The 72,089-nt window shown below is 43.4% G+C and overlaps 2 protein-coding genes across 2 annotated transcripts; one reads left to right on the top strand and one right to left on the bottom strand.

Moving 5' to 3' along the window:
* Positions 1-46,130: 46,130 nt before the first annotated feature.
* T265_13468 (hypothetical protein) lies at positions 46,131-52,351 on the top strand (the record flags this gene model as incomplete). The annotated part of the gene is made up of 5 exons (XM_009169017.1): positions 46,131-46,283; positions 46,379-46,471; positions 48,367-48,456; positions 48,708-48,908; positions 52,166-52,351. Coding segments are annotated over 5 exons (723 nt in total), but the record flags the coding sequence as incomplete, so codon positions are not given.
* A 906-nt stretch (positions 52,352-53,257) lies between these two features.
* On the bottom strand, positions 53,258-67,146 carry T265_13467 (hypothetical protein; the record flags this gene model as incomplete). The annotated part of the gene is given in 4 exon segments (XM_009169016.1): positions 53,258-53,362; positions 53,367-53,424; positions 59,965-60,094; positions 67,038-67,146. Coding segments are annotated over 4 exon segments (402 nt in total).
* Between the last annotated feature and the right edge of the window lie 4,943 nt (positions 67,147-72,089).

Genomic DNA, 72,089 nt, shown 5'->3' with positions numbered 1-72,089 from the left:
GTGCGTGACTGTGGAGTGAAATAATTACTGATCTTATTACAAATACGCAATGTTTTGTGCCTTCTTCCTTGGATTCTTTAATAAAAATCCGTTACAGTATGGTTGGTGTGTTCTGATAATGTCTCTGGGGCTACAATGTTTACTAATCAATGAATCCTTGGTCCTCTGGTGTTTTCGCCAATCTTCGCGGTCGGAGTAAGCATTAGTGTGACTTTCAGTTTGAGGGCTAAGGAGATGTTGAGGACCAGGACCTTGCTAGACTTTTAGTGGTTTTGCTTGTATTGTTTTAGGATAAGCACATCTTTTAATCACCCTTGACTGTCATATTGTTTTAAATCTGATTTCTATCAATGTTAGGATCAGGGTTGTCGTTGGGAATGACTTGATGTTGGGTGCGGAATGATAAAGAGATTGAGTTAAAGGTGTCTAAAATAAATTATAAATCTGCATTATCGCGCAGACGCTACTCGTTAGTAGTAGAAAATTGCCGTTAATTATAGGGGATGCCGCAGCTGTTGCCTATCTCGCCCACTTTCAGTTAAAAAACAGCCAGGTAGAAAAATTAGACGGAAACTCCCGTGGTTGAAGTTTCACGCTTGAACTTTCGCTCGCACGTTTCTCTATTCCATTAGATTAACAAAATTGATCTTGGTTCACCTAGTTGATCTTGAATGACGGATAACACCTCTGTTACGTTTTAAGAACATTAATTTTTCATTTGGAAGAAGCTTGGAACCGACTTAGCAGGCATCGTTTTTGGATAAGCTTGGGAGCCAATCTACTGAGTGTTTCAGCCAACAGTCTGTTTCGTTTGAATTTGTGTACAGAGTGATGTTGGCCGCAAGTCTATGCTGTGAGGCGGCAGATAGTTCTGTACTAGTTATCAGCTTACGACGGGCCCGTATGAAATTTCCTAACATTATTATGCCCGACCTGTTGACATATCATATTCAAATTACCAAACTCGCCGCACTCTTGTACCAGACCCAGCGTCAGCAACTTCAACCCAAATTAATATGCGTTTAAGGCAAACTCAATGAAATTTCACGTTTACACCATTTTAGCAATTATTCTAGTAGTCAGAGAGTTGTAGACTTCCAAATGAGTGCATCTCGTGCAAAAATATTTTGACGTTCTGTATTCCATTCAAATCAATTGTTTTTCCACAAGCAGTTTAAGTATTACGAATCTATCAGGACCTTCGTGCAAAGACGGAACACGATTGATCCACAAAAATAGAGTGCTTGTAGTGGTTTACCACATCTCAAGTGCGATTTCAACACAACTTGCTTAGAATAATCGGCTTGGAAGATGTGTTACTTAGTTTCAGCTGTTCTGGCACTTTTGGTGGGCAAACGACCTCAATTATGGCATGTCAGCTTTAAAGCACATGCTTTTCGAAATGCACGCGTTTGCAAACTAATTTGGTTTTGTGAGAAACTCACCTGGAACCCAGCTGAATCTCTCGTTTGTGATGTGTGCAGGCCTAAACAGACACTAGTTTCTTAGGCAGCTAACCCGCTAACTTATAACTGGGTGGCTTTTCTCTAGCCTACAGTAATTTCAGTAGCAATAAGATGATGATACTTTTTTCAATTTGGGTTCAAGTAGAAAGTGAGGTTGACGGAAACTCGGAGACTGTGCCTATCTGGTGAACCTCAGGAAGGGTGGAACCGGTCGTGGGCTGTCGAACAGTTTTCAGCAACTTTATGAATAGTGCATTACTTCCATACAATGCATCGCGATATCTCGAAGATCGTGAAATCTGAAACGTAAGGTGGCCTGGTGCAGAACATTCAGCAGTTTGAACACATCATAAACGTGAGATCCGGCTGGCTCCCAGATGGGCTTCCGTCAAAACCACAGAACATTCAGCAGTTTGAACACATCATAAACGTGAGATCCGGCTGGCTCCCAGATGGGCTTCCCGTCAAAACCAATTTGGTATGCAAATGAGTGTAGTTGTCAAAATAGTCCTTCAGCCGCCCCACTCATACGATGCATAGATGCTATGCAGCTCAAAGGGCTGAGACCTTCAGATCATCCAAGCCTAGAGAAGAGCGAGCGAGAAACCAGCATTGGGTTAAAATCAATGAAGTTTCCGTTAGTAGCATTGCACATCAACCGCTGAGCTATCTCGGGCTTGTTTACCGACAAATTCTCCCGAGAAAAACACCACTCATCTCACTAAGTTCGCTGCAAAGGACATTTTGAGGTATAGGATATCTTCCATCAGAGTGAGCATATTACAAGACCAATGAGGCTGCTGAGAAACATCGTAGTTTAATTCAACTGAACTAAACAATAACCAAACACTCACGCTAATAACATAAAAATCGTTACTGTGGTTTGTGGTCCGAAAAGCAGTCACTGTGACTGTAATAGAGCTGAAGCTCATCAAATAGATCGAGATGGTATTGTGATAAACCCGTAGTCTATGTATCCACTATTTCATCAATGGAAAGCTTTGATGTACGTAAACGATTATTCTACAGAGGTCCAAACTTCTAGTAGGATATATTAATGAAGGTAATGTAGGGGTTGAATCCCATTAATCTGCAAAAGACCAGACCACGTATCACGCATCGGTTAACTTATGAGTGGGTAAGGTTTGCGGAAATTTACTTGATCTTATGTAATACTGTTTCGGAAAGCTTGTAAATCCCATGGCTATCACACACACACACACTCACCAATCATGCGTTGCAACTTTGCACAGGGTGATTTCTTCCCACGCGTGCTGACATCAGCCTGACTGACCGGAGTTTTCAAGAACCAGGTGTGCAGTTATTGTCTTGTCTGTTTTCATCATTTTCCTTTGGGGGGTTGGGTGGAAGGTGAAATGAGACGACAACCACGGTTGTGATTGCGTTGTTTGTCCTGTGAACCGTCACAACAGGAGCGACAACGCCGAAAGCGATTACCTTCCCAAAGAGCACGTGCCATGGGATAACTGCGGAGCGGGTGCGTTCATGCATTTGCTGCTTCAGTTCGCTCGCTTGTTCAGCAGCTTGCTTGCTTGCTCGTTCGTTCGTTCGTTCGCTCGGTTGCTTGCCCCACGCCATTGCCAGATGTCGTCTCTTATTGACGAATTCGACAGACATGTGCTTTGTTGTCAACATGTGTCCAAGGTGTCACGAACTGGCGCGTGTGCGTGCGTGTGAGTCCGGTCGGTTTGTCGCTGTCGGCAAGCCGCCCGATGGTAGGACGGACAGGCAAAATAAAGTTCTTTGTGTGGCCCAAGCGCCGGTGTTTGTTGGCTTTAATGACGATTATTTTTGTGAAAAAGAGGAACAACGATAGAATCGCGACTGAGGGTTAGTGACTGAGGACCAAATTTTTCTACCCAGCCTCAAGAACTTTCCCACCTGTTTTTATGGATCGCACTTCCCATTCAATTTCTAATGGAGTTGACTCAACAGCGACATATTGAGTCTTTTGAAACGAAAACTTCGCATTAATTACCTTCTGTGATATATCATCGAAAACCCCTGAGTAATGCCTCCCATCGGGTTTGCACCTACTTTTCAGGGTGGGTATTATGAATTGCTGAGAGAGTGTAAGCGTAGTCGTCTAAGTTACTAGACTTACGGGTTAGCTGATTCTGTTTAGACGAGTTATCCCGTAGTGTTGATGTTTAAATCTTATCTGTCTTTCCCCAGGAACTCGAAAGTTCCAGTTAATACTTTGAACCAGATGTCGCCTTCCGTTAATCAAACGTTCATTAAAAGCACTGCAAATTGTAAAACTAGTGCTGGTCCAGTGTAAATGAGCATTTTCCTGGCTTAGTTTGCGTTCTGTAAACATGCTTATGGAAAATTGAATAGGGTCTTTCCCAATCAACACACCGTGTTGTCCAACATACAGTCCGGTCCTTTCACACAGCTCTGTCAGCATCTCTGATCACAGAGGGAGATTCTCAAGAATCATGCAAGAATAGGTGCGTGTTAAAACAACAACAGGGAGCTACTAAATGAGTGCTTGATTTTTATGATGTTCTTCATCGTGACACGATGATAGAAGGGGCGAACACCAGCAGACTAGTTCATCCATCATTCGGAAAGCACTCTCTGACCAGATTCACGTTGATGATGGACAAAGCCTAAGCAAGTAGACTGACAAAGACAGTTTCACACGGGGCTGTTTGCTTATTGAATCACTCATGCTTGAGTTCTCAACTTGCCCACGTCTCAAACTACGTCGGTGATTTCTAAGAACACCTAACGGTAATGTTTCATGTCGTGCAGTGAAGCGTACACAGCCTACGTCTCACTCGCGATGCTAATCCAGCCTTGGCAAGAGTAGTTCCTTGTGTTGAACAGGTGTATTCTCAGCACAACATCAAAACATTTCAATTCAATGCCTCTAGACGTCACACAAGACAGTTGGCGGATTATTTTGAGGACGTTCTATGATTGAGCTAAGCACAAGTGAACCAGTTTTATAGTACCTCAGTAACAAAATTACGTCTGTCTATGGAAATCTAAGATATTCTGAAGAAATGTAACTTCTCCCAGAATGATGAGCGCTTCACTCTGCGCATCTCTGTAGAAGTGAGAACCACTGCAGCTCCCAATGGAGGTGTTTTATACACGCAAAATTACATTTACACCCGTCGGTCGGTTTTCATTTTGGCTCACTTTGTTACAAACGGATTATGAACTTCGTGATGAAGAGGGACGGAATCAAGAAGACATGTGATTTGGGTTAGTTAAAAGGTCTCGCCCACTAAGACGGATTGCTTACAAGGCTAAACATATAAAAGTGACTGATAGCTCTTTCAGTGTCCAGATAGCAATGAAGGATCGTAGTTCGGTCCGCTACTGCATTGGGCAATAAACGAAAGGAGAAAGATTCATCTGTTTGGCTTATCAAAGCCAATTTAAGTTATTCTATTCTATTCATTTGTTGGGGAGCTCGTCGTTCAGCTGTAGCACCCTTCCGGTGTCTAAATGCCATGCCACCCGAAGGTTGCATGAGGGCTGGTATACTGCCAGGTTGCCCAAGCCTAGACAGGGGAAGTCGAGAGCCGGAGGTCGGGTTCGTACCACGGACCTTTCGGTAAGTAAATTCGCGCTCTAACCACTTGGGCCGCCTCGCTTCCGTTAGGGAGCAAAATTCCCTAAGAAATGCATATCTACCATGAAGTTGAGAAGAGGTCGCCTGCTCCTGTCTATCAATTTTCCCCCATCAAGTCTATCTCATGAAGCTTCACGTGATAACCAAAAAGCACCCCTGAAATAGCTAAAAGTGTGTGGTACGAAAGGTCCCAGACCCTGGTGAATTGAACATTATCCGGTTGAATGTTGTGAATATTCGAATGCTGACTGAAGAATATCAATCACACCATCGGCTAGCTTTGTAAGATTCTGAGGTGGAACACTAGGTATGGAATCATATGACGCCCATTTTGTGCTTTGTTCTTTTATAGCAAATGAATGGTTGATGATTTTGGTTTCGACAGCAAGTACCGTACTTTATCTCAGCCAAGTCCAAAGGTCGATAATAATTTACATTTGGTTTTCGTTTTGACTGATCACACATAGCATCCAGGTTAGTGAATGCTGTTCCGCACAGAAAAGTAACTAAATTTAGATAAATCCCTCGTTTATTATATTGTTTTTCAGGTGTCTCATATCTCAGGTAATATTCACGATATTACAGTATGTTTTCTCAACGGAACAGCTATTCATAAGGTTGCTGAAAAATCTTCGACAACCCACAGTCTGTTTTTCGCCCTTTTTGGGGCTGACTAGAGAGACTGTCCCCGAGTTTCCGTCAACAAAATGTTCTACTTGAAAACCAAACTATGCGCCATTGACAAATTACGCATGGTAGTTTTGTTTTAGTTGGAGACTCAACCTGACTCCAGCTGCTAGGCTTCAAGAAGGGCAAAACCGGTGGTGGGACGTCCCAGAGATTTCAGCAACGTTATGCTTAGCAAGTTCCGTCAAGGGGATACGGTGCGATATCTGGGTTATCGTGCCAACTGAAACTTGAGACGGTCTATTCGTGGCACATAGTGTTGACGGAAACTCGGGGACTGTCTCTCTGGTCAGCCCCAAAAAGGGCAAAAAAACGCCCTGTGGGTTGTCGAAGATTTTTCAGCAACCTTATGAATAGCTGTTTCGTCAAGAAAACATACTGTAATATCTTGAATAATGTTATAAACGAGAGATTCAGCCGGATTTAGTTGAGTTTCCTGTCCAAACCGATTCGACTTTCGAACGAGTGTATTTCGTGTACACAGTCCCATTTAGAAGGGTCAACCCTGGAATCAACTTCTTAGTGTCCACCTTAATTGGATCTTGCCTTCATGGCCATGAGTGAGTTTGAGGTGTATTTAACAATGTAACTCCGGGTGGTTTGCCTATTCTTTTGGTCGTTTATGGACTGGACGAGGTTGTTTCAGCTTCCGACGTGTTGTAACAAAGGAATCAAATGTTACTGTTCACACTATATGGAATGGAATGCTTCTTTGTCATAACACTTCCCTTCGAGTCACTCCCTTCATCGATAATGGTTGCATTTTATAAGGTTATCCTTTGTCTGTTCGGTTAGCCAGCTATCATGTATTATCTAAGACGGTAAATATGTCTACCGCACACGGATTTAGTAACTCACTTCATTTTTACCTGAACTGTGCATTATTCCAGATAGGTCTATCGGTACCAGTCTAATCACTAACAGTATTTAGATGAATATCACAGTCAAGCACATCAGTACCGCTGTTCTACAGCACTTGTCATCCGAGTAGCGTTCAGTATGAGTTTTTGGTGGACACTATATTTAGGTCAACACAGCCTACGAAAACAAACACAGATAAACATAGATAAACACAGATGAAATATCGGCAATACAACTCAGGCGGAGCGTACAGAGTGTAAGGCGAAAATCAGGCCAGTGGATCATCGTTGAAAAGACTTAACGTTCTCTGCATGGAGATGACCTTCAAAACCAATGACCAACAAATGGTGAAATTGCAGGGTAAGTTACAGTTAGTTTAGCGAAATACACTCATTTGCATAGCAATTTGGTTTTGACGGGAGGCTCACTTGGAACCCAGTTGAATTCCCCGTTTATGATGTTTTTAAGCAACGGAATGTGTTGCACCAGGCCGTGATACATTGCATAGACGTAATACACTACTCATAAGGATCCCGAAAACTCAGGAACTGCGCCTACCTGATGATGCCCAAAAAGGGCGAAGCCGGTCGTTGGATGTCGTAGAAATTTCAACAACTTTATGAGTAGTGCATATGTCTTTGCTTTAATGTTCCGATAAGCGGATTTGGAACTGGGTATAAGTCCGAATTAATGGCGTGGGCCGAAACTGGTGGTCAGTTTGGATAAGCGAAGATGGGATTACATTACTGCGGAATTCAGCGTTTTCGATTTAGCCCGCCATTTTTGAAAAGGCACTTCAAGAGTGAAATGCACAAAGAAAGTCCCCGATAATAAAATAATTGCCAATTTGTGATTCAGGAAGTCAAATGTAAAAGTCAAAATTCCATTATGATTAGGAGGGAGGATACAAATGGGCGAGAATTTCAAGAAAGGGTGGCATTCGACTGATGAAACCACCACAATAAGAAAAAAGCTTGGAGAAGCCTAGTTAGCGTTATTGGATCAAAGTCAACGTTGTTCTAAGGTAGAAAAAGTTCTTGTAATGCACTACTCATAAGGTTGCTGAAAACTCCCCGACAGCCCACGACCGGTTTCGCCTTTCTTGGAGCAGTCCCCGAGTTTCCGTCAACCTTATGTTCTACTTGAAACCAAATTGCACGAAATCAGCGAAATACACTCATTTTCAAACTAATTTGGTTTTTCGAGAGATTCAGCTGGATTCTCGAAAAACCAAATTAGTTTGCTAATGAGTGTAGAAAAAGTTCTGTTAGGTTCGAAATTTCTTTCAAGAAATTATAAGGAACTTCAAGGCGGTGAATGAGCTGAGGGTAGAACTATTTGTGTCAACGACAACCACAACATGACAACCTGTTGAAATGTCATCCCCCGTGTTTTCAAGAGGATACATACCAGCAAAGCTCATTACGACACACAGATCCGTCTTCTGGCCACCTATGAGGAATTGCATGTCATTGTTTCTGTTTGAAATTGGCTTGTCTCGTAGATGCTGATCTGTACAGTCAGTCTCTAGATGTTCATTTGAATAGAGTGAACAGTTGAGACGAGAAAGCCCAGATAATGTTGTTCAAGTGGGTTTCGATCAACTACCTTGTTGGGAATATTTCACTTAGAACGTACCGAACGTCAGAGGATCTCGATAAGTTCACAATCGAATTGAGTACTGCTGCATTATGCTTAAACAGTAGTCATCTCTGAAAACCTCAAATGGGTTCATTACACAATGAAGCTTTCAGAATACAGAAAAACGTATGAATGTGCAGTGACTTAAAAGTTACCCCGAAAAAGATGAGCATAGCGTAGTGTATATCTACGAAATTTGACGTAAGCTTGGAGGTCGATAAAATAGGGAACAATGAATGGCAATGAACCACCAAGTTAGGTTGATTTGTTTCCGAAGCATTGATGGCACTCGTCAGGTTTTGTTTGCTCAGCTGATTTCTGGGGATCTCCATTCCTATCACTTTGCACTTCAGGTGCTATGCTCATTTACAGGTCACATCAACATTGCATAAACAGTGTGAAGTACGTTTCCTTCACTGAAATGGACTGGCACAGGCTGTATCTCCACAAGTCTGCATTCTAACACATCAGACCGGGCATTTATTACCGTTTGTTTTGCGCTGTTTCCACTTCCTGTGCAAATCAAAACCCAAGTGATCTCTGTGCTTTTGCGTCATTGCTCATCTGGACGTAGTGGGCCAGGTTCCCCGTTCCATAAAATATCCACGGAATGAATGCCAGTGAATCCGACGGGGCTGTTGTGGTCCGTCGAAGGCCTCAGTCATCCGTATCGTGTTAGTTTGCTGCTCATCAGGCAATAGGCTGTTGGTTCAACTGAATAGAAAGTGGGAGAACAAATGCGGTAGTGCATTCACTTACAAACCCAGCATGTTGTGACGTCCATTTTACTGACCACACTGGCACTGCTCCAGTGTGTCACTTCATGAAGCCAGAAGTTCGATTTTAGCACCCACGTTACTACGATGTAGGGCAGTGATATTTGGGAAGACACTGTGGGGTTCTGCATGCAGCTGACCAGGAAGCGAAACAGACCATATTATTTGAACAGTCGTTGGTTGGTCACGTTTCAAGCACGGTTAAACAGGGGCAGTCAATTACTAGAAAGGTATCCGTTCGGTCCTATATCGAACCTTCTGTGTGGATGGGGTTTGGTTGACTTAGGTTTTCATGTAGGGACGTTTATGTCGACTTTGAAACCAATCCGGCAACTATATTTTGGCTCCCGATTTTTTCCCCATGATCCATGTGAAATTTACAGTAGTTTGGAAGGGTTCAATTCTCCTGCTATCAAGAGATAACTATTCAGTATTATTAAGAACTTTGCACATTAGCAGAAAAGACAGAAACCTTTTGATGTTCGAAAATCCTCAGTTTCGATTGTCTGTCATGTTTTCAGACCACTGTAGTAAAAGCATACGAAAATCGTCGTCATCAGTGTCCGTCAAGTCTTCATAAGAAACCACCCACCCACACACGCGAATTTGAGTTGAAGGGATGACTGCTGACCGAATCTTTCATTACGCTGTGTTAAGCTGAATTAGTTTGAGACTCGTATAGCAGTTCGTCTGAGAAAATGGCACGAGTGCTCCCGCACAGAAAACCGTACACACAAACACACACACATGCATACATAAAACTGAAAACGAACAGGTGTGCACATTTACGGAGATCCGCAATCGAGTTGCTCGTGCCTTTCTAACTACTAAACACTGACACGCCCAGGCTAGAAATCCCTTAGGAAGCTTTGTTCCATGTCACTTATATCAGTCCACGCACAGCTGGGAACTAAGGGGTGGAGGTGAGGTTGGCCTAGTTTTTGCGATGACCTTAGACGTGGATCAGCATCATTTGCTACCTGCCTACCATTTGTTTGTCCAAGCTCGAACACACCTGGGCTCCATCAACGGTCAAGCGAAATCAAGCTAGCAAAACGTACATGTCAGTCAATTAGTAATGATATACTATCGTTACCCCTGTCTGTATTCACTAGCCACTCTCCTTCCAACATGGTCACCGCCCACGGTCGTACACAACCGAATAATGGTTCGACTATACGATTAGACACAGGCACGCACTGTCAGTCTGCTAGAAAACCAGTCAGACTTAACCATTTTCAATGCTTTAAATTTTCTCAAACAGACAGCTGGAGGTCTATAACAATCTATCTTCTGGGGGCAGGGGTGATCATATCTATATATTACGAGGTAAACTGAGTTTGCCATGGAACAAATGAACGCTTTTAAGGCCAATTTACTGAGTGGCAATAACAAAACGAATTGAGTGTTCTGTAACATTATATGGACAATAAAACATATAGGGCCCCATTTAATGCTGACGTCTGAGTTGGTGAAAAAAACATCTGAAAGAAAACGACATAGGGAGCTTTATTGCTGAGAACAAACTTGAGCAAATATAAGCTGCGTTCATTGTTTGGGCAAACGGGGCCGTTTGAACTGTACTGTACCTATGTGGGGAGAGAATTTTTCGACGACAGAAGCGGAAACCTTCCCAGCTGAATATCGGTGGAATGCAGAACAGAAACGCATTTTACCATGGGGATGCCCTACATTAACTTTCATGAAGGTCAACATTGACCTCATCTGTCCCAGGCTAGAGAGAAGTGTATGAACAATTTCTTGCAATAGGTTCTGTTTCGTTTAACAGCTTGGTCTGTAAGGTGTGCCATGCTTATCCACAAAATCAGCCAAATTTAGATAGCTATATCTTCGATTAATCAACAACAAGGGACTCAGAATTCTTTCATTTTGAAAAGTAAATGTTGCCACACTTATAACTCACGGACAAGTGTCAGTAAAGATAACACGATACTCTATTTACTGCGCCACAAGCTGAGCTTCCCTTGTTTTACAGTACCGTCCAAAGTGACACGTAGGGGCACCTAGTGAAGTAATTGGACTGTACTTTGCTACAGAGGAACCGGACAACGCCACTGAATCTTTCATCCCCATATGAAATGTATACGAAATGAAATGGACTACAGTCAGCGTCTTCAAACCTAGTGCACTGCTTCCCAATTCTTGGCACTGGTGGCTTCAAGAAAATGCATTTTAAAACGCAAAATTTACCTAAAATGAGAGTGTTTTATAGGAAATTTTCTTTTATAGCAAATGACTGCCTCGAGAAATGCACTCATTTGCGAATCAATTTGGTTTTCACAAGAGACTCAACTGAAACTCTCGTTTAGGATATTCTACAACTGAATGTGCTGCACACAGGCTACCTCATGTTTCAGTTGGCACGCTATGTGTGTGTTTTCATAAAGGAAACTACTCACAAGGTTGATGAAAACTCTTCGACAGCCCACGATCGGTTTCGCCCTTTTCGGGGCTCATCAGGTAGGCGCAGTCCCCGAGTGTCCGTCAACCTCATGTTCTACTTGAACCCGAATTGAACTGTTTTCGAGAAATAAACTCATTTGCAAATCAATTTGGTTTTCTCGAGATACTCAAGTAGAACATAATGTTGACGGAAACTCGAGGACCGCGCCCACATGGTGAGTCCCAAGAAGGGCGAAACGGTCGTGGGCTGTCGAAGAATTTTCAGCAACTTTATGAGTAGTCTCCTTTATGAAAATGATTACCTGTTTTAGCGACTCCTCATTAAAAACATACCCTACTGTTTGGCTGCTCATAGACTTCATAACCGAAAAGACTATATTTTCTCTGAATTACAATCTCGTTTATTGTGTATCGTGCGAACTTCAAATTAAGCCAGACTGACGAACGACTTCAAACCCGTTCGTGATAGAACTATTGTTGTTCCAAGTTTTGCTATGTTGTCATTTGGTGAGCAATAAACTACGCTATTTGGTAACTAGTAATAAAGTGAGTAAAGTGAAAAATCTCGCCAGCATTCACATAGCTTACTATTTTTTCAACCGAGCTGAGACAAAGGCAAAACTATGAGTAGTCCCCTATTCTTTTGACATTTTTAAGAGGATGGTTGTCAGTCTCGACATAAATTTTCAAAAAAGTTTCGTGTTCAATATTGCAGTAGTTTTCAAAGATGCCCTACAAATAACTCCTTTTTTGTGTAGGCATACTACTCAATTATTAAGAGAAAGGTCATAGATCCTTTTCTTCGACAGATTCTCGAGATGTTGCTGTTTCGTCTCCGCAAAGATGAAACAGCTTTTTTGGTTTTTCAGCACACACTGAATTTGCTCACTTTGTGGAATCTTCACTGAAACTTAATTTCAATCGCAAGTATTCCCAAAATTATGGATTTCCTGATCCTATTCAAAAGTTAAAACATAACGACGCGCGGACTTAGTAGGAAATCACATGTGAATAAAGAGAGCATTGCAAGCGACCACTGTGTGAAGACTGACAATGTCACCCCGAAAATTAGACCTAAATGAATGGAGAGTTTAAGACGCGGTTTAACCTTGACCCTTCGCATATGCTACATTCCTCTGCCCCTTTGTGAGCAGTGCTCATTTTGAGATATTTCAAGTGATCGGGTGTTGTAAATGAATGTGCCTCTCCTTACACTCCATGAAGCTTGAGTTTAAATGGATTCTTGTGGCTGTCAGTCTTCAGGAGATCTTTTGATAACTGGTTAAATAATCGCCCAATTATCACCCAACAAATCAACATATAATCAAATTAAATGTGAAGTGACCATTCAGATAAAACGGACGCTATACTGTTCACCATTCTGAAGCTAAATAGACTGATCCTCCAAGAAAGAAGCCACTCCTATACAAAGACCGCAGCGGCTATTCTTTCGTTCACATTTTGGTGGGAAAGGAAAGAGGCCATCTCTCAGTGGGGTTGTCATATCTCTTTCCATCAGCATTTCTGTTTAGACTGACAGTTTTTGATGAATTCCTCATAAAGGCGATAATTCTGGTTTGTGAAAACTCTCTCTATGAGAGTAGTGCACTCTTGCCGTTATCCTAAACTCGAAAGCTTTCACAACAATTAGAAAGTTCAACTGCATTTTGCATAGGCATATAAAAGGACAGCTGGTTAACACCGTATCTGCTTTATAAAAATAGGCCGTTTTGGTCCCGGGATACAGGCCGGCGTGTGCTGTAATGTCCAGCACAGAGGCGGCAGGGTAGACATATGAACATACATGGTCTCATCAAACAACCCGGCGTTGGAACGGTGATCCTCGGACTTTTCAGTGCATAGGTCATTATGTCCCCGTTCAAGGTAACAGGCCAGTTCGGTTTATACACATTCTATCACCAGCAAACCGCGAACGATGGGAACAACCCATCATTCATACAATATTATTCTCAAATGGAAGTTCCATTAAAAGGTGTACGCTCCTACGAGGACCGCACTACCCGCTAGGTGATCAAGTATGTGATCGTTCCGAATGGGATCCACCCTTTCAAATATCCTTAAATATATCCGAAAATATCAACCCAGCATCAAAGAAGATAGTTTAAACGAGTCTGAAACAGTCGAATTTGCGCCTTAATAAGCAAAACGCTAGTAATAGTACTTTTCACTAGAAAAAATATTGATCACAAGGTCGCTGTAAACCATTCGACGATCCACCACTGCTTTCAGAACGCTCCCGGATCATCTGGTAGGTCTACCATCCAAGTTCCCCACAAGCCCATCTCGTATTTAAATTCATTCGACAAATGAGTGTTTATCGCCACATATGATTACAGTTCGACGCCCAAGTACCGAACAACATTGAGGGAATGTGCTACACCAGGCCGCCTCATGTTTGAGTTTGTACGATATTCGAAATGTCAAGATACACTATATAGACGTAATGCATTATTAAAAGGGCTTCTAGAAACTCTGACAGTCCACGACCGGTTTCGCCCTCCTTGGGGCTCATCAGTTAGGCTCAGTCCCTGAGTTTCCGTCAACCCGAATTGCATTAATTACAAACGACAGATTTGGCTGCACTGAGCTGAGTTCCCCGTCAAAACCAAATTTGCATGCAAATGAGAGTATCTGGCAAATTACGCCCAATGTGGGTGCAAGTTTGACGGCAAATCGGCACCTTCCTAATGAGCCTCAAGCAGGGCGAAACTGGTCGTTGGTTCGTAGAGTTTTCAACAACCCTATAAGTAACGTACTACGCCTTTTAGAATTTTTATGGCTCAAACTAGATAACCTACCTTTCGCAAATGTAGGATCCGAGTAAAACGTGCCTCCTTAGAGAGCGCACATCCTGGAGACTGTCAAAACCACACTCTGTTGAAAGCGACATTTTTATTTCTGTTTTATAGGTAGAAATCGGAAATAAAGTTCGTTATTCCTCTTGATGAACCACTCAAAGTTGCAAATACTCTTCGGTAGCCCACGACCGGTTTTATCTTTCTCAGCGTTTATTATGTAGGCACAGTCACCGAGTTTCCGTCAACACTTCGTTTCAGTTCTCTATAAAACTTAAGAAAACCCCTATTACACATCGTCTCACATTTTGCTGATAGACAACTTAGAGTAGCAGCTTAGGAGCTTGTAGTCTGAAGATCTGCTATGTACGATATCTCGAAGATCGTCCCAACCGGAAACATGAGGTGGCCTTTGTGAAGAGCATTGAGTTGGAGAAGGACATCGTGCAAAAGATATTCATTTGAGATTCACTTGAGCCTCTGGTCAGTAGCGGATTTTGCCAAAACTGTAGTAAGCCACGGTTATGGATGGATAGCAGAAAGACAGTCGAAGCGCCTCCATCATCAACTGATTTTCTAATGAACTTGAGGACGCTTGCTTGTAGACGTTGTAAAGAGGCATATTCTTCTAGGGAGAAACATAAGAATGACTTTGGTACATGCTGTTTTTTAGTAACATGATTTTCAGAACGGCGTTCTCCTTATTTTCCATTCTTCTGAACTGCTTCCTTCCTTCAATGATTTCTAAGCCGTTCGTTCCATCGTTGGACACAAGAAATAAGCGGAGAGTTTTCCAGAACACTAGGACTTGTCTGTATTTCAAGACTCACCTCCTTTAGGACAAGACACAACTTTCCACCGATATACCCTGCGGGTAGGGCTGTACATACTACGCATTTTAACTCTGAATGGAGCTGCGCGTCTCCTAGCTCATATAGCACCCAGGATGGCAAAGACCTTCCTTTTTTTAGCATGAAAGTACGTATGATGTGGTTAAATAGGTCACCAACCCTGCACCACGTACCTGAAGTGCAATTTTCGGTCAAACGAAACAATTTTGATCAAACATCACGAACGAAAGATTCATCTGGGTTCCAGGTGAGTTTCTCGCAAAACCAAATTTGTTTGCAAATGAATGTATCTCGCTAACCTCGATCAAACTTTGGTGAGCTTTTATTTACTGTGCAATTCTACGGGACAACTGGTTGTTGGTGTCAATGCGTCAACCTAAAGTGTTCCTTTAGTGGCCCTGAATTAACGGGATTAGAGATGTTATTGGAATCAAAACAAAGGCCTGTCGGATGAGCTCCTATTATTTTCTGTCTAACTGAACAGTTATGGGTTGAAATATGCACAAAACGCCTTTCATTTTAGATGACCAGGCTGCTGTCTTTTTGAAAAGGCACCCCATTGCTTACAGTGAAACAGATTTGTACCAGCTCATTTCACCTCCCTTCTTGTAAAGTGCGTTTTCTTTCGCTAGTGGCATTCATATGCTGCGCATTGTTCCCGCCATCTTTGAGACTGATGAAACATCTACTTTGTATACTAATACTTTTGTGCTGGATCGGAGTCTTATTGATTTACACTATAGCTGTTTGTGGAACTGTAATGACAACCGATGCGCACATAAGATTTCAATATTAGTCTACTTTTCAAAAACACTTGAAGACAGTTCTGTAAGGACTCGTGTCCTCATAATTTCACACGCCGTATCAATAACAATAATCATCATCCCTTCAGTTGTTCAGAAAAAAAAGCATCAAGCGTTTCGTCAACCTTCCAAGGACATCGCACTTCACTGTCTTAAGTAACCGAAGAAATGATAAAATAGTGAAATGCTTGGTCCTACTATTCTCTTAAGGTCGCCAAAAGGCAGAACGCCTGAGAGTAGGGTCAGCTTCTCACGGGAAGGTATCATGGTATGATAAACAAGCAGAACTTACGTCACTACGACCCTACGAATCACTGAACTGAACTGGCAAAATTATTAACAAAAATCTAATGTCAGAAATTACAGTACCCTGAAAATGATAACAGGGAGATTTGCAGGGTGCAGTCCAATTCATTCTTACACTAATGAGCAGAAACAACCTCGTTTTGGTTCGACCATATTATGTCTGCTCAACCTGCAATGGGGGTAACTAGACCGGGTGTCAACGCTTAAACCCAGAAAAACCAGGTTGATGAAACTAGGCTTTGCGTGGAAAAATCGAAATTCTTCATGGTTCCCACCCGACGTCAGGTTTGAGAAGCCAGATTTCTCCCAGAATGCGACGAAAAACGTTTCACCAAGATAGGAACAGATATACTCAGGCCATTTTTATTCCATGCCATCAAAATGACACCGAATTTTCGTCGTTTTATGTGTTGTTATATCCCGTTTTTTCCTACTCATTGCCTCGACTATTTTTTAACACGCTGCTGAAGGGCACGAAAAACAAGTTGGGGAATATCTCAAACAGTCGCTTTTATCGGATCCTTCCGTAACTTTGTTTTGGTTTGATTACCAATTTTCTCTTTTTCCTCTGAGCTCGAACTCGGTAACTTACTGACCGGTAGGTCGATATGTCGAGGTCAACCTCTGCACCTCTACTTCTCTAGTCAAGGCTCGGACAACCCAGCTGTACCTCAGCCATTGTGCCTCGCCTTCGGGTGGTATGGCAGCCACACATTTAAACGGTGTTATAACCGGCATTTTTTTGCCATTGTGCCTCGCCTTCGGGTGGTATGGCAGCCACACATTTAAACGGTGTTATAACCGAGCATTTTTTTTATTTTTTACTTCGTCTTCTACTTTGCCACTTTCTTCTTTCTTCCCCTTCGTGTTAGAGCGGGAAGATGAAACGAGAAACAAGGCTACCATCATTGTCAACAGGGACCAGACATACAATAGATCGGGCAAGTACCGTGCAGTGGTATACCTTTTGCTTTTCGGCAGCAGGCCGCATCATCTAACAACTGCTGTGATTGAACGATGCAGCCTACCAGACCCAAGGATTTGACACCCAGGTGAACTACGATGGCTTGGATAACAGTGATTCCCCAGCCATATCTTACATTTATTCCAATGCAGTATGTGCCTTTGCACGGATGATTCCAGCGGGAGTCGGTCTCAAGAGTCCACAACCCTGCCTTGCTTTTCTCTTAATGTTAATTCAATAGCGTTCTATCAAGAACGAATGACTTCAGAAAGTCAAATCCATGGAGTAGTTTACGTGATTGGGCTTACCTTTATCAGACCACTCCTTGTGACTCTCTTTTAAGGGATTTTAATTTAAGCGCTAGATATCTCCTCTTGGCAGTGTCATCCCCTGTTTTAGTCAGTTTCCAGTTTCCCTGTTTATGCAAACTACATCTTTCCTCAAAAAAAGACCAAGTCTGTAAGCAGAACTCCAGTTTTGAGCTTACGAAAGCATTTCATAAGAGGAACAGAAAGTGAGAATGAAAGTAAATTTCCAAATCAGAACCATATACGCAAATCAATAATTGAGGGCTCGTGGATTTCAAGAATTTTACTTTCAGTGTTGATGGCGTTTCGTAATCTGCGTTGACATTCGTCCTCATTGTCCCCAAACAACATTTTTAGCTTTTTTGTTCCCAGTACTCCCCAGATACTTAATGAGCATTTTATGACGGTATTGTTTTTTCTCACCTTTGCAGTTTACATTGTTCGACTCACACAACATCTTGAAACTACTGTTTGCCACAATACCACTGACCACAAAGGTTGAAAAAATAGGACTGTGATTATATCGGACAATGTATGGCTTATCGCATGCCTCTGGAGTGCCCTGAATACATGAAATATTCAGATCTTAACGAATGTTCTGTAAAACAAAGCCTGCTTGCACTGCTGAAGACCTGTATCAAGTGAGTTATTTAAGATTGCAGTTTTGGGGGTTTTGCCCGACTCATCGAACGACGACCCAGTAACTGTTCTGGTTGTGACGTCGACTGACCCGCCAGTCAGGACTCCCCAGTCAGGTAGGCTGGCACACGCTTGAAACCCACTGGGTAACTTTTTGGTTGCCGTTTTGGGGGTTTTGCGGGGTAGGTATTTCGTTCATAGTCACATCACTCTCGTTTGAACGGCCGTCCTCCTGTTCTGACCTAATTATTCCGGTGAGTCCACACCAAAGAAAAGCACTGGACTCGAGTTTCGCCCTTATTAGAGCTCATCAGCAGTGCATATCCAAAGACCGTGTCGGGATTTGAACCCCGGACATCCGACATGCGAGGCGAGCGTGTAATCACTACTCCAGCAAAGCATGTTGGACGCATATGAATTTTCACGTCTGAACAGACGAACGTGTTCACACTTCAGCAATGTGATGGTGTGCCCGACTCATCGAACGACGACCCAGTAACTGTCCTGGTTGTGACGTCGACTGACCCGCCAGTCAGGACTCCCCAGTCAGGTAGGCTGGCACACGCTTGAAACCCACTGGGTAACTTTTTGGTTGCCGTTTTGGGGGTTTTGCGGGGTAGGTATTTCGTTCATAGTCACATCACTCTCGTTTGAACGGCCGTCCTCCTGTTCTGACCTAATTATTCCGGTGAGTCCACACCAAAGAAAAGCACTGGACTCGAGTTTCGCCCTTATTAGAGCTCATCAGCAGTGCATATCCAAAGACCGTGTCGGGATTTGAACCCCGGACATCCGACATGCGAGGCGAGCGTGTAATCACTACTCCAGCAAAGCATGTTGGACGCATATGAATTTTCACGTCTGAACAGACGAACGTGTTCACACTTCAGCAATGTGATGGTGTGCCCGACTCATCGAACGACGACCCAGTAACTGTCCTGGTTGTGACGTCGACTGACCCGCCAGTCAGGACTCCCCAGTCAGGTAGGCTGGCACACGCTTGAAACCCACTGCGTAACATTTTGGTTGCAGTTTTGGGGTTTTGTGGGATAGGTATTTTGTTCATAGGATCCTTGGTTCACAGGATCTAAGGCTACCCTCAAGCAAGAAGTTTTTCACGAAATACATTTCTCCCACAATGAAGAAGGTATATCATGCTGGTCGTTGCTCCAATGTATTCTGTCTCATGTTTGGCGTTCCATAAGAGGGACATCCTGAGAGTATTAAAAAGGATGATTTCCCGAAAACATTTATCAGCATAGAAGACCGTTCGGAACAGACGGCTTTCCACAGGTCACGAATACAATTTAGCAAAATTAGTGGACCACCATGAGAGTCATATCGACAATAGTTTTATGACTTTTGCTCAGACATTTTTGCACCGATGGAAAACACACGAACACAGGGAATGTACCCCACACACATAGGTTGTTTGCAGACTTAATTCCCGAGAGAAATTATTTGAACACGCGTATTTGACAAGCTGCTGGTGGTATGTGTGACAGCTCACAGTTGTGAGATAACCGACAGCAAACACGCATGAAACTTTGCCAGAGGCAATTTGGAATTGCAGTTCCTGACTGCTGCGTAGTACAAAAACGTGCGCTTTCTATTGATTGAAAAAAAGCATTCGACCAATAAAATATATTCAGACGTGTATAACACATCATCTATGGAGAAAGTTTTGAAATAGAATCTTGAGGATACCAAGCTAGAGTCCTAAAACATTTTCATGCCTGACGGGGAACGTTAGATTGTTCTTACTTGGAACAATGCTATTTCGCATGGAACATACGGCTGCTACAATCACAGTATTCGAGAGCTCGTCCAGTAATTACGTGACCGCAAACATGTTGCTCCAAATGTTGAACAACACCACATGGGAACTCGCAAGATGCATCACGTTTGAAAAAATGAAAGCACTTGCATTGAATATTCGTTGATGACGCTATTATTTGCGTACGAAGGATCTCCTGTCCCATCTGGCACTGGAACGATGGCTTTTAGAGTTGGAAGAACTTTGAGCGGTTTGTGAACACTGAGGAATGTAGGTAACAAAGCGCACAGTTTGCGAATTACCTTGGTGTTAAACAGAGACTCAAATGAATCTCTCGTTTGTGATATCCTCAACTGATTGTGTTGCACAAATGCCGCCTGACGATCCAGTGGCAGTATATTGTGGATGGTGGAGTGTATTTGCTTGAGGGGACACGCCATTGGTGGGTTGGCCTGGAACTTTTCGACAGCCGATTACCAGCTTTTGCCGGTGTCTCGCTCGGTAGGTTTCTCACCGAGTCGGTTTGATGTGTGCAGTTCCCTCAGTGTTGCTTGGTACTTGGGCGCCGAACTGCAATTATCCGTTAACTGAATTTATATACGAGATGAGCTTGTTGGGAATTTGTATGGTAGGCCTACCAGATGATCCGGAGCGTTTTAAAACGTGGTGGATTGCCGAATAGTTTTCGGCAATATTTCGGGCAGTTTGTTTTGTTAAGGAAGTGAAAGGTATACGTTTTGGAGTCAGCGATTACATTTTCCCGGTGACTGTCACGGGTGATGAATGTTCGGAAGTAACAGTTTTGAATATGTTGCTGACTGTGAACCAGTCTGTTGAAAATCGTCTTGAGATGCGCTCATTCAGTTAGTGTCAAGTAAGATGTTCCTTTGCGATGAATGTATATTGGAGGACTTCCACACTCAATTTTCCCATGAACACGGAGTTTGCGACTTAGATTGGGTCGATTTCTTGAATTTTTCCTACTGGGTTTTCAAACTCATCGTCTGTGTTTTTATTTTGTTGTCATTCTCTCAGCGTCTCGGACAGTAGCCCAGGTTACCAAAACTGTCAAACGGTGTCGCAGTCGAAGAACTGCAGTAACATTGTGGAGACTTCATTGTCGCGTAAAAATACTCGTTGGTCGCAGTGCACTAAGAATTTCTGAATTTCGTTCACCTCGTTTTTACCCAAGTTGCCAAGTTGCCATTACATTTTCTGAGTTTCGAAAGGGAAAATTTTATGGAATTTATAGAGCCTTTTCAAGTACACTTGATAAAGTAAACGATCTTCCATGGTTCGTGATCTCCTCAACTAAGACTGCAAGCCATAGGTACGTTTCATTCAAAGTGAGACATTGGTAGATGCCGCAGTCGACGTCATTAATGCACTTGCACTTTCTGTGGTCAGTGCAGCTCAGTGAACAGAATCATGGAACAGTGATTGAAAATACCGCATCGCATCCATTTGTCCACACTCAGAAAATTGTGTTTATGGATTTTCACACAAACCCACCACGTTCATGTAGAAAGGTCTGTTGTATGTCCTTTCAGACTCAGAAACCAAACTGTATTCCCTTATGTAGCAACCTTGTTTCTTTGAAAACGATCTGTTTGTCTCATCAGTATGAAAATCTCAGGTCGAACACGCATCGTCATCAGTGAAAAAAATACCCAAGTTATTTGTCAACCGGAGTAGGCATGCCCTCCTGTGTCTACCGTTCGGACCAATGTATTTATTCTTCGCGTCAGTTTGCTCAAAACATTTTAATCGAGTTCACAGCAAGTTTTTTCATACACTGTCCCTGTCTCATTTCCCAGCAACACACAATCTGAGGGACTAACCAGGGCTTTCGATGAAATAAACGCTCCAGTGATGTACCCAGGGACTTCTACCACAACCATAAAGAATGATTAGGGATGAAAATCTCAGTTAACTTTCATCGGAAAAATATCTCAACAAGCAAACAGTAAATTGCCGTCGTTTTCAGATGAATGGTGTGTGGTTTACGTATTTGCATTGAACTTAGCTGTGTCCCTTGGACATTGCTGCAACCTTATGGTATACAACAATCAAGTCAGCTTAGATAGCACAATATGAGCCCATATTGATCACATCTGAGACAGTTCAAAGATGCACAGTTGAACCGGAAATGCCAGCGGTCAGGTCCGCCGAGTTTTCCCTTCTCTGTTGACATAATTTTCTTCAGTGAAATAATTCCGGGAAAAGACGTACCTTTCAGAGAAGCAACCCCCTAAACTAACTCTCTCCGTTCCACTCAGAAAACGTTTCACGATTTCTTAATTCTGTTTCATTCCCTCTTCAATAAGGAGCATCGCTGTGGCAGTGCCTTACGCCACCGACTCAGCTTGTTCGTCGACCGTTTTCCTAATTAGCTGATGCTATCAACATTGTTCCTCCGCCATTTCGTGACTGCAGCGGATTCTAGTAGGCTTACCTGAGCCAGTAGAATATCTCTGTTTATGACAGGTAGTGGTATGGTAACGTGTCGCCCATGCCGTGCCATGCAAACTGAGGGTAGTAAAGCCGAAAGTTCCTCTAGATAATTCAAGACAATTCGCTACATAGCAAACCACTGCAAAGTACAGTTGTTTCTGTTGGCACATTAGAATGTCTTTTTTGTGTAATAATCTTTTTGGTGGCACACAAGTGGCTCCCGCTAAGCATTAGTTCTGAGGGTGTTTATAGGTAGAGTCAGAATACACAAATAGCTTTAAAACTGCATATAAAATTATGACTAGCAGCAGATCGTGCTAAATTTCAAAACGACGAGAAATAAGAAGGCTATTAATGTTGGCATGGTTTTTTTATTGTTATACCTGAGTTGAATTTTCAGAGGGGATTTTTTAGCATGAAGTCCGGTCGTCATTTCGAAAGACGGGAGTGTTGGCTGTGGATATCTAATTTTGAGAAGCAGTTTAGTGACTGACAATTGGACAAGGCGGTTACCCTTCAGGAAAATGAGTGCCGTTCAATGAAAAGATCGATTCCTTCGGAAGAGGGGACTGTCGTTCTTCTAAAGTTGATTACAAAGGTAAACTATGTCTATCGACTTCAGAACCACACATGCTATTCGACTGATAGTCGATACCTGTCTGCCAGTCAGCAATATGGTTGCATGAATTGATCCAGAAGCAGTTTAAGGGAGTGTTGGACATGGTCTACTTTGAAATCACCTGGCGTTGACGCAGTCGGATTGGTGGGAAAAAAGTAAGGAGTCAGTCGTTCACCGGTAGCGGATGGGATGTTCTGTGGATCGAAGTGAGTAAACAATAGTCTAGACTGAACTACGTGAACGCATTCATTGGTCTTTAGTATATGGAGCTGCTGTTCTGCAGTTCAGTCTCAAAAATCTAGGCAGGTTGTGCAGACCCATAATTTACAGAAAGGTAAGACATATAAGGCACAGAATTCTTCCTGATTTGAAATTAACCAAATTCCCATTGGTGGTCAATTTAAGTTTATATAATGGAAAAGCTAGAATTTACTAATTCAGTGGAGGGTTGCTGAAGTGAATCAGCTTTTGCCTGACCCGCTTCAACTGACCTAAAAACATCCCTGTTTTCATGAACTGCTCACTTTGCAGTCAGCATGAAAATATTCGAAGTGAATTTCATGCCCGGCTTCGCTGTCTATTTACCATAGTACCATATGTGCAAGAGTTGTTCCTGGAAGTGTCTGATTAATGTACAAAGTGACCCCCAACCATTCTCTGTGGAATCTACGGAAGAGCTGACCATCGTTTCACTTATGCGCTCACGTCAGCATGAATGACAGCATGAGGACGAATGAAGATCCCTCCGTACTTTTTTCTAATGCACCTTCGGTGAATCTCTTTCCCACCGATATCGAAAAAAACAGGGATGGAATGACATCACGCGGTATCCTGTGAGTATGCAGTTGCAAATACTGTTGTTTGTGTTTACTGGAAATTTGTGCTCGAAAGTGTAGTACTTTCGTGCATAGTCGTAAGGTTGCTGAAAATTCTCCGACAGTCCATGACCGGTTTTGCCCTTCTTGGGGCTCACCATATAGGCGCGGTCCTAGAGTTCCCGTCAACCTGATATACCACATGAACACAAATTGCACGAAATCAGCGAAATGCACTTATTCGCAAACCGATTTAGTTTTGCGGGAGACTCAGCTGGAACCCAGCTTAGTCCCTCGTTTATGATGTCTTCGAATTCTAACGATCTTTCCGTGACACGAATTTCTTCTATACGACCGTAAGGCTGGAAGTGTCACCCTTAGCAGTGTTTCCACAACAACTGACAGCATCCACTTACAACTCTGTCGATGAAAGAGCCAATTTTTCCTGTCCTGCTGAATTTGTTAGTAAAAAGTGCTTCAGGAGTGTTCAATCTTGTTCAACTTCTAGGTATACAACTGAAGTATAGTCACAGGTAAAAAAAACAGTGGCAAATCGTCTACTGGTTCATCCTACTTCCTTAGGAACGGTTCCAACAAAATGAAATGAAATACCCTTTTGTTAGCTGCTTTCAGTCATTTGTAGGACCAAAGCCGTTTTTGCTGTCTCCGTTCTTGCTCAGTTTTTCCTGGGCGTACTGATCTCACAAAAGTAGCTATTACTCCACCAAAATCATGGCGGAATATAGTTTGGCATAGCCCTGCTTCTAACCTAACTTCTCTTGCATTTGGTTACGAGCGCCAGAATTTTGAGCTTGTAGCGGACAAAAAATAATGAGTTTGTAGCAAGACCGAATATTGTTTCGGATCGTTCACTGTTGGAGAAAAAATAGAAAGAATTCGGTGTCACTGGTGACAAAAAGCGGTGTCCACAAATGGATTCAATCTGTCTGACTCAGTTACTGCTGTATCAGTAATCGGGAGCACAACTTGGTGGTACGAAGGACCGATGAATGTACGTGGTATGCAAACCACGTAGTTGACTGCATGCATTCGAGGATGAAGGACACAAGGTGGCCTTTTTCGCGCATTTTGAGACCTATCATAGTTGAAGATCGTCCGTATGTTGATGCGTTTTCATCTTAGCCAAGCATCTCGACCATGTTAGTCTTCAAAAGCAGGTAAAAAAATTCGCCAAGTTCACACACACTCATGGATTCCCAGACACCGGGACATATCGAGCCATCATAATGAGTGAGAAATTAGAAGCGTTCTATTAATTGTATCTAATTAGTTAATGGGGAAGACAATCACGAGTAAATTAGTGTGACAGATTGAATTGGGACTCTTCAGCGAATCATTTCACTCACAGAGAGGGACTGGAAAATCTGCCAAATTTGAGTTTTCTAGAGATACTGAGCGCGATGAGTCCTAAAAACAAAACCGGGATCCCAACTGGATGCTACAAGATCAGTCATTCAACGATTCACATGAAAACATGGCAAAAAAAGAATGAATCACTCATCTTTAATAAACCCACACATCCATGGTTCGATTCCTGGCCGGCTAACTGTAACGGCGTCACAGTAAATCAGCTGCTTTATACCGTGATGGAACAGGGTGGATTAGAATTCGACTGACATTGTTCAAACTTCCTCCGCGGTTAGATGGGCAAGACAGCTGAGGAGTCACCCAATTAAGAAGTTATATGTATGAATGCGCTATCTTTTGTTTGGCGCTACCTACTTGTTGGCTCATCAGAATCTATGCTAAAAATATATAATACAACAGGATGATCACTTTTATTAACTGTTGATAGCCGTTACTGGGATTTCTCATTTTCGGTGTTTTATCTCCATCGAAATCTGACGGTAAAAATAGGATTGAGTGTTACAAGCAAAAAAAACCGAGACACGCATTCAAATGAAATGTCATCGTGAACATCTTAGTAAATTACGTTTCAGTTGGTGTACTTTTTGGTGCATTCGCTATGTCGCCGTATCTGGGTCACTTTTTACGGATATGTTTGTTTGGATTGACAAGACCCAGGTGTTCGCAAAAAAGTGCAGCCTAAGATTCCTGGAAGAACCAAATGTTTTGTTATGTCTGACGATCGAGTGCTAGTGATGCGCTTAGAGAATAGGCTCGGCTAAAATTATTTTGGAAGGCAACACACATTTGCTTCAGACCTGCTCTCATGTGGGTAAGAGGGTGGACGGAATCACATGCACACTTGCGACAATCCACATGAATTTACAGGGTCATGTGTATGCAGTATCCATACGGTGCTCAAACTATTTTTGAAGTTGGCCGCGGAGTTCCTCATAAAGTAGTTTCATCCAAATAGTTGAGTAATATATGTCAGTCTTGATGCTGGACTTAAGGTTAGAGTCATACCCTAAGACTTTTGGTTAGTCCCATCCAAGGTAAATGAGGGGAGGCTGTTTGATCCCGCAATCTGAGTGAAAGGAACCCCTTTTATTTTTCCTAGGTCCAACCTGATAAGCTCAGAGGAAATGGTCAGGAAAGCTTTTGTTTACAACTTGATGATTACTCACATACTGACTTTAAGAGTAGTTCGTTTCGACTAATTTTACTGCCTAATAAATCGGATGGGTAAACTTACCGCCTGTGACGAATAAAGTCATTGGCCTTATCTGCGCAAAAGTATGATACAGATTAGACGGATAATAAGAAATAAAAAAGTTTCAGAGGGCTTGGTAAACAATCGGTGGATTTATTGCTGAGCAACGTTTCGCTTTTGACACAAAAGCTTCGTCAGGCCCACTAATCAACAAACAGGAACATCAGACTGAACACCCAGCACTGATCACGTCACTAGTCATAAGGAATCTCACGGATTGGTTCCCTGACTGCCTTAAAACCCAATCATCCTACTTACTTACTCATTTGGCCTGACGAAGCTTTCGTGTCAAAAGCGAAACGTTGCCCAGCAATAAATCCACCGATTGTTTACCAAACCCCTCTGAAACGATGACTTCCCAATCGGTCCCAAATATTTTCCAATTGATTGAAAATAAAAAAGTTGTTAGTTTCTATAAGTGGTCGTGTTTTTAAATAAAATAATGAGTTTTCTCCATGATGGGACCGTTTTGGTTAACAGGTCATCTTTTGGTGGCCGAATATACTAGTCGAAAGGCTGCTGAAAACTCTTCGACAGCCCACGACCAGTGTCATCCTTCTTGCGGCGCAGCCCCCAAGTTTCCGTCAAACTCAGGTTCTCCTTGGATGCAAGTTGCACCCAATCAGCACTCATTGGTTTTAAACGGAATTCTAACTGAAATATGAGGCAGCATTTGTGCAACACATTCAGTGGAGACACATCATGATAGAAAGATCTAACTGGATTCCATTAGAACCAAATTAGCCTGAGAATGAGATTAGGCTTCTCATTCCTTCCTGACCTTTTCAGAAGTACCTATTTGGTTCGACCCTTTATCTAATCCGTTTAGGGCTTCTCGGTTTGACCATGTGCAGTGAACTTGTCTCTCTCTCTCTTTTTATCTAGATATCATAGCCCAATAAAAATAATGAGAATCAGAATAGGAAGGGAGACACAGATGGCAGTTTGCTGATGATACGTTGTAACCTCATCACCTGCGATACTAAAGACAGGCAACTTTACAACTGACAATGCAAATTGTAGGTAGTGAACAACACAGCCAATCAAACCAACCGCTCAAAAATATTCCACCCTATTCCTATAATGAACAGATAGTTTATCCCAGAGAAGTCCAGTATACACTGGTTTGTCAATGTGAGCAGATCCGGGTTCGTGTCACCCAACCCGAATGAACTGTGAACCCAGTTCATTGGATGGTCGAATACGATGGCACCCTCCATGTTAGGTGTCCGGTCGTTCTGGTGTGTAACTTACTTAGCCATTCATTCCAATGTACAGAGAGCCAATTAAGTTCCTCCTCGCTCTGACAAAATGAATCGCATTGGTCTTGACTGGCGCCCCATGCACGCAATACAGAAATTTGATAAAATTTTGGCATACTGACTCTTCCGTGGATAGATGCGATATCCTGGGCTAACATTTGTTTGCGCTGCAAATGATCCTTCTCTGGAATGAAAAAACATCCTAATCCACTGGGTTTCTCGCTGGCCTCGTACAGCTAACCGTGATTACCAAGCTCTTAGGTTTGGAATTCAATCAGCTACCATTTGCGCTACTGTCGGCTTCCGAAAAGATTAGTTGTACTGGCTATTTCTGCCTGTCAAAGTACAAAAATACAGCCTAGAGTCTGGTAGCCATACGGTCTTTCGTGGAGCTTTAGGACTACTTAAGATAAATGATCCGACTGTCCACGGTCGTCGAGCGCCCATCCTCGGTCACCAGCTGGTTGTCCCACCCGATTTGTCCCACTGGAAGAACATGGATTCATAAGGCAGGACTTCGAGAGGAACGCTAATAGCCTCAGAAGTATACGAATGCACTCCACTTTTAACAGTTGCCGAGTTGCTGGATTGAACGGGTTATCGAAAATGATGAAATTGAAACCCTAAATCAGTAAATCTGTAAAACTTGAGGACGATGACTTGCACGACCAATTCTGGCGAGTGAAAAGCAGTTTATTGTGCGGAACACTATTAAGACTGCCTGTTTCTCCTGATCTCCACCATTAACGTTTCTGGATGGTGTTAGCGATGTCCTGCAGGTGCCCCGAGAAGGGTCTCCCAACCGAAACACAGCCAACCAGGACGCCTATGAAGCACAAATTTGAGTAAGAAAAAGGTTAAATTTTCTTGAAGGAACCCTACACACAGAGTTACTGATAACTCTTCAAAAGCCTGCGGCTCACCAGGTAGGTGAAGGAAATTTTCCTATTTTAGTGATTCGAAAAAAGAGTGATTACATGTTAAACGAAGCCATAGTGTAATATCTTCATGCCTTGTGATTCCATTGATGTGGCAGGTAAACATTATTTGATCAAACCAGACGGAAAATCACATATGGTTTCTATATCGGGACATTGAACCATCCATCATCTTTTTCCGTTTTCAGTGAAAAGAAAGTAGATGAAGTAATGCCTCAAAAGAGAAACACGTCGGCCACCCTAGTTAATTAACACTGTCATTGTTTCCCGCATATATGATTGTCCTACTGTCTTGCACACACATAGGGACATTAACCTATTGAAAGTATGTCGGGCATGGAAACAGGGCCTGAATGAACTGAATAGAGAAATTAAATGTCTGTGATGTGAAATGAGGGAAACCCTTTTGCATGATTTAAAAGAATTAGGGAAAACTATTACAATTCGGTGATGAGTAACACGAGCGCTTTAAAATCTATTTAGTTGTGCGCTTGTTTTGAACCGGTCCTTAGAGCGTTTCGCATCATTTCAACCTGTAGTCTGTTTCAGCAGCGTTGTGCATACTAAAACAAAATTGTTCACAAGCCCAGCAGCCCGAATGACGTTTTGATAATTTGATCGTTCTGGATCGAACCAGAACGGACAAAACTAAGGAGAATGGATGGCCTTGCAACTAGAGGGATCGGAAATCAGAGACTGCATTAAAGAAGGATGTTTCAGTTAAAGCGGAGCAGATTCACGAAGGTTCCCATCACGAACCGATTTACGAGACATTATATTGTAAGCCAATACTTTACGATGCCATTTCGCCAATGGTTTAACCCGTTACACCCTTTTTGCCCAATGTACTTCGTTCAAAAAAAAGCACTCCCTCCTAACAATGTTTTTTTTGAAACTGGGCTCAAAAGCGACTACTTTTCAAAAGCCATCAAGCGACTTAAAAAATGCAAAGGTCACGAAGCATGGAATGGTTTCTACGGGGACAGCTCTTAGATTTGTGTGAGATGCACTCAGCCACGTTATATACGACACAACACTAGGTTATATCCTGATTCTTCCTCATCATTTTCATTTCGGATTTCTGCTTTTGACATTTTAACAACTGCATTCCTTAAAAGCCAAAAGATCTACTTTCAACTCTGATGAGTTTCTAAAGCAAACTTGCTTTCCTAATAGTATATTTACTGTTTAATTTGAACAAATTGTTCAATAATGTCATCAAAAACGCAAAATGGTGAACACCGTTGTTTTACAGATCTCATCGCCGGTTCATCACGCACCCGGTCATTAAAATGGTGACAATGGTCGAAAAGAATGGTTATTATTTCGTCCGATCATTAGGAAACGAGGGGAATATCAGGCACGAATTGATTAACAAGGTAATCTCATTGAATTGGACAGAGAATGGTCCAAAGGTACCTATAACAGGCGAGACTGACAGCTTCTGTCACAAGGCTAGTGCGAGTTTAGGCTTCAGGCAAATCGCTTTTGACACCATATTGTCAGGTCACATAGCCACGTTGCACCTGCTTCATCTGTGGCAATCAACGCCTCTGGATCACCGTTGAAAACTTGCTTGAGTTCCCAGTGTCGGCAACAGTATCTGACGCGATCGAACTTTTGATCGTGCTGTAGGCCATCAAACGCGCGAGCATAAGCTGAGTCTGAGCGGTTAACCCGGTTGTTTTGGGAATGAGATGTGCCTCCCATTCACTCAGGTACCGGTTACTGTTTGTGGATTGGATAGATAACGCATACAAAGAAAGACGCACAGAGTTGTCAGCTAAGCTCGATGGAATGGCTGCTCATCGCTAATAGTATTCTCTGTAGTGTATTAAATGTTTGAGTGATGTGAAAACGAATCGGCCGTTTGCGGACGATGTGAATCGTGACGCTGTTGTATTTTAGTTTGCATTTGACGATTTCCAGTAAGGTGTAAAGCCATTACAACATAGACCGTATGAATGCAGCTTGCTGGCAACGTTCGAATAAACTCTGCAGCTCAAAGCCACAACCGCCTATCGTATGCATTAAACGGATCGATCTAGTGCAGTGGAACCTATCGAAAACACTGTCTGACTGGGCTTTGAATGTAAACAACGCAACCAAGTAGATCCACAAAATCCTTCGACATTTTTGTTTCATAATTAGATCCATATGCGAAACGGACGTGTACATGTACGTGGCAATCAAAGATCCATAGTTTAAAGTGAGATCGCGCTGGCTTTGAGATGGCACTTGAAATACCGGGCTGAAGACAAGAAGTGGCCAAGCGTGGCTGAACTAATGGGATCTTCGCAGGCCGTCAGGTATTGAAATAATAGCCTAACTGTCTGTGATAAATAACATTGTTTTTTCTTGTTTTTGAGGACGCATTTGATTCGGTTTCTTGCTCCGCTCTACAAAAAGGAAGGATGCGCATTCTCAAGAGGCGTTTGAAAATAAGATGTTCACACTAGGGTATGCACCAAAGCTAGTGTGGGTTGGTGTCGGCGAATCCGTAACGAAGTAGTTGGAAAGCGCGTTTTCGGTTGCGCAACGGGAATTTCCATTGAAGAATGTGTCCAGCACCAGAAGCTGCGTTGGTTGGGACATGTTTTACGTATGCCGAACCATCGTTTGCCGAAGAGAGTACTGTTTTCCATGCCCAATTCGGAGTGGCGTAAACAGAGAGGTGGCCAACCCATGACCTGGCAGAGGAGTATGAAGGAGATCACGAAACGCTTGGGTGCTGTCGGTGCTACTCGCCTTCCAGGATGGGGACCGCGTGATCCTCACTGTGCCTGGTTGGAGACACTACAAGATATGGCTGCCAACCGACGTCAGTGGCGTTCTTTTTGTCAGTTTTTGTCCAGATCGCCTGAGTGAGATTCTGGAAGTATAGGCACCTCGTAATGATTGTGATAAACTAGCACTAAGTCCCATCCCCGTCTGCCTCTACTCTTTTCTTTAAAATGAGGCCTTCAAATGAATCATGGTTGTACGGCAGTGAAGCATCGGTGTTGAACACTGATGTCATGCTGTCGATGTTGTTGTTGTTGTTGTTGATGATGATGATGATGATGATGATGATGATGACGATGATGATGATGACTATATGCATACTCACAACCTGCGCGAGTTTATTCGCACATTGTTTAGGTGGAGTTACTGTCCACTTAATTCTGCAAAATAGTGCAAATCGAGAAACGAGCGAATTGTGGCTCGTCGGAAAAGCTCAAGAAAATGCGGTCCGTCTCCGAATGACAGGAACCTGTCTTGGAACGACTAGAGATATTGCAAAAGATGGGGAAAGCAATTCAGCAGTCGGTTGTTAATATGAGGAGGTATGGAAGCTTCTGGCGAGGTTCCGTTCTACCAGTCAGGTCAGTCTATGTACAAAAGCGGAAAATCACGGTACAGTCGGCAGTTAACCGCGTGAAGCGATTTACGCAGCCCGAGTGACCCTTCCTGTATAAGTACGAGTTAATCACACTACCGATCAGCCGCTAGTGGCCAAAGGCTTTAGTCTTTAGCTGGGCTTTGGTGAGTTCGATTCGCCCTAGAGGTTCGTGCACACAGCAAGATTGAAACACCTGAACAGTGCCTCTCGGCTTTCCAACAAAGATGAATTTGATTGCAGTACGAGAGCTTAGGATTGATAGTGTTTGTAGCGTCGACTTCTATCCTGATTGCTTGTGTATGTTAAAGCATCTGTGTATGGTTTAAGGATCTCAGATAATTACGCTAGAGTGGCATTTGTTCCCTTGCTCCTGGCTCATTTTTTGGCTCGAGGCTTTTGTTAACTGAATTAAACTGCCTATACGACTGTGCTTATATAAACTTCACCTGGAGTTGCGGCCAAACTCACTTTTCTGGATGGTCAACTATATTTGTGCATATGCATCTCCCGGTACAGATTTTATCAGCTTTGCATTCCCTTGAACCTGCACAACTTAGAAGTCGGGGACTTTTGCACGAACAATAAACAGGTTGGTTGAGCCTCGATGCATCGAAAAGACAAATTGAAATGAAAGACGTCTAGAACTGGAATCTAACGGGCAGCACTTTCGTCGTCCATGACCGTTTCATCTGTTGTTTCTGTGGATGATCAGAATATGTTTGGGCCGATGGGGGATCCGGTCCAATCCGGCCTTGTGCGCTGCCAACAGAAGTGAAAATCGATCGGTTCAATTAACTCAGCCACAGCTTTGATATTTGGAGGTGGAAACAGTCTCTCCGAGGAGAATTCATCATACATTCCATTGACTCAGATGTGATACGGAAACATATCCTTGGGTTGATCTGTGAAGAGTGATTGAAGACACATGAAGAATAAAAAACTAGCCCACCTGAGTAAGACTTTCATACGTTTGTTGTTGATAAGTGCTGAACCTGCACAACTTAGAAGTCGGGGACTTTTGCACGAACAATAAACAGGTTGGTTGAGCCTCCATGCATCGAAAAGACAAATTGAAATGAAAGACGTCTAGAACTGGAATCTAACGGGCAGCACTTTCGTCGTCCATGACCGTTTCATCTGTTGTTTCTGTGGATGATCAGAATATGTTTGGGCCGATGGGGGATCCGGTCCAATCCGGCCTTGTGCGCTGCAAACTTACGTCCCGTAATAAGAATACAACAAATGTTGAAAAAAAATAAGCAGCTTCCTGTTCCACTTCTTTTTCCTGTATATGCCTACGTACACACGCTCACCTGGTAGGAAGGCGGTGCACTTCACAACAAGTTTGAACGTCTTACGCTGTCGTTCACCTGACAGAATGACCCCTATGCTTGTGCGGGTCCGTCGTCAAGCGAGTCTATACAGCTTTTCATCAAGTCAGTCAAATTATGGTGGCAGGTGGGTTGGATTGACAGCTGAACTCGAGGTGATGCTATGGAAGTTCACGCCTCGAGTGTGTAAGCGCACAGTTGGACACCATCATTGCGTGTGACTGCACCGCTCATATATACATCTGGTCTTCACCGGAAGGCCTCCGCCTAACCTGAATTCATCTACGGTCTATGCCTTCGGTAATTCATTCTCACCGGCTGCAGCATTTACGAATAATAGGTTACTACCTCGACCACCTGTGACGACGTGCTTAAGGACATGATTTCTTCAAAACACTCCAAGTCATTCTCTCTAGTTCCGATATTCATGCAAATGTTCTGGTACACCAAAGTTTCAACTGCTGAAACTTTCTACACACGTATGAGCCTAAACATGACATTATAGAGGTGTGTTAGATTACATAAAAGCAAGCAGCAAGGATGTAAAGTTTTGCTATTCATCCCTTAATTTATGATAGCCGGAACTAGCCATTCTGTACTTGTTTTAGAAGTGACATCGAACTGATTCCCTTCGAAACAGACTCACACTGAGACTGTCATGATGGCTGTATATAATGAGCAGTTTCTTCGCCATAAGTAGTTTTCAGGACCGGGGCTGGATTGAATAGTTCTACCAAAAGTGGGCGATTCAGAATAGAGGCCACTTCGTGGCAGTCGGCTACTTTGAGCGAATAAGATAGTGGCTGAGTATTCCCTAGAATTGGTAGCACATTCTCATTGGTATCTCTTCACATATAACCATCTAGAGGTTGCACGTCAAACGACAGGGTAACAGGATTTCAGGGTTGTTGGTTTATCTGTCTAACAGTTATTAGAAATTCTGCAACACCCAAGGCTGATAGGAGTCCTTGGCCGTTGTGAAATTCGAAAGGCTTTCTAGCTCTGTCAGTACTTGTTGTGCCAGGCTCTGATACCCCGCATCAGCGTTCCAGAAGATCGTCATTCAACGTCCGTTGGATAACTTTGCATAATTCTGATCTGTCATAGAAAGGGTATTCATTCTTTATTCACCTGTATGATTATTCCGGCTAGTTTACCTCAGAGGGGTTGCTCACCGATGGGATGCAACCTTTTTCGGTAAAGAAGTACGAATCCTTGTGATATGATGGAAAGTGGATAGACGTGCTCACACTCGTGCCAGCTCTGCTTCGCAACAGCAAGACTAAGGAAATGATTACTTTCGATGCAGATAATACCACTTTTCTTTGAAAGCTTTGAAAGAACATGTGGAGTTTATTTCGTATCTGAAAGATATGACGCAGATTTATCTCACAATAAAGTAGCATCATGATCGACGATAGATGATGATAAACCGTATAGTCTGAGATATGAGTTGGTACCTACCAAAACGGAATATGAGAACTTCTTTTTGTTCTTTGTGCACATTATTTTCGCTACACGCACAAAACACCACGAGTTTAGTACAGCGGGCTTCAGGAAAGGCAATGATTGGCTAAGATTCGGATAGCTAGGCTTAACTAGTGATCAGACTACAGCAACAGAGTTCGCTGGATCATCAACAGATTCTGATCTACCCGCTCATGATCAGATGCTTTTAGTTCACAAGAAGATGCAGCAGTAGATCGTAGATCGGAATAACGCCGAAAGTGTCGGTTAAAGCGGGGACTGTCGGCCACAGAGTTCAGCAATTCGATTCGATCAGATCCAAGCTGAGCCAACCTGCTGGCATTAGGCCTATCGATAGCAGGGATAATCAGTTCACTGACCTCGAACTTAAGAAGTGGGGATCAAGCAGACAGGCACTGAAGGCGATTGGTTCGATGCAAGAGCACCATTGGTTGCACATTTGGCCCATGTTGCTCAATGTCACATGAGACTGAAGTCACCATTTGGGGACACAGCCATTGTCGAGAGGACTGTCTTTACTGGTCGTGAAATTTATTCCTTATTTCCCCCAGAATAGACTGAAAAACATTTTGAATTGTGCAGTAAGAAGAAAAGGACGGTGGACCATTGGTATTTCGCTTTTATTTATCTAGCCGAAATACTAAAAACCAATTTCACATGATAATTAGGAATAAATAGAAATAGTACTGTGGAACGGAGCCAATCGTATGGTGGGTCCAAGACAAACCTATAGGTTGCGTCAGAGTCCTTTGTGCACATAAGCTGATTGACCAACGTGTCCTCATTGAAAGCCAATACTTTCCAGTTGAAATCTCAGGGTGCAATTCTGGACGATTGAGTCAGCTCTGTATCCAGTGGAAAGAATGTTTTCGTCGGTTGACGAGGCAGATTTTCCATTTTCAAATTCCAGCTATATCGGTCGATCGACTAGTAACCAGAGTCGAATAACGAGGCAAATATTCACGGAGACACCCGCCTGAGTTCCTGTTTGTTCATCACAACTGCATGTACACTGATGCACAACGTGAGGCAGAGGTCAAAAAAACATTTGACCATTTCTATCGTAAGTATGATAGAACGAACAGAGTGTTGCAAAGCGAACGGTTCCAAGGATATGGTCATACCAAGTATGACCAGCTCCTTTGCCATGGACTAGTTGCTTTTACCGGAAACTGCAGAAGTTGAATTTTATCTGTCATCACATTATTCACTGATCGCCAACAAGTGAAATTGTCGGCACATTCGTCGTGAAAAAACACTCATCTGGTGCACTGTGTATAATCCATCAGCTGATAGTGCATGAAGTTTCACTAGCCCTCATGATTCGTGAAATGACTTCACTTTATACAGTGCGCTCGAGTAGCCGAATAGTAGGCACGGAGTTTGGGTTTAAGCTAACCCCGACCCAACCGTAGTACTCTGCAATTTCTGGGTGTCGAGCTTATGACAAACCATATGGTGAGAATAATCTAGACCAGTTGCTGGTTTGAATGCGAACGTTTATCCGAATACGCAACTTTATCCAGTTCGGGAGCATTTTGACCCGCGAGTTGTCAGAGACAGGCAAGGGAATTTCAGGTAGCTTGTAAATAAAGGCGTGGATGATGACTGATTGGTGGGAAAGCAACCCAGTCAGGTGCTAGTTGATTTGGTCAGTTGATGTAGAAATTTAACGTGGAGCCGTCAGGACTGATGATTTTCAGATATATGTACCTCCCCCCTAGAAAGGACAACTTCAGTTAGCAGATATTATCATGATTTACGGTGCTCGATGAAGACAGATGCAGGAGAACATTCCTAGTTTTTATCAGGTGAAGAAGGTAATGTTCGGCCACCTGGTTTCGAATAAACGTTTGATTAACATGCTGTCGCCCCGTGCAAGCCCAGTTTGGTTCTCAAAACGCCCATTTTCCCGTTAACCCACCAAGATGTGCATGATAATGTCAAAAAGCATCTTGAAAACTCCGCTTGCTGGGCGGATAATGCAACATTTTCAATATGTTGGGCGGTTTTCCAACAGTGGTTTATTTTTGACCTGCACACTTTACGATAGGTTTTCAAAGCTCGTAACCAGGGCTTCACCGATTTGCACATTGTTTGGTGTAAATATAAGGATGGAACGCCTTGCCACTCTGAAATAATGATAGTTCAGCTTGGACTTCAATTGTTGAGGATAAACGGATGTCAAAATCTTATTCGGTTCAAAATGACTTCAGTGTTTTTCCCGGAGTAGGAGTTAAACCGCTGTTGCAATGCGTTGAGTCCAGTACTTAAAAAGTCATTACTGGGAAAGAGATGTGGAATTATCCACTGTGCCGATGGTTTGGCGACTTGCAGCACCTCCACGAGGGTTGAGGGAACCCGGGATTTATTTTGTAATTTTAGTACATCCGCACAGCATTCACTACGAGTGAAGTCCAATAAGTCGTGTGCTGTGTGACATCTAATTGAGTTGTTTCTTCTGTCTTCCGCAATTCCAATGAAGTCGACCTTGACGACGGCACCCACGGTAATTGAAAAGTTGAGTCATTGAGAACTCTACACTCTCTCTCTCACACACTCTCTTTCTACCGAAAACCACCGCTTTATTTCGTTTTTTTTAAACCTTGGCCAGGCATCCCAAGAGTTGACGGCAAAGTTTCCCGCCCTGTTTCCTAATTTCACTCCAATGTCTTCCAACTGTCGCCATTGCCGGAAACCTTGTGAACAAGATCAGTCGAATGTTGCACTACAATAACCGTTTGAAGGACTCTCTGTACACGTCTGCAGTGATCTGTGGACCTCTCGGTGAGAGTGAGCTGACATGAAAGATGGCATGGTGGAATGATCAGAATTGATATGCTTCGTACAAACGGAATGATGATATCGACTCAGTAACAGACAAGTGCACAGTCAAAAACTGTTTGGTTTTTAGTTGGTGGCCCGAAGCAACGCTGATCCGAAAAAGATGTTCTGCATATGATCAGTATCAATTTGTTGATTTCTGAATTCTATGACACCTGTTCGGACAATAGGATCGGTGCGTTTTGGTAACCGGAGCCATTGTTACGGTTGTTTTCCCCGGTTCCCAAACCACTGGATATCGGGGACAGTGTAATCACGTAGCGGATAAAGAACGTTTACATTGTTCACGTACTTTGAGCTAAACCACCCAAACAACGCAGATGATGACTTACTGCAACCCAATCCATTAGACAGTTTTCAGCTCTAGAACTGATTCCGACACGCGCACTGTAGATATCACGAACACTTGCATCAAAAACGTAACATTCAGGTTAACGAGTTCGTTGTTAAAGGCTCATATTTCCGCTTTAGTTAATGACATTAGAAGATGGAAGGCTCTACAGCACCGCTGTCTTATTTCTTGGTTGTGCTAACACGCTTCTGATTCGGAACATTTCGCAAACGTTTTATCTATTACAAAGTTTTTTTGTAGTATCTGCTATATTAATGATCTCTTAAACCGGCATTTCTTTCTTCGTGGTACTTGCCAACTCCGCTATACCGAATGTGCTATGTCAGAGCGCCAGCGTCGTTACCCGCATTTTGTTAAGCTTTCCATTTATTTATTCTTCAACCAGCTACATAAGCCGGATATTCCTCCATACGGTAGTGATCTTTACTATGGGCCTTAGACAGAACTGCAACATATCTGCCTCCTCAGCTTTTTACATGCAGAGGACAAGCATCCAAGATATCCATTGAGACGTTTGCGGGACTGGGGATGAAAATTTAACCCGCCACGAACAATCGCTTTGTCCCGGATGCTGCTTAACTCCATCAATAAACTGATGAACGTCACCAAGCACCACTATAATAGTGTATACGTAATTTGTGCAGGTCACTCTTTGACCAAGCAATTTTTAGGAAGATATTCCAAATGAGTGTTGTCTGGATAAATGTCAAGTTCTACCGTAAAACGACTCTAAACTTTCGAGAAACACACTCATTTACAAATCAATTTGGTTTGCACGAATCTTTCGTTTAGGATATTCTACAACTGAATGTGCTGCACACATGTTCCAGTTGGCACGATATTCGAGATATCGCAGTATATTTTCATGAAGGAAACTACTCACAAAAATGCTGAAAGCTATTCGACAGTCCACGACCGGTTTCACTCTTCTTGGGGCTCATCAGGTAGACGCAGTCCCCGAGTTTTCGTCAGCCTTATGTTCTACTTGAACCCAACCCAACCCACCAGTAGGAAAGCTGTCAGGCATCCAGGCCAGAAAAGGCAGCTGCTGATCAGACGTTCAAACAGCCAATCGATTCAGCAACACCCGAGGATGATGAGTGTTCACTCAACGCAGATCGGACAGCCTGGATCACGGGCGAAAGTGGGCTCCATACATCGCAAGACACATTGGAACTTTTTGTCTCTCACTTGTTCGCATTTGAAGTGTTGTGTTCCTTTCATGAAGCAAATTACTCAAATGTTGCTGAAAACTCTTCGAGTATAACATAAGGTTGATGGAAACTAGGGGACTGCGCCTACCTGATGAGCCCCAAGAAGGGTGAAACAGGTCGCGGGCTGTCGAAGAGTTTTCATCAACCTTGTGCGTAGTTTCTTTCATGAAAATTCTAAACTTTCTTGACCTTCAGACCCTTTTTTCGAAATGTTTTGCTGTTTGATTTAGCTTTTGGGCTTTGTGACAAAGAAGGCTGTAGCTTAGGTGAAACATGATGGCAAAATGCTTTTATCGGAGGCTGAATCGAAGCAAAAATGCGACTGAGACTCGGTCGAAGGTTACCACGCTGCCTGGATGCGCTTCTTGTGAACTGGTTTTGTGCGCCACCAGTGATTTCGTTATGGATGCTTCACTTAAATGCTTGACACAGCTGAACACCTCATAGTTGGTTAACAGCTCTGATTAACAGTGAATTTAACCAGGTGTAATCGCAGTCGAATCAAATGGCGAATGCTTAACCTAGTTTTCTCATCAGTAGCTCGTCCTTAATGCATTCTATCCAGTTCACGCATCACCCCAAACACCCATTACTCAAACTATCGGTCGATACAGGTATCTCTAATCTATTAGTGGCCAAATCATCGTTTTCCATCTGTTCATTCTCTTCGGTTGTCGAGCAGACTCAGTGTGGTGTCGATGATTGTCCATCGGAGAGGTGCACATTCTTTTCACACCATCGAACACTGACAACACTTGAAACACATGCTCCCATTCATTCACACACGCACCTATCGAAGCTTCGAATCTGAGCTGAGATGACAATGAAAATCTGATTAATTTCGCACGTTTTCGGTCGCCAACAAAAGCGTGACACTAACCATGGGACATGCAACCTGCAGTCACGCAAATCCCATGGGATGAAATGGTCATTAAATTGCGGAAGCAATAATTCCAGAAACTACCACCTCTTTGTTCCAGTCCAGCCGTATCTAGAAACTTGAAGCGCTGAAGCGGGTAGATTTCTCAGTAGGGGCGGTACTGAAGCAATGTCCATCCTGAATATCCAGGACTCGACAGAAACAGCTATTGTCTATGCATGACCCGTTGAGTGTTGATCTGCATTGATGAGTTTTGTTTAAGCATCGGGATGGTGGATAAGTTTCATTAGTGAACTCATGTAAAAGTGTTAATTCTACCAAGTTAAATTGAATAATGCCCGATTTCTTCAGAGCACCTGTCTGCAAGCCGAAAGAGCCGTGACGTGTGGTTTTCTTGGGGGACTTCAGGCGGGAGAGGCAGTGCTGTAAATACACAAAGAGAATAGACGTTAAATACGAGACATCGAGTGAGGCCTCCAAAACAGCCTACCGTACGCATCCACCAAATATTCAGAGCTGACAGACAAATTGAAGAAGGCGAATATCTCGACAGAGTATTATCCAGTGTGCTCGAAAGTAAGCTTGGAATCAGTGTTACCGTGGTTCATGTGAACAAAATAGGCAGTGTCAAACAAACGGTTTTTAGATGTCGGCGAAATACACTCATTTGCAAATTAATTTTGTTTTTCGAAAGAAGCAGTCGAATCCCTCGGTTGTGATGTTTCCAGGCAACTGAATGTGCTGTATTAGGACGCCTGATGTTTCATTCTCTACGATATTCGAGATATCGCGACACATATATATTTTTGTGGTGCACTACTCACCAGGTTGCTGAAAACACCGACAACCCACGATCGGTTTCGTCCTTCCTGGGGCTCATCAGGAAGGCGCAGTCCCTGAGTTACCGTCAACCTTATGTTCTATTTGGAACCAAATTGCACGAAATTAGCGAAATACACTCATTTACAAACAAATTTGGTTTTGCGAGAGACTCACCTAAATCCAGCAGAATCTCCCGGTTTTGATATTTCCAGGGGACTGCGCCTACCAGATGAGCCCCACGAAGGGAGAAACCAGTCGCGGGCTGTCGAGGAGTTTTCAGCAACCTTATGGATGGTTCTTAGTTGTCTTTGTTGTTGAGTTCATTTCGACTGAGGCCTGGGGCCTAAAGAACAGTTACACTGGTTCGAAAAAATGTTACTAGGGCACTTTGTGGAGGAAGTATTTTTGGGGAAGAGCTTTCACTTCCAACCATGTGCTGGTACATCGTGCCACAGGAACGTTTTCGGGATTTTTCAGTGAACAGAAAGATCCTATTCACCAAAAGAGTACTTTTGCCTCCGTACTGTTAGGAATATACCAGGTTTCCCGGAGTAGCGCATTTAAGTTTAATTAAAAACAGTCCTTAAAAATACACATGCAATACCATGCAGTCGCACGAAAAGCGTCCAAAATGCGAATAAGTAAATGCGATACATGTTTTTCAATGTGTGCTTAAAAATGACTATCAGTACCGTCACACTGGTCTCCCTGCTATGAACAAACAGATTTTGAAGATTGAAATTTGGACGCGCAGCACCGTTGTCTAGAAAAATATCTGAAACAATGCTATCGAGTTTTCCTTAACCTTATTTTCTACTTGAACCCAAACTGCACAAAATTAGCTAAATACACTCATGAGTAGTGTGTTACGTCTATACAACCTATTTTGATATCTCGGATGTCGTGCAATCTGAGACATAAGGCTGTCGGGCGCAGCACACTCAGTTGAAGAAGAACACCATAAATGATAGGTTCAGCTGGGATTCGCGTGTGTCTCCGGTGAAGACCAAATTGGTGTACTGATAAGTCGAAATTCGTGCAATTTGGGTTGCAGTAGAACATGAGATTGAGGGGACTGCGCCTACCTGATGAGCCCCAAGAAGGGCAAAACCGGTCGTGGGCTACCAAAGAGTGTTCAGAAGTGTATACAACGTGTTGCGATGCAGGTGTATCATACCAAGCGAAATATGAGGCTGTCTGGTTCAACACATTCGATTGAAGAAGAATATCGTAAACAAGATATTTAGTTGGGTCTTCCGCGAAAACCAAACTGGTATGCAAGTGGAAGCATTTTACTGGAATCATTCTGGTTACAGGATTCTCGTCAACTCATAGTTTCTGCAACTGGTTTGAATGTTGGTAGCGCAGGCAGCACCGATGGCCTGTTCACTGAGTTAAACCTTTCAACTATGAGCTTTTCGCTGTCGACTATGTTTACATGGTCATTGCGTTGTTAGGGACCGGAGTGTAGCGGAGCAGCGAATCAGTAGCTGTGCACTGAATAGTCATTCGCTTGTGTTAGTACATTGGCAGCTACCCAGATTGACCCACAGTGATTTTTTTCTCAGTCTGAAAGCTGGTTTCGTTTGTTCTGATAATCAAAAGATGTGGTGGTGGTGGTGTTTCTAGTAACAAAAGGTATCACCTCTATATTCTTGTCACTTGGGAAGGTTTAATATGCCCTCCACCGTGAGTGAGTACGTGTCTGCGGCAAGATCTCCAGAGGTGATCACACCTGGTGAAGTCGCGCAAGGGTGTCGTCTGTTACCCCTTCTCTTTAACTTCATACTCGATATGCTGTTTAGGTCATTTTTTACCTATCTCAAACACCTGGGGGATCGAAATACTCCCGGGGCGTTAGCTGACGATAGCACTTTTCTCCGATCAGACCCTTTGGAAACAGGAACTATTTTAAATAACCCAAATAATTCTGCTGCTTGCTTTAAAGTGCGCTGCACGTCTGCAAAGTGTGAAATTCTACTTCAAGGTTTGGTGGGAACACACCCAAAACTCATGCTTATAAATGGTTCAGTCGGCCGGCTAGGGAAGTCTGGTCATGGGGGCAGGTGCAAAATTCCGACTGGACTGGCAAAACACAGAATTATTTCCCGAATTTGGAAGACCGGTGCGGTGTTTTTCAACCTCTGACGTTTGTGGCATCAATGTGTTTTCAGTCTGGCTGTCAAGGGTAAACCGTACAATACCGCGGCCCGATCTGTGTTACTTTATGGGCCAAAGATGCAGCTGCTGTATAGAGAGTTCTTTGGATGACTCTGGTGGACCGTTAGCATCCACAAAGCATCATGTGAGTCCAGTGAAAACATCAGGTCAGTGATGCTGAGTTTCATTTGGCAGTTTTCAGTAAGGGTAGCTCTTCCTTGGTAGACCAGCAGGCCACACAATACGTAGGTTACGCTGCTTAGGCCACATAATCCGTACGCCAGAGGACCGTTTGCCTCTTCATCCAACCATATGAAGGATGGGGAAAACCCAAGCGAAGTTAGTTCACAGCTTGACAACGGAGCCTGAAAGCCCTTACTAGTCGGAACTCACTCAGGTTGGTAACTGTCGTCTCCCGGGATGGGGACCCAGAAGGAGACAAACCAAAGACCAGGACCCTGACAGATATAGTAATATCGCACAGAAAACAGCAATCCCGCAGTAAAGCTGTTGCGTAGCCCTTACACTCCTTGATATACCAAATAAAAAGAACAATTAGATGTCAGTGAACTAATTGAGCCATCGACTCCAATGCTCGTCCCTTTATCTCTTATTCATCTTATCGTCGGTGGATGGAACGGTAGCAGGTGGGACCACTGTACACGGAGTATAGCTAGAAACCTGACTTCTGATTGATTGATTGATTGACTGACTGACTGACTGACTGACTGATTGATTGATTGATTAAATGCCTGACTGACTGACTAGCTGGCTAGCTGGCTGTCGTGCATCTCATCACTGTTGTGAGCCATAATTGCAAACGTTGCTGGGAGTCATACCTCTGGCCACTCCTTCGTTAGAAAGCTTACGGCTTTGTATAACATAGTGCTGATCTTATTCTATCAGGTATGGTTCCTGACTTGTCTACAGCGTTCCTTGAATCTTGCAAAAGGAGCTTATTAAATGTCAGTCAATTGGAAACTGCTAACTTGAAAATGAATCATCTCTGACCTAATGTCACATCGAAAACACAATGGATCTGAAAATATCTGTTGAAACAGTAAAGCGGAATAGTTTCAGATGCATAATACTTGGCGTTATCATCAAATTTGACACGGAACACAATTAGGCTGATGCAGTTACGCTAGAAGCACAAAGATCGGACAAGAATCCACTAGGCCACCGAGTGCACCCTCCATATTCACGTTTCGTGCCTTGCTTCAACTGTTGTCACACTGAGAGCGTAGATTTCCATGGTGGACTGATGCGGTGTTATTATTGAAACCGAATCTACCATCCACCGAACTGTGGAGCTGCACGCCTGTAAGCTGGCAAGTTCGTTCACAACTAGCCGGTCGTGAGAATTTGTCAGCATTTCCAGTAGTGATAAAAACCGTCTGTTCCCGCTCGTTCCCACGGAAAAACAGGCAAAAAGTCTGACAACAACACATTGCACGACGCCATGTAGACCAACCGAACTGATCAAGGCGATGGTGTGCGTGTCCTGTACGTGAATGTGTGATGATTTACTGCTCGTTGCACGTTGTCTTCCATGATTCCGCATGTCTCCTTGTCGCGTCTCCCACCTGTTCACCTAAGCTATTCAGTCCCGTTTGCTGCCGTCGTTCCATTTTTTATGTTTGCCCGCGTATAGCGGTTCCACGGAATGACAGTAACATTGAGCTTGAGAATTCATTTGCCTGATAAAATCGATGTTCGACAGGTAATGTTCTACTCGATATAATAACTATTCGGATAACGGGATAGAGAACAGGGAACTGCAGATATAAGGCGCCAATTGGGTCCGGTCTGGCAATCGGTTTTAGTGACGCTGGGTACAACACGGTGGTAAGACAACTGTTTTGCCTCTGGGGGAGGTTGACAACCCGAAGGAGCATACAAGGCGATAGATCGCCTGTGTAGATGTAACGGCTGCCTGAAAACGGTTCCTGACCTGGATTGAAGCCATTGCATGCTTTCGGGCGACCGAGCACATGTGTGCCTGTGTGTGTAGCCGAATATGTGTAGCAGGATTCCACGTTGGCGGCTATTGTGCCCACGGAGCGACAACGACGGAGCAGGAGGAAAAACAATTTACGACAACCGATGTGGCGTCGGAACAACAACTGGGTTGAAGTAGAGCGTGCGTGCTTGCTATTTGAGTGGCGCGGGCGCGTGCTTTTTTGTGCAAACACATATATTTGAAACATGAACGCTCGGCACAATAAGTGCTTTCAGTAAGCAAACATGCAAGCGAAAACGCTTACACACCCACACACACGAGAAAGTAGGGCCCAACAGCATAGCAAAGTTGGAGATAAAAGAACGATACAATTCACACCCACCCAGGCTGGACACCACTGACCGTTCATCATTGGCACTTCTTTGTAGTCTGGCGGTTTTGTGGCCAAATACTGCGAATCCTAGCAACCCAAGTTGATCATGACAAACTGACGTTTTAAGCTGCTACATTCCAGCTACCACAGTAGTATTAGTAGCAGCTGCAGCCGCACACGGGTGACAGTATAGGTGGTGAAGACCATACGATACCGTGAGGCGACGACATGCATTTTGAAAGAAGCACTCATCTGAAGGATATACATTACCGAAACAGACGCGAACAAAGTTTGCCCGAGAAAAGAACCACCATGAATAGTCACATTTTCCGGAAGTAACCAAGTTCACTGTCAGTCTGTGGCGACATGACATATATTCACCCCACCGCAAGTTCTTTCGTAGTTAGAGGATTGGAAACAAAGCTTTGTGTCCAACGCAACAGCTTTTACACTGTGCAATAAGAACTCGATAGATTGTGGTGTGGCGTTATTAAGCGGGAGCAAACTGGCCCTCCTTTCCTCGTGACGGAATGTATCCGATAAGTGTTGCATTTACACTCAGCATAAACACTAGCTGGATGGGTGCATATCCATAGGAAATAACGAATGACTACTGGTTGACATGAATAAAAGGTTTGTTGGAATCCCATTAAATACCAGTTAATTTACTGCGAGGGGCAAGATGGCTCAAGTAGTTGGAGCGCGAATTTACTGTTTAGAAAGTCCGTGGTTCGAACCCGACCTCCGCCTCTCGACTTCCCCTGTCTGGGCTTGTTTAACCTGGCAGTATCCCAGCCCTCATGCTTCCTTCGGGTAGCATGACAGCTAGACATTGAAAGGGTGTTACCGCTGAACGATTGTTTTCATCTATTGCGATGATTCGAAGTGACTAATCGCCGGGTGTATAGGTGCGACACGTGATAAAATTACCTCGCAGTTCAGCGACCCACGCTAGGATTCGAAATGATTCAACCTTCTACTATCTGTGTCCGAGGACCTATGTATGTGGTAGAATGAAAACTCGGTCTTTCTGTAGGTAATCAAGTAGTCTGTTGTCTAACCTTGGACAATGTTTCCTCGTTGTGCTTTGTCTGGATGAAAGTTAGGTTCACAAATATTATGCAGTGTCAGTCGCGGGAATTCCGCTTACATTACTGCTGTAAAAAGTGTTTTTTAATGGTGATAATACCATTGATAGCACGTCAACAAATGCTATTCACCAGTGTCCCAGATAGCTTACTCCTATCGGCGATCATTTCCATCAGCAAACAAAGACCTCGAGATTCACTTCAATTGGAGCTGTGAGAAATAGATCGAGAAGCTGAAAGTGGGCAATAACTTATCTCATCAACAGAATGACAGTGATAACCATTCTTACACTTGTGTTCTGATGTGTTCATCTATGTTGGAGTTTAAAACTTCTGTTGTGTTGACTTTCAGCCGATTCGGTAGATCCACAAGTGAAATGACTCTACCAATCACCTGGAAGAACTTAACTTTGTCTGCCAGAACAACCGGATCGGGATTTTTACTACAAGTAGCTACACTCCCCAGCCCAGATGAACAAATGTTAAACTAACATGATTGCAGAATTTGTGGACCCTCTTATTTGATCTTCAAGCCCTGTTGCCATAAGAAATTCCTTAATTTCGAGCAAGGCGAGATCGTGTGTGATGCGAATTTCATCTTCCACACGACCGCAACTAGTGACTGGCAGCTGATCCCATTTTGAGTGATGTCCAATGCTGTAGCAGGTAACATCAATTGATAACGACAGCTTATCGTTCTCGAGATTTACGCATGATTGGTTATGCCTCCATGCCTGTCTACCAGCGCACTGTGGGAATGTCAAGTTGTTGGGTCGCACAAGCTTCACTTATTTACAAAAATCGCACTTAAGCCAACGGATTTTCCCCGACCGCTTCGTAGCTTGTAGATGGACGAACTCGGTGAACATCCGAGGCATCCGCAGTCCGAGTATTCGAAACTCCTACTATATGTCCTCATCTTATTTCCGCCTCTCTACTCCTTGTAACCCCATCCATCCAAATCTACTGTAGCTGTGATCGCATAGGGGAGTTTGCATTGACGTGGTCCCAAAAATTTGGGACAAGAGACAAGGTGTCAGGTGTTTGGGTGTGTATTCGCCTCCGGGGGACATCCGTTACTTCACTGTTAAGACGGGTTCCGTCTGAAGACAGGTCAATATGCACCAGGGAATCCGAAATAATCTGCACTCTCCGCCCATGGTCCATTAGCTTTCTTAAAGCATTCGCTCGGCAGTTGATGGATAGTGAATACGAAGGTCAAGATAACTTCATCCCCATCCCGATACTGCAGCCCTTTAGGACATACTACTCCAGAATTACGGAGTTACACCAGCCCTCTTGAGAGCCAGTTGCGATCGTGATGATGTGCCTGTTTTATTTTTTCAGGAAAATGGTATCACATCTCATGCTTACGATCTTTGTACGCTAGTTTCAATGAGAATAAGTTGGAAAGATTGACAACCTATAACCGTGAGGTAGTGACTCTTAAATTAGACGCTTACGTGAAAAAAAATGATCGTACTGATCTCCTTTAAGAAGACAAATGATGAGACAAGTCTCAGCCTTCTTCTCCGCAAAACAAGTTATCAGGAGGTCGGTGTATTGCATGATGATTTATTTAATGTTGCGAAAGAGGGAGCCAGGGAGCCAGAGTCTATATGTCTCAATGGTAACTTGACGCGTTCCAGCGCATTCCAGCTTACATCACGAAACTCTTCAAGCTTTACTTTCCTTTTATCTCCAAATTGTCTCACACACTCGAAGACATCTTTTCAGAACTGTTTCACTCAAATTTTGATCAAAACAGTCTTTGGACAAATATTTATCATAAATGTTTCTATACCCAGAGATTTTCTGATCTTTTTGCTGACCTGGCAAGAAGTCAAGTTTGTTCACAGCTGAAACGCACGCGACAGAATATAAACTCCGATTTGCAGGTGAGTAATTTTGCTTGACTACTTTGGCCGCAGCCTGCTATTAAATCGCATTGTGTCTATTCACGCTTGCCCCGCACGCCTCCTTTCTCACCTCTTCGGTGGGTTGACTGACATGTAAACTCATTTGACGTGAAGCCAAGATTGACATTCTATCACTTGACAGATGGTCGTCAAGCCATCAAGCTGACATCTGTCGGTTCGACTGTCACCAATGCGGTTGTGTCGGCTGAATTTTTGGCTTACCTTGACAGCTCTGCCCTACCCCGCGGGCTAGTGCTACGGTGGCCATGGCGAATTTTGACTTGCGCGCTACAGTGAACACTGCCGACGCGCGCTGTCAACTGGACTGTCAGTTGAATGTCTTATCAGCTCTGTGGCTACCAGGTTCACCGGAATTCTGCCCAGTCAGTCAAAAGGATGAACTGCAGAAGGCTACAGTTGGGATGGACAAGGTAAGAAAAAGCAAGGTGCACATTTATCATTGTGATCCAATTGACATAGGCCAGGATGTATTTCCAACAGACAGAAACAATGAATTGCAAATTTTTTTTATAAAAAAAACAGTAATCCATATCCATCATATTCCAGGAATATGCACCTTCCTCCAATTTGTGACTTCTTTGCACAGATTCATATTCTGAATAGACCTGATAACTGCATCCTAGCGGTTTTAAAAACATCCTCTTAGTAGTACTTACAGGGAATGCAGCTTTCGGATATCAGACAACGGAAGTTCAATCTTTGCAGATTTCGTGCAAAGACTTGAAGCTAAAATGTAGTTAGGAAGAAAAGTGAGGAATAATCATAAACAAACGGATGGACTGACTAAGTCTTGTGGATTGTGGTCTTGATTGATCACACACCTTCCTGGCTCCCGGTACAACTTTCGATGCGATTTTGACAAAGAAAAGCCTCGCAGAATTATCCTCACTTGGGTGGAGCGTGAGCAGATTCGTCCCAAATACTGCGGAAACGATTATTTCGTTATCTGAAATGCATATACCGCATCCGTCAATGCATCACGTTGTGGTCTTTTCGTAAGCGGCCGAATTTTACGTCTATTTGTCGGGTATTTTCCAAAACGGTCTATATATCTTGGGTTACTCGTGCCTTTAGATTTTCTGGTCGCATTCAGCCATAAACAAGTTTTGATGAACAGTTTTTTTCACGAAAACGGTTGGAAGTCCCCAATCAAGTTTTCAGTAACTAGACACAGATAACCCATACATTCTATACTAGGCAGCGGATGTACAGAACTGGATAGAAAAAGTCGTCACCATGCGGCAATTATACTGACAAATCAGAAGGAAAGTTGTAACGGGGCCACTCTCCAAGTCTTATTGCGACGATGACGACAATAGTGATGTTACTAATGTCAGTGATCACTTCTTTGTTCCTATCTTAGTTTCTCACTTACAGTTAGATGCATTAATCTGTTTTACACTTCTCCCCAAACGATAGTAATCTGAGATGGGTTTCTAGTAATCCCAGCAGTGTGATTGGCGTTGAGTAGGATGACAGCGTCACATTCGGATTATCCCTGCACGTGGTCATTAATACTCTTGCAGGGATCGGAAACTTCTCTATTATTTCAAGCATTTTTCCCTTATACGGAGAGCCAAAATACAATCTACTAGTGAATGTCTGCACTTTGGAAGATGGTTAACCAATGATCAGTGGTAAATAATCACCTGAACTGCTTGCTAGACATAGGTCGTTTCAGTTTAACCATTTTTGCCTGATAGCTCAGGTGAAGGGGACTTTTGGAAATTCAGAATTCTGTTGTTTTTCATACGAAGTGAATTTCTGGACGAGATAGCTGTTAACAAATGTAGCCACGTGGTCACCATGCTGTTGATCTTTTCTCCCCCCTCCCATCGTACAGACCAAAGTTACACAGAATGTCGTTAGAAATTCGTTGGATTCCGTATCACCAATTATGGCAGGCGTTACGAATTGAAGGACAAACCTTCACTTGCAATCATGATCAACCATCATGCGTTCGTTTGTCCACTAGTCTGTTCGCATGTTCATTCTTGGCTTTTGTCTCCTCGAGCCAGGTCACTTGCTAGTCTAATGGTTTAAAATCGTTTTGTGAATGTCGAATTGAGAAAAAACGGCTCTCTTTGTGTTCAGCTCTCATCGATCGCACTTTTGAACACAGCACCTTCAAGACGACGAGGAGGAGGAGAGGAGGACGAAGTCTATGACGACCACGACGACGAAGGCGGCACACATCTGTTTTGCTTGTGGTCGACCTGACTGACTGTCTTCGAACTGGAGCTCACATATGGCAGGTTCGGCTACAAACTAGTCAAGACAACCACCCTCATGCCAGCACTGGTACCACCAACACCGTTGCGTGCCTTGACTGTTACCAGCCAAAAGACCAGCTCACCCCCTCTGTGCTTTCGCAATCACCCTTATCCGTAGATGTCCTGTGCACGACCACACGCACACACATACTGGGAGACCTCTGCACACACAAATCTAAAGGTGAACTATAGAGAGACCAACCCCTTCGTTTCAACAACTCGTTCCCTAAGCTGATCGTTTCTGTTGCCTAGACTGTCATCTACCCTGCCAGTCAATCGACAATTGATGGTTCCAGTCGGTAGTTGTGATGGGTGCAGTATTGTGCGCTAGTCTATAATCTACTATACCGGTTACCTTGATCTACCCACCACACCGGCTTCTCTGTGCACTCAGTCAGTGTGCAACATTACCAACGACGATAATTATATTTCATAATTATAATGATTTTTTTGTTGTGTCAACAAGGCGACGTTGACTTTTGTGTGTGTTGATGCGTGCTGACTTCTTACCTGGGAGTCAAACCTGACCGTCTGCGCAATCACACTGTGAAAATAACACGTCGGTTTTGCTTACATTGTGTCTGACTGATTGACAAATACGGGTGGATATTTTGTGGTATTTCGTACTGGTTGTGCAGCACGGATGATGTGTTTAATCCTAGAACAGAGAATTAGAGACGTTTCGATGCAAACTATAGTTGTCTCGATTTGTACCATTTGTTGGTGCGGGCTGTTGCCAGAAATCTCGGGCCGAAAGATTTTAACGGAGGTATTCTCAGATTTATGTCGATATATGTTATGATTCCTACAGGTGCATTAAAATAGGATGATGAAATTGAGTAGGCCTCAAATTCACTCTGAACACTCTGAAACTCGATGATTATAAATATTGAAGTTGGCAACTCCGTTTTTATCAGATTGAAGTTCAGACTTCCTTAACTCTGGTCTTTGTGTACTCGAACAGCAGAAGATGGTTTATCCTTTAAACTGAAGTTCCCCGTTCAAAAATGCTGGTGAGGTAGAGCTCATCGGGAAGTTCATTAAAATCTACTGGAAAATCCATGTAAGACTTGAACGGAAAATGGCCGATATCAGGTAGCCAGATTAGTATTCTGATAAGTGCACCAAGATACACGGACTTACTTGTCCAGTGAAGGCTGTTCACAGAAAATGTGAGTAACTGCTTTTATTGATAAAATGAACGGATCGTTATAATAAGATTGTAGGTCACATCACTTTTGTCTCGAGAAATTCAGTCTTTATTGGCGTTCCTTCGAGTACCAGTTTCCCTAATCCGAAGGGGTGTGATGGCGCAAGTGGTTAGAGCGCGAATTTACTGACCGGAAGGTCCGTGGTTCGAACCCGACCTCCACCTCTCGACTTCCCCTGTCTAGGCTTGGGTAGCCTGCCAGTATCCCAGCCCTCCTCCTTCCTCTGGGTGGCATGGTCCCTGTCTAGGCTTGGGTAGCCTGCCAGTAGCCCTGCCCTCCTCCTTCCTCTGGGTGGCATGGCATGTTACAGCTGAACGATTTTTCCCTGATCTAAGTGTTCAGACATACTCGGATTCAGTGGCTCCTTAGGAGAGTGACCACAGGTAAACAACGAATTCTGGGGTGTTGGTGTTCGACGTGAATTCATTGCCTGGCACTGGTCAAACTAGTGAAAGTCGGGATTGTTTGGGTTCACTGCACAATCCGTTCGTGAAAAATCCAATGCAGTGCTACTTTGATAACTTTGTTGTAGGATAAGGTAGTTGGGCAAACGAATGCAGGTCTCTTGCGGGACGTCAGTCAGCTTTACACTAGACGATTTGTCTACCGATTTGTCTTCCGATAAGGACCTTTTTTCATTGAAAACTGCTTTCTAATGAAATATAAGGGAAACTCCAAATAAGACAATGGCAACTTGTGGTTCTTGTCTTCCGTAGAAAAAAACATCAAATAAATCGTCAATAGCCCATTTCCATTTAATTATGCCAGCTTCTCTCGCGTTTGCATTAACCATCTTCCCATGTTTCCGACATGCCGGGAGTTGAAATTTTCTGTTGGAAATCACCGGCTCCTACTATCCTTCACCTGCTCAATGTTCACGAATGAGGTAGCAGATCAAAGTGTGATTTCCACTGTTTGTAATAAAAATTACCACCGGAAGACCGCCCTGTTCCACGATGCTGTCAACTTTGGCAGTGTCACTGACAATCGAGCAATTCACAAGCTTGATATTTTCACATGGATGGCCACCACATAAGAAGGGTTTGTACAGGGGCAAACGGAGAACGAGCTAAGGTTGATTTCAATGGCCACGCAACACTTATCATGGAGCCGGGAACAGCCCGTAGCACTCTTCACCCTGAGGTGACAGCTCATGTTTAAGTCTCAACAACATTCAACTGCCAGTACCATTCTGCCTGGTTCGGAGGTTTTCGTGCAGCACATTCAGCAGAAGCTTACCATCTTAAAGGAGAGATTCAGCTGGATTCAATTGAGTCACCTATCACAATCCAATTCGTAAACAGACGGGATTACTTGTTGAGATCTGTCCAATTGGGCCTCAGGTAGAACATAGGATTGGCGAAAACGCGAGGACTGTGCCTACCTGATACAATCCAAGAAGGACGAAATCGGTCGTGGGCTGTGAAAGAACTTTCAGCAACCTTATGAGTAGTGTTGTTTAAGAGGTCAGCTGATTTTGCACCTTAGTGCTCGTGTTGTGAAAGTTTATGAATGACTTCTTCTGTTCTAGAGCCAATGCCACTTTTCCCGGTAGATTCTAAGCTCCGATACATGGCACCGGAAGCATGTTATCCTAATTGTATACTCTTCATCCATCTGGATTTAGGTAACTGACTAGTTTTCCCTACAGTACAGGGATCGAACTGCAATGTATGTCCAGTTCTCCTCTCACTGGAACACAAGATCTGAGTGGATGAAGTTGAAGAAAAAGCGTGTTCCTTAGTACAACGTTATTCTAGTGACAAGTAATTAAATTTCCAGGCACATAAACCATTGAAATGAAATTTAACTGAAATTCATAGAACAGAAGTCAATTGGAGTGCCCACGAATGCAGTTGTGTTGACAGCATCAGACATCAGTGAATGTCCTAAACATTCAGACATCATCTTGCACCTCTGTAAAAAGCGTCCCCTTCAAAGATGTAATATCCATTTGTACTTTTGTTGACATGACCCAACAGTATCATGTTAGAAGTCTGTGAAGAGCATAGCTGTGGCAAAACTAGCTGGATCACTGTGAACGTAAGAACTCTAAGAGCAAGGCAGTGTGGATGCGCAGTTTGTAAGCAAGACTTTTATCTCACAACGACTACTTCAAGTTTGTGTTCTTTGTTGAAAAAAGACTGGCTAAAAACATATCCATGGATTAGACGCAGTAATTCGCAATAAATTTAAATTTTCCTATTGGAACATATAGACATAATCTAGTTTCGTTTCAGTATATTACACTCCACATCCTAACTTTTAGGAAAACAAATCTTATAATGAGAAAGCCAGTGACAGACGTCTATCCAACAATGGAATGACCCCTGTGTCAAGTGAATTGTCAGAATAGGCCTGAGTAACAGTCACCACACACTAGACACCTAGTAATGGGTTGACCTGCTTAAAATATACTACTGGCTACTTGAGACCTTCGGTTTGCATGGTGCGTTTTTTTTCAAACGCGGATATACACTCACTCCCTTATCATCTCCTACTTCCAGTACAGATGTTTCCAGGTTATTTGTCCGGTAACTCGGAAGAAATCATACTATCGGTTCATTTTGGTTTTTCAGCTCACAAGCTGTGCATTACACTGTGGTGCAGTGTTTCCAGCTGCTACAGTTTCGTTCATCCGTGATAAGGGGAATGAGGAACGAGGGTCAAAAGTTAAGGACGATGTCTCAATCAATTCGTTGATGTCGACTGGTTCTGTTTGCGCGAAATGGCAAGGACTGAAAGCTACGGCTTAAGTGCGATGCCATTGGTTGCCTGATACAGCCATATCGGTCAGGGTAACTAACCATCGCTCAGCTTCGGAACATAACGTAACTTAATCAAATAGTGTCCATTTTATTATTGTTTGTGTTTTGAATGGTCATCCGTAGGAACAGTAGTTGACATTGTAACTGGATCTCCTTGATCTTGTTTCTTTTAGTTTTCCCTTATTCACCTATGCGACCGATGCTTAGTTAAGAGCCCAGAACACTGTAACCTTCGTTCCACAAATTACCTGAATTAAGGAAACTAGAACAGACTGAAAAACACCTGAAGACTGCAATGAACACGAGAGGTGGGAATCCCTCCTACCGAAAAATTTACGTGTGCGATTTCGTGCACTTTACACCAAGTACATTGATTCAAGCTAAATGAATAACCCGTGATTTGCAAAGTGTATTTGGTGTTAGTTCCAATTAAATGCAAGTTGCAATCATAAACAGTCCGACCACTGGGCAGTAAGCTAGCTTCAACTCAACTTTCCTATGGGTTTGGACGCTTCTCTCACTTTGGAATTGTACGCACTCTGGCGGGCATCACATCTGAAACAGGGCGGGGCTGCATGAAGTGGATAATCACACGTTATGTTCGCTATGGATTGTGCGGTCTTGTCCATGCAACAAACTTATCTTTCTGAAGTAGGTGCGAGACCGACAACTGTGACAACCGGCAAGGAAATTCGTCAATTGCGTGCTGAATCGGCCGACGTAGTTTTCCGTGTCACCCACAAGTGTCCACTTGACCATCAAGTTTCCGTCTTCAGTGTGATCTCTTGACGCGTTCGCACCTCCTTGATGGAGGTGTCTTGGACAGCTATACACACATACACACACATTCGTGTACTCACACAAACACGCATCAGGTTAATGCAATTCAGGTCGGCACGCTAGCACGATTTAGTCCTTCCTGCTCCCTATGATGGCACATCAGTTCCACACTCTGCTATAACATGGTGGGCAAATTCAGCGTGGTCCATTTTCCGCTGTTTTGATTGTGTGCTAGTAATCTGACACTCAGTTTGAAGTGGGCTGCTGTTGTTGGTGCTCCTGTTGAGCCGGTGAAAGAGCTATTCCCGCGAACGGCGGTTACATGTGATGCACACACAAACGCAATCACAAACACAACACGTCTAATCACCAAAGTAAATCATAGGTGTCAATACGGTCAACAATCTTGCGACTCGTCCACTTACAAGGCGCACCGTCACGCATGTATAAAAACTATCTGTTTATCTGCGCAATCGTAAATTATCACTTCCCGACAGAATCAGCCTGACGAGTAACCAAAACGGCGAGGCCCTCCGTTACCGTGCAACGAGCTTGCACAGAAAAAGTGAACTCTTGAGTTAAACCTTCAATGTTCTGTGGGTTTTCACATGGATGCCGTCCTATGACTAAAAGATTCCCCGTATCTACTATCGAAGTTCTCCATAAAAGCAGGTTGCCTGAATAAAGCCAAATAGACATTTCCTAATTCATACTATGGTAGGCTTTTCAGGATACAATCACATACTCTCCCGTCATTCCATTTATTTCTGTATTCTTCGTGATTAGTTCAAAGCAGGTGGTATATTATGCTAAGGTTGACGTCAACTAACAGGACACTTTTTGGGTATAATGAGCACTGGTTGGCATCACACTCCCTCATGTCCTGATTTGGTCTCTCCCACTGGTTCACAGCACCAAGAACGTAAGATGTTTGTTTACAGGATAGAGGAATCGAAAACATTTTAGCTAGCTGAGGCATGATCCCGTCGTCTCAAGACGAGGTAGCTATATGGCAACAGAAAGTTCAGTTGATAGGTACTGTCAATCGTTGAGTTAGGCAGCAGCAGCTTCTTCTGAATAAGGCTAACCCGTGGTTTACGTTTAGACGGAAATTTCCTTACTGCCGCTCCTCGTCAGTCGTGTCGTTCAAAGAACTCCTGTTTGAATTTATTTTTACGTAGTGGGCACGACAGTATTTCGGTCATAAGGTCCAGGGTTCCGTGTTTATCGGATGTCTGAATAGGACGTGCGCAGATCCAACACTAATTCGTTGAAGATGTAGTTGAAGACCTAGCAGACCGGTCTTTGCGAAGCTGGTATTGCATTCCAGAGCTTTGCACCATGCGGTTAATCCGTTGTTCTTACATGCCGAAGTAGAGAGACCTTAGGTGATATATCCCAAAAGTCGAAACCAAAGAAAGAGTATGTACACGACAACATACCATCAACCAAGGAAGGTACATCACGCTGGTAATATCTGCTTCCTCTCCGGATGGTAGTCACCGCCTTCAGACTATCATGTGCGTTCAGGTTTCGTAAATATTTAGAGCAACAGCACTTTAGTTATCTGAAAATGCTTCCAAAGAGAGTGTTCCTGCGAGAAAAGGACAAAATGACTCCATTTCAAATTTCGGTTAACTGTGAGGAAAAGATTGCCTCCCGAGAGAGGTGCTTCCATGTTGAGAACAAGATGGTCATCCAGGAAGAAAAGCACTTTATTTGCACATGATATCCTATGCGGTAATTTTTGGCTTTCGCCATCCAAATAGGTTGAGAGTGACGGGTATTCATCCAAAACCGGTCAAGTTAGATGGCAATAATGTCAAGGACTCAAGCATTTAAGCGTGAGAATTCCGTGGTGCAACCACTGGAAACAGGAGTAATTCAAATAATAGGAAGCTTATGAATTCCGGGAAGCCAATCAGCTTATGAAGGAGGTTATTTTGTTTGACGAAGTACCACTTTCCGTCGTTCGATATCTGATATGATGTACTGTTCGGTTCACGCGACTTTGAGACTTTATTTTGATAAGCATTACGTGAGCTTGCCTCCAAATAGCAACCTTCTCCAAGGTGACGATGCCTTGTGAGTAAAGTCCTACGCTTGTCTCAGTGATTTTCAGCTTGTCCACCAAAGAAGTAGAAAACTTGCTCTCATTGTGAGTTGTCAGAGAAGTGCGCTCCTCGGTTAACCCAAGATAACCGCATGCCTGGACCCAATAGGGTAACAGGTTTACACAGAGGAGCAAAGACCGGTCTGGACAGGTCAGACATCCTGGTTACCCAACTACATTACCACTAGAAGGTCACGTCATCGCAGGTAATGGGGAACAGCTGGTTCCATTATGAAAAGCAGTTAATGCCGAAACAGGTGGTATCAAATTGTTAATGACAGCTGACCACTCTTTAGATTCCCTCATGGATGGCTAGTGGAGGCTTAAAGTTTGTTTACGGGCGCACAGCAGGATGTCAAGCAGTCGGGTTTCAAACGCTTCATCTGTTGAGCTAAGCTACCGATTTTGGTTCTCGATTAACCGACCAATTTGCAATCGGTCCATCCGGGACCTAGGCCTAAACTGTTCGTAAATGCTGTAGCTATCCGCGCATTCATCTCAACTTTGTGGAGTGCCTAATTGTCAAAGACGTTTACAGACCTGAAGAAATGCAATAAGCCCTGCATACTGCGGTATATCCTGTCCCTCCCTAATACTGTCATGCAACAATTTTGAAAATCGTTCACATTGGTCTTGATGGTCAGTTAGAGTGAAAATAAAGACGGATCGAATTCCGCTTCGAAATTACAGGTCCATGTAGACTGCCTGCAGCGAGTGTGCTAGGGATTTGCAAACAGGGTAAATAAATACATTCAATTGTTAATTAAGTTGATGCTAACATGATACTTGGCTGAACCCTTGTTTAAGTTATCACAAATGTAAGCTTGATGGAAACTTGGATGTTACGTCTACCTGATGAGCCCCAAGAAGGGAAAAATCGGTAGTAGACTGTTCAAGGGTTTTCAACAGTCTAATAAATAGTGCATTGTGTCAAGGAGGGTCACATCAAGATGGGAAGCGGTTACCGCGGAAGGATCAAATCACATCCTCATAGTAGACTGCGTTGGTTACGCCACAGAAAGACCCAAAAACCAAAGTTCCGCGCTTCTTCAAACAGGACTAAGGCTCCTGACTTCCGAAATCTTCGGAGCCAAACTACTAGGTATGTTAGGACGATCGTACTTCATTCTGATTGTTTATGGCTGCAACGATAACCTTGCAGAGTTCTCCCCCTTGCATTGTGCTGCCTTTGGTAAAAACCAACACTTGCAACCAGTTTTGCACAAAAAAATGAAAGAATGGGAAAGTCTTAGGACCCGATGGCAGTCTCCCTGAGTTGCACAAGTATTGCTCCTTTCCCCCACAACAACCTATCCACATCTGTACACGTAGTCGGTTCCATTTTGGGGGAACGGGACATCTCGGTTTTTCTCCCAATCCCGGTGATAGATGACTAAACAGTGTGAAAAAATTATCGGGGAATCAGTCTCCCAGATACTGCGGCTAAGACGTTCATGTCTGTGATCTGCAAATGGTTCTCCAAGGTAGGACACACCTGGGGACCACACAGTCAAGGTGGTTCCCGTCCCGCGAAGAGCCTTACTGACCGGATATTCACCCTACGGTGACTTCTATTAGAGCCAACCATTACCTACTTCAGAGATCTTTGAGCTACATTTGATCCCCTATGCCGTGAGACATTGTGGACTGTCCTGTGTGTTGGTGGTGTACCAGGCAACCTGATTAGCCTCACCAAGGCGCCGAACTCTCTGGTCCAAGTTTATCGTGAAGAGACTTCTGAGTCTACAATTTGTTTTATTCAACTGTGTGCTCGAGTGAGTGATACGATACACTCCGGCATCAATCTAAGTTGAAAGTAGTGAACTGCGGGGCTAAGATCTTCTACGAATTAAAAAAAGATATGCAAGATTTTCTTGACTACCTAAACCCCCGTGAAGGACTCATCGGACTGGTGACCAACAGGAGTAAGACAAAATTATTCACTAAACAAGTATAAATCAACGGATTAAACTCATCGCCGCGGTTTCTCCCATTCTACCTAACGGACACGTTAAAGAAGAAATTGACCTTAGCGTGGATACTATGGGATAGGTCTTTATGCTATTTAGAAAGACCCTATGCAGTAGGGAATTCAGTTCACACAGGGAACTACTCTTCGACAGCCCACGATGGGTTTCTGATTTGCAAACGAGTGTATTTATGAATCAGTCCAACTTTGGTTCAAGTAGATAAGATTGACGGAAACTCGGGGACTGCGCCTACCTGACGAGATCCAAGAAGGGCAAAATGGTTGTCGAAGAGTTTTCAGCAACTTTGTGAGTAGTTTTCCGTATGAAAATATGCTGCGATATCACGATTACCGTACCAACTGAAACATGAAGCGGTCTTTGTGCAGCATATTCAGATGAAGAATATCATAAACGAGAGATTCAGTTGAGTCTCCCGCGAAAACCAGATTTGCAAATGAGCGTATTTGTTGAATGCAGTTTACTTACAGAAGTTTGCATATGAAAGGCGCAAACCGCCCATTTCTTAGTGATGGTCGTGAAAGGTGGCTGCTTAGAGCAGAAGACATTCATAGACTCGAGATTTTTCAGTAGTATCTGAACACCCCGTTGCCGGATAAAATGTACGAATTTGGTTGGTATAGAACGCTGATTGCCTATCTCATGTTTCGGGCAGTTGCTGGAGGAGCAACGACTTCCCTGGTACTGTCACAAGGCTTAAAAACCCGCGGGGAAAACTTTGTAAATGCGCTGGACCCTTCGATGGGCTCTTCAAGATATCCTGAAGGACAAGTTAGCTCCGGAATTGGCATCGTTAATTCAAAATTGGGGGGCATCAGCCACAACGTAACATGTGGACTCCGTTGTTGGAATCGGAAATGGATATAACTCTTGGCAGACCCAACCTGTGACCGTTGTTCGTGGGCAACAACGGTACGGGGCAGCTGCGACGCCCACTCATCCTGTTTCAGTAGCCAACCATGAATAAGGTGAAACAAGTAAGTGTCTGGAGATGTTTGGGGTATGCGTCAGAAAATTCAGAAATACGGGTGAGTTGATTAATTTCTGGGTCTCTGACGTCCTTCCAGGTGCAACCAAGGATTATTTTGTGGAGGCCTAACATTAACAACCGGTATGTATTACACCAAAACACCGAGTCAGACGATTCTCTTACCCATTTTGGTCTGCATTCTCGGAAATTACTAGCATGTCCTGGAGGAGTACGATCAGTTGAAATATCCTTATTTAGCTATCACATGCATACAAAGTACCGTATAATTTGCTCTGAAACGATCATGCTTCTATCCTCCTGATTGAAAGTATCTCAAAAAGTAGACAAATCAGTTCCTCGAAAAGTTATTTTCAACTGCCTTCCTTTTGAGGGAAGCCACTGTTTAAGATTTAAGCCTAATCAACTGCTAGATGCATTCGCAATGATAATCATGCAAATCGGTTCAGCGACCATTCAATTTAGCGCACTGTTATTTCTGTTTCCATGTTATAAACAATATGATATGAATTGGAGTCTATTTCTTCTGAGGTTTAAAAGCGATACGGATGAGGCAATGTATACTACTGATAGGTACTTCTTTTAGAATACAAGAGACATGCTTTTTTGACTGGTGGTTAAGTGTACTGGGGCCGAGCGCAGCCCTAACGAAGATGGAGATCATCGTGATACTTGGCGACTTACTGAAGCACCATCGAACGAGGTAGACAGCTGCTCGTATGGAAAGGCTGGGGATTACGAACAGAACAGTGGTTTTAACTTGAAAATGAGCATTTTGGCTGAGCCTCTGGTTCAGATCGGCCGTTTAGGGACATGTAGTTGTCCGGGTTCGCGACATATCAATGGTATGTACTGGAGGGACTACCAGTCGTTAACCAGGGCCCTTATTTTGTAACATATTTGGAAGAGAAATAGCACAACACAAGAAAGACTCAGTGACTGCGAGAATAAGCAGATGCCTTGCATTTCTGATTTTTTTCATCACACACTAACACAGATGGTCAATTTTATGATTCGATAGTTTTGAGTGGAAATAGGAGTCGAGCCTAATGATGATGCACCTGTCCAATATATTGATTTGATTTCATTTTATGAGGTTTTCGGATCTGAAGGTCACATAATTACGCCCATCTGTTTTGTTTCTTTTCTATCACATGGTCCGACCTAGAAGGCCATAGTTTGGCACGAGATGTGGCACTAACTCAGGGTCTACAAAATCAGAAACCTCAGAGTGCTTCGTGGACACAAAACCCGTTTTAATTTACCTGATGAATTTCTGAAAAACTGCGTTCTCTCATCCTATACGTAGTTATGATCTAACCTATGCATACTTTCCACGCAAACGAACTCCGGGTAACGCGCCACGTGGATCTTACAGCTCTGATACGTTCCGACTCACTTACTGACTATAAAATGAAACTTAAAGCTTGTAGAACACTGTCTTAACGGATGAGCTAAGTATGCATTTTCTTAAAAAGCAATTCTGTCCTGAGTTCTTTGATAATATTTGTCGTCTCCATTCTACAGTAGCTACTTTCAGCTCATATCGCACTCCGAGAAAACACACGCTATGGCCTCATCAATATGAATTTAAGCAATACTGAAAAACTGAACTGATCGATTTCGATTGAACCAGTTCGTTTCGAATGGAGCTCCAAGAATGACGAAACCACTCGCGGGTTGCTGAAAAGCTCGCAGCAACCTCATGAGTAGTGTGTTGTGTCTACAACATATACTGTAATATCTCGAATGTCGAATACCAAGTGAAACATGGGGTGGCCTGGCGCAGTACATTCATCTGAGAATACCATCATAAACGAGAGATTCAGCTGGGTTCCAGGTGGATCACTCAACAAAACCAAAGAGGTATATACATGAGTGTTTTTGCCCTTCAGTGTGGTGACTATCTATTGATGCTTTGAACCTGATTCTTTTTTCTTGACTGTAATAGAGGTAGCCCGCTCTGCGCCCAACTAAATTCCGCCTGATTCTTTTTGAAGGTGTCTAGAAACCAGCTCCTCATCGGACAGGGAGGGATCTGCATAACATGAGTCGCAAACGGTTAGATGAAGACCAAAGATCGTGGCCAGTAGCGAACAGACTGACATCCGGAGACTTCCGGGCCATAATGATTTGTCGTTTCTTGCCTTTTCAACTCAACATCACATGTCTGACCAATAAGTAGCGCACAAATGCTTGAGGGCTGGATAAGCCAATCTCACGCCCCTCACACTACTCAACAAATGCAGTCGATCCGTAGTACAATTTCAACTCGCCACCAATATTCAGCTCTGCATCTCTTCACTTCAGTCAATCAGTCAGACAAGAAAATGTTTGATGGACGTGTTGTCCATGACGGTGATAGTGATGGCTAGTTAGGTTATGTGTGGTGATTGATTGATTGTTCCACAGAACGCGCTACTTGCTCACATTCACCAAGACACAACACACAAAATTCAGAACATATGGACAGGACGAAGTACGTCAGCCACTAGCCATGGTACTTGAATAGCTTTCAGAGTAGTCGCAGTAGTAGTAGTAGTAATAGTAATAGACTAGTTGGTAGCGTTGTAGCTGCCAGTCATTAGTGAAGACAGGTAAGTAGGCCCGCTCGTCAAAACACATACACTTGCATGTGTCTGAAACTTGTCAATTTTGTGGCATGGATCGACGGGGGGTTGAAAAGTCAATGTGTCGAATTGGTGTTGTGGAGGTAGTCGTGCTGCTGCTGATGATGGTGGTGGTGGACTGATTTATTGAAAAGTCAACAAAACATTGGAACCAGCACAGTGGTGAAGCATGCCGAGGTGCGCATGCACTCCGCAGTGCCCCACTTTATTGCGCGCTCCAACCGATGTTTGAATGTGCGTATCTTTCTGGATACGTGTGCCATTGAATAAAGTGAAACCAATGGTTTGGAAAACGTAAATTTGACGTTCAGTGGCTCACAGCAGGGGTTGTTCGAGTCAGGTCATACTGTGAATGAACAAGCGCAAAAGAATGAGCCGCCTAAAAGTTGTCACAGTCGAACTGTAAACGTGGGCCCTCACTGTAAACCGACTGTGATCCTAAAGCACTTGATATATATGTATTTGTCTTAGGGGAGCAGGAAAATCACGGGACAGTTTGCTGAACCTATGAACTGAATATATATATATATATATATATATGCCGAGAAAGCCATAAGATGGTCTTTTGCTACTTGAAAAGAATGGTCACTGAGATGGGGGTTGTAACCACAGGCCTTCAGTAGTCTGTCGGTGTTCTTTTATATACTTTCCAAATTAGCACCTTCTAAGGTACTGACAGGTTCAATGCGAAATAGCTAAACTGCGAAGTATCTGTTCTGTTCAGGAAGGCAAGTTTAGTTTGTGGAGTTACAAAGGAATCCACTCAGGTGAACTCAGTCGTTTACCGCATGGTGAGTTCCACACTGAAAAGAATAGGATAACTTTGCTAGAATGTTAGTCCAATCCGATCAGATATTCGATGAGAAGCTGATTCAACTCAAGACCTGTCTCTGGTTTAAAAACGCTAACGCCATTTTGCTGATTCACCATTGAATCGAATAACCGAAAAGACAGACTTGCTACCGGCAAACATAGGAAGGCGAGCAAGGAAGTACAAGAGGGCAAGTGTAGACTGTAGGATGGCTGTCCCGATTGGTCATACGGTGGAACGGAACCGAATAGTTTTGGACTTGTAAACCAATGGTTCTCAAACTGAAAAATCATCCCGAAATTGGTTCTAAGGCTTGAGTGAAAGGCTAAGCTTTTTCAACAGTAATTGTGAAACCGGTTCTTGCTTTCATTAGAGGAAACTACTCACAAGGTTGCTGAAAACTCATTGACAGCCACGACCTGTTTCACCCTCCCTGGGGCTCATCAGGTAGGCGCAGTTCCCGAGTTTCCGTCAACCTTACGTTTTACTTGAATCCAAATTGGACTGTTTTCGAGAAATACACTCATTTGCAAATCAAGTTAGTTTTCACGACAGACTCTACTGAATCTCTCGTTTGTGATTTTCTACAACTAAATGTACTGCACACAGGCCACCTCAGGATTCAGTTGGCACGATATTCGAGATATCGCAGTATATTTTCATAAAAGAAACTACTCACAAGGTGCAATAGCATAAACGAGAGATTCGGTTGAGTGTCTCGTAAAAGCCAAGTTGATTTGAAAATTAGTGCATTTTTCGGTTCTTGTTTTGTTTGAGGGATTCAAAACTTACTTTGACCCATTTCGTGCTAATTGAGGAATTGGTCTTTGGTCTTCCCCTGAAATCGGTGCCCGAAGCCAAAAAAACTCGGGAACCACAGGTGAAAACAAACAATAGAGATGATACACACTTTAGGATAATAATTGGGCACGTCAGAGGATTCGGTTGACCGTTCCTGGTTGATGGATTCACGATATACAGTAGTCTTTTCTAGTGACGGTCCACGCAGTCTTGGTAGACTTTTATAACTAACTGATTTCCCTGCTCCAGTGCCTTACTTACGGGAGAATGCACGCCAACAAGGAACACAACGCTTTAAATACGGCAAGTGAGAGACCAAAAGTTCCAATGGGTCTTTCGATGTATGGAGCGCACTTTTGCCCCCGATCAAGGCTGTCCGATCTGCGTTGAATGAACACTCATCAACGTCGGGCGTTGCTGAATTGATTGACTGTTTGAGTGTATGATCAGCAGCTGCCTTTTCTGGCCTGGATGCCTGACAGCTTCTCTACCGAGATCTCGGCAAGCTCTGGCGGTTTCAGTAGGTTTTGGGCATTCTGGGATGGCTTTCTGCGGTCTGAATTTCCTGATATACACTGGTCTCCTCTTGATATGAACGTCATTTATCGACCGTACGAGGAAGTACTAAACCATGCACCATTGATAACAGTGCACCGAAACACGGAAACGAAGACATCAATATTGCTACCCTCTCTTGTAAGATTTGTAATATGACAAACTCCTCGTGAGCATCATTCTTACTGTATATGGATCTTAACCCCTTGACAAAAGTTAGGGTACCCTCACTCAAAGGCGGTCACTCAACAAAAGCACTAACTAAACCACAGCGTGAGGCAAATCTTCAGAGTGATTGAGCTGTCAATGTGATCAGTTTCTCAAACGAAAGAATTCAGAGATTATCACCATGAACGTTCACATTACTAACGCTGGTGCAGCAAAAATAACGTTCAATTACACTGGATTCCAAGCTCTGGAATCAACCCGCATATGTCACTCAAAAAGCGTTTAAAACACCATCAAATTCCGTCACCTAAGGATGTCTAAAGGTGCGCTCGCAACATCTTAAATTAAATCACATTTCACGCTACATCCGTCATCAGTAAGTGTCAGCTTCGAAAATGCCAGTTTTTTGCCAAGCGCTTTTCTTTTAGGGTATTTGGAAGTGACGAAACTGACCTTGGCTTGGGTAAAATGTCAACTGTTGATTTAACCAGATGGTGTAGATTCTTCACCGGATGAAGCCTCTATTCTTCTCAGGGAGATACCAACAAAACTTGCACACTTCTGGAAGGTAGTCTTTACCAAGGGATGACGCTGCTGGGGATGGATGATCTGAAGCCGAACGGCTCTAAACCGCAATTGACACCAATGCAGTTTTTGCCTGACAGTCTCTCTGTCGTGATAGCACCACGGTCTCATAATACTGTCAATACATCCTGACCGGATGCGACCTGCCGCAGGATCGTAGAGTTTAGTTTCGACTCGTCAGCTAATGTAGCATTCAATTATTGGTTTCATCGATACGATGGTTTACTCGACATCAAATTTTCAGCCCGGAAGCATGGTTGGAAAAATCGGCTACGCCTTAATCACCTGGGATTTCCTTCTGCCGAAATCACCACACAAATGTTCTTTCGAAGAAACTGTCCACACAATGCAGTAAATGTTAGCTGAGGTATCCTTGCTCGGTGCTTCAAATTGATATAAAAATATGCTGTTTTTATACACTCAAGGATTGTGAATCGTGAGTAGGAGCGTTTCGAATCTCCTTCTTTGCTAGAACATAATTTCAAGTGTTTGGTATTTATCTGTGGCATGCACTCACCAAATAACATGGGTATTCGTACACGCCTTCTTAACAAGATGGGTCAGGTTCAAACATGGTTCGTCATCAAATCACCAGTGAGCATCAGCGACTGCTTAACCTGAAGGATCGCAGTCATAATCCATAATCACGACATGTGCAAAAATGGTCTCAAAACCAACGCAAGTTGAAAAAGACTTACAGTTCGGCGAAGCGTTATCACAGCGCTGGCACCACGAAGTTTTGTACTTCCTCCGGTGTTCTCCAAATGCCACCGTCGTATCAAACGCAACAGACTTGGTCACGCAGTAAATCATTGCTTGCTTTCACGACCATATGTGCATTGAGTCATTTTAACAGGTCACTGGTTACCTGAGTTCTGTAGGAATAGCAAGTAGGTAACTATACAATGCTCCAGACCTCGTCTTGGTTTCCCACGGTATGTGATATTCTTTGGGTAATCCTCGCGTAATCCCTTCATTGCGTGTGGTTAAAAGTACTTCAGGTGGCTTACTTAGCTTTCTTGGTTAAGTCAGTTACTCTGCTGAATACGGCAACCTCACTTTTATTCTGGGACGCACTATTCTTCTGATTGTAGTTCATGCTTTCTCGGGTTGGACTGGGTAGAAAAACCTAGCACCATAGACGTTCCACTATATTGCGTCTTCGGTGGACTCATTTCAGTCAGTGATGCATCTCCGGCTACAATCACTCATCTTTACAGTAAATACATGATTACCAATGTGTTTTGGACTAGACGCCTGGATGTTTCACGGAAGCTACGTCAAACCAAACACGGTCAGTTCTCCGACCCAAAAGAACAGTTCCCTATGTAAGCAATTCTTCTGTTGTTCGGAAGCATGAACGGCTTGAACAAGCCGTAATAATCACTCCTGTTGGCTACTCAACTTAGGCTGCTCATTTGCTGTTGTTGGTAAAATCCAATTGTACGCGCATTACCCAACAGTTTTGAACGCGCCCCTAGATATCCATCACTACTCCTTATCTGCCTTCGAGGACCTGTTCACAATGTTCAACGGGGGTAACTTCTTTGCGAAATTAGATGACCTACGATTAAAAGTGTCGCAAGAGACTTGAAACAACCAACACAAATCATGGGATGCACCAGTACAACAGAATACAATTATTCAAAAAATTGTGGCTATCAGGCTATGGACACCAAGCTCACTAACATACTTAGTGTTATTGTCATAGAACCTGGATCGTGAACTGCAAAATAGATTTGCCGTTACCCTTTGGTACATCACCAACTATGTTTTTCATCCCAGAGTGAAGAAATGTATCTGTATGGCTTTCAAGAGAGACAACCATGAATCGCTCACCTAGGATATTCTCTAACTGTTTTGTTTCATTTCTGGGTTTCGATGTATATTTTCATAAAGGAAACTGCTCACAAGTTTGCTCAAGACTCTCTGACGGCCCACGACCAGCTTCGCAAATGAGTGTATTTGTCGATATTCCGGTTTCTATTTTGATTAGGACGGTGGTCATCCAGACTGTGATGTCATTTAGTGCAAGTACACTTCGTTCGTTTTTACGACCAGTTAAACACTATAGTACATTTTTACCTGCACTGCAGGATGGTCGGTCTTCTGAAATTAATTCCAGAATGTCCAAAACCTACTGAGATCCCCAAACCCCATCAAAATCGCTGTAGGGACGCCGTCAAACGTCTGAATAGGAAAATTCAACTATCCGCTAAAAGCTTAAGTACTTAATCAGTTCATCAAGAGCTGACGATGATGAGTGTTCAGGCATGTCATTGAAGCAACGACTGACGATGATGAGTGTTGACCCAACGCGATCGGACAGCGCAGTAGGGGAGCCGTCAAGCAACTGGGCCAGAAAAGCCAGTTGCCGATTAGATGCTCAAACAGTCAATCAACTGAGCAACGGTCGACGACGAGAAGTGCTCAGGCATGCAACAGAAGAACGGCCGATGATTATGACTGTTCAGATATTTCGTAGAAGGACAGCCCACGACGATGGGCGTTCACCCAACGCCGATCGGACAGCCTGGATTCAAGGTCATAGTGCGCTTTAAATACTGCAATGCCCTTTGTGACTTTTGCACTCGCCTGTTCGCAATAAATCTGTTGTGTTCCTTGTTGATGAGTCTTTTTCTGACACTAAGGCAGCGGAACGGGTACAGCAGTTATTTACCACAAACACTGCGCGTACACCGTCTATCATGCTGTTGACTAGACGCGCCGTGGTGTTTGTCAGATGGGTGACAAAAATGTCTTTTTTCTGTCAAATAGTTATTAACTTCATACCATCTCCTTACCAACTGTTGTTGCAGCAGACTCATCGAATAGCGGTGTTGGTGCTGCCATTTCCCATGTATTTCCTGAGAAAATCGTTTCATAAGATGGCTCATGGACGTCATCCAAATCCTTCAATCTACGTTCGAAATATGTTAGCGATATTTTGCTTCCGAAACAGATCCAGTCGTCTATAAGGCTTGGCAATCACAATGGTTGGTCAAGATCTCGACATCCAATATTGTCATCCGTCCAGTTGTGGATAGGCTGGTTTTTTTCACCAGCTAACGAAATTGCATAGTTCACCTGAAGAAAACACTGCGGTCTTTTCTATCACTTTCGAAGACGAAATAGGGCATCAGTTTGTAAAAGAAACTTGCGCTCTCCCAATAACTTACTCTGCTACTAAGGGAGCCGTGGATCCTTGATCCCTTGTTATCAGAAACCATCACGTATGTACAAAAATCGTAGTCTGCTATTTACAAAAACTCTTTCAACGCCGAGATTCGTGTTTAACGTTTTCAAATAGAGTAACTGAACTGGTTTCCCTCTGTTCAAAATGACTAAGGCAGTTCCAAACCAAACACCCAAAAATTTGTCAGATGAAAGCACTTGCACGTAGTTATGTACACTGGAGGTTGAAAACTTTCGAACTCATGAGTAGTTTCCTTTATGAGAATCTATTGTGATATCGTACCAACCGAAACACGAAGCGGTCTTTGTGCAGCGTATTCAATTGAGGACTATCGTAAAGCAGAGATTCATTTGAGTCCTTCGTGAAAACCAAATTGATATGCAAATGAGTGTATTTGTCGACGTCATTTTTTGTTCATTGTGTGCATGTACTAACTGAACCCTGACCGAGTCAACAGCACCCAATATCAGGGTAGCATTTTGGGTTCGCGGCTCCGTTTATGGTATCGGTAAGCTGACTGCTGTTGATGAGTCTTCTAAGTAGTCTGGTGTTTCTCCCGGCCAATTTCCCATCTAGTGGTACCAGAGTATCCATTATCCGATATCTGCTTCTTATCAATTTCCTTGTCCAGAAAAATTAGTCTGCGCTATTCGGACACAGTTCACTTCTACAACTTTTCAGCATATTTTTACTGCCGAAATGACATTACTCGTATGTGTTTACCTTATTACGATCCGCAGTCTAATGGTAAGACGGAATAGTTTTTCTAGACATTTAACCAAGTATTGGTCAAGCCGAAGGGGGAACGGACAGCAGAAGCATTAGTATAAGCCTTTGCACTGGCCTATCGCAACGTTCCTCACTGGGGGGAAACTCTGGGCTCAGCGAAGCATCCATGGGGCTCCTTGCGTTGCCACCTAGGCACTATGCTTCCGACGAACAGATCGATGCATCTTCAGTCCCGCAAGCAAAGAAGTCCAGTATCAGTGACTCATTGTATGTTCAGGGTTTCGCCCAGTGCGGATCACCAGCGTAAATCAATCAAACCGAATCTATCTTGCAAATTCCCTGTATACGATGTCTCTCAAGCATCAAGCAGACACGGGAGTACACAAGCAAAGCATGCGGTACATACTGACGGTTCAGACACACACTGGTGATCATTACTGGGTCTGTATAGTCTTGCTGTTGCTTGGGGGATCCAAATTATACCACACAGACTCACTGCGAAGACTGAGAAATCTTCAGTACTATAGCTGTTGTTGTGCCTCCTGACCGACAGACTAGGCCCGACAGAGAGAGGTGGAGAGAGAGAAAACAGGACGGAAAGTGATGGTGTGCAAATTTTCCAAAGCTCACCAAAAATTCAAGAACAGCTATTGTCATTCGGGAATATCATCAGCACTTGCCGGCTACCAGATACCAGATAAAAATAATAACTTGACTGGATTATAGGAGGCTGGACGGAAATGTGCTACACCGTGGAAGCAACCAATATTGCACATTGTTTCTGCTAATTGGAGTCGTTTAACGCAAAATGATTTGTCTCATTCAAAACGGCGTAATAAAAGAGCTAAACTGGTGTTAGCTCGAACCAGTATTTGAGAGAATAACTGAGCTTTCAGTCCAATTCCTCATTATCTTCAGTTTGGCATGAAGACAAGTGGATATACACGTCCTTCATCGTCTGTTTTACGTGAATATAGCAGGTGGCGACGTATACTCTGTCAAGACGTCTGAGACCAAAACTCATCTATTTCTGTACACATGGTTACTTTTCCAGCTTGTGCGTACCAGACAACCAAAAAAAGATTTAGCAGATAAATGACCGATGACTGTAAACAGAATTCGGGTGTCTACTCTACAGCACTGCATCACGACCACCCAAATGAGCCATCATTTATCAAATTCAAGCAGCTCATAACTACGCCGAACGCTGTCAAAAGTTGCACACGTTAGCTACCCCGAACGGTACCACATATGACAGTGTTGCAATCACTGTTGGCAAAATTGACCACAGCAACGTTGGCTTAAGAGGAACCTGAACTGGAGATAGCATAGAGTCAGTGAATCGCGTGTGGTGGAACCTCCGAGGAGAGAACAGTCCACTGTCAGTTTACTAACTTCAGCTATTGAAAACACCACCACTGTTGTAGAGCTTGGCGAGTCCTGCTCACTCTGTCTATGCCTATTGATCAGTGGAAGTATCCAGACTCACCAACCAAACACATGTCCTAACATGTGCTTTCTAATTGGTTAATCCGGTCATCGTTACACGTCACAGATGCACACATGAGTTTGTAAGATAATCATATGGTCAGCCCCAAGTTAGTCGATTCCCTCTCCACCATGCACAATCAGCGTTATAGCAGCCACCACTCAACCTCAAACACGTTTCACAATATTCTCCTCAACAGTTGTATTTTACTTCCGAAGAGAGACCATTCAGCTACACTCACTATTCAGGGTGTCCCCATCAGACTGACACACGGATCAGCTGATGCTCAAGCCTATATCTGACGCTAAGCTTACTACTCCCAGCTGGTATTCTCTACAGTGTTTGCGGTCACGTGCTTACCTATCGGATTTAGTTTTCTGGATAGGCTGATGTTTGAAGTATCCTTTCACCTGGGTAATAGTTCGTCCTGGTGCTCGCACACGTGCACATGTGTAAGTGTATCAGGCCAAACGTGTGAGCTATGCACCATAGAATCCACTACGTAT

The sequence above is a fragment of the Opisthorchis viverrini genome (assembly GCF_000715545.1).
Source record: "Opisthorchis viverrini unplaced genomic scaffold opera_v5_69, whole genome shotgun sequence".
In the NCBI taxonomy this organism is placed as follows: domain Eukaryota; kingdom Metazoa; phylum Platyhelminthes; class Trematoda; order Opisthorchiida; family Opisthorchiidae; genus Opisthorchis; species Opisthorchis viverrini.
This window is presented reverse-complemented; position numbering and strand designations above follow the sequence as displayed.